Below are 72,089 nucleotides of genomic sequence, written 5' to 3' on the forward strand. Positions count from 1 at the left end.
TTTCCTTACTCATAAACTTCTCTCTATGCCTGATCAAGAGGAAAACAGTTAAATAATTTTGACCTACATTTTACCCTGGTGACTTTTATTTTTAGCCTTCCTGAAACTCTATTCTAAAATATGCAAAATCTGGATGATCATACCGATACGTTCTTATTTCAACAACACAGTAATAAAGTTAATTAATAATACTTAGAGTTCAACATGTAGCAAAAAAAATAAATAAATAACCCCTAGAATGTACCAATTTTGGAGTTACACCAATTAAAAGATATGGCTTCTGTTCTCATGCAGATACCAGGTGAAGGCAGTAGGCCTCACAATTCCTACAACTGGCACCGGTCTTAGAATAGTTTCTGTTCCCACTGAGGAAAGTGAAGACTTTTTAATACACAGTTCTTTAAATAGAGGCCTCAGAAGGCTCCATCTTTATAAAGGAGGAATTATACCTAAAGAGAAGCCTGAAACTCACCATTAAAAAAGCGTAAAAGTAAGGATCAAACTAATCCAAAAATAACTGTTACTTTTCCACTGCTGTGTGAAAATTACCATAAATTTATCGGCTTAAATCAAGTTGCAATCAGAATATCAGCCAGGCTACAGTGTCATCTCAAAGCTTACCTGGGAAAAATCTGCTTCCAAGCTCATTTAGGTTGTTTGCAGAATCCACTTCCTTATGATTGTAGGACTGAGGGCCCTGAATTTTGGTTTGCTGTCATCTAGAGACCACCCTTAGGTCCTAGATGCAACCCACGGTTCCCTGCCACAGAGGCCAACCAACATGATTACTTACTTCATTGATCCTGCAAAGAAAGCACAACTCCATTCTGATTAGATGGAGCCTCATGTGACATGAGTGATATCCCATGCCCTTTGCTGTATATAACATAACCCAAAGAGGAAAATAATATCCTGTTATTGTTACCATATTTTTGTGATTATAAGCACTCACGAGGAAATTATATAAGGACATAGACGCCAGGAGGCAGGGATCACAGCGCCACCCGACAGTATTTCACCCACTGCATGCCATATCAGATTTCAAACTCTTTAAACTACTACAACAAAGTCGAACATTTAATACTGTAAAATATACTAGATTTATCAACCCGTTCACGTTACCAAACATGAAAAAGCAGCTAACATGTCCTGTAACCTGGAGTGAAAACAGATCCAGGAATGATATAGATGATGAAATTACCAGATAAGGATTTAAAGAGCATTATAAATCTACAAACATTTTCAAGAATTTAAAAGACAAGATGAGCACAATAAGAGAACTTAAAAGAACCTAACTGAACTTACAGGGGGAAAAACTATAATATCTAAAATAAACAATATGTTGCGAAGGATTTGGCAGATTAAACACTGAAAAAGATATGGAAACTTAAAAACATAATGTGATAAAAGTCATAGACAAGAGAATGAAGAATAAAAAAATGTACTCTCAGAAAATTATGAAACAATATCAAATAGCTTAACGTGTGTAACTGAAGATCCAGGAGGAAAGAAAAGAGATGGAGGGGAGGCAGGAAGAAATTTTTGAAGAAATAATCACTGAACATTTTACTAATCTGATGAAAATTTTGAACTCATAGATACTCAGTAAACAACGCAGAGGAAATATATAAAAAGTCACACCAAGGAGCATTGCAATATATTGCTAAAAAGAGAAGGAACACGCCCGGCCAAGCATGGCTCAGCGGTTGAGCATCGACCTAGGATCCAGGAGGTTGGGGTTCAATTCTCGGTCAGGGCACATGCCCGGGTTGCAGGCTGGAGCCAATCAGTGACTCTCTCATTATTGATGTTTCTCTCTCTCTCTCTCCCTCTTCTTTCCTCTCTTTGAAATCAATTAAGATATATTTTTTTTAAAAAAGAGAAGGCACATACCAGGAGAAAATGTCTGCAAGCAACTTATTGGTAGAGAGCATATATCCAGAATAAGAAAAGAACTCTCAATATGCAATAACAAGAAAAGGAACTAATAAAAATAATGGGATAAAATTTAAAATACACTTGAATAAAGAACATAAACAGATGGCAAATAAGCATATAAAAAGATGCTTAATTTCATTAGTCGTTAGGGAAATGCAAATGAAAACCACAGTGAGATATCATTACACATCCACTAGAATGACTGAAATTAAAAGACCAATAATACTAATGTTGGCAAGGATGCGGAACAACTGGAACACAGACTAAATGATATACTCATTATGGAAATTTTGGCAATTTCTTGTAAAGTTAGCATATCACTTACTATATCACTCAGCAATCCCACAGCTAGGGATTTACCCAAGAAAAATAAAACACTCACAAAGTCTCATACATAAATGTTCAAGCAGCTTTACTCACCATGAACCCAACTACACATGACCCAAATGTCCATCAACGAGTAGACAGAAAAACCAATTTGTGAGTTTTATTTCATTGGAATGAAATACTACTCGGCAATAAAAAGGACTATGAACACACTGAAAAACATGGACAAATTTTGAAATCGTTATGCTGAGTGAAAGAAGCCAAACACAAAAGAAAACAAAATGTGTGATTCCATTTAAATAAAATTCTAGAAAAGGCAGAACTATAATGACTGAAAGCTGATCAGTGGTTGCAAGGAACAGGGTGAGGACACTCGCTGCACAGGGCACTTGTTGGGTAGTAAAATTCTTCTTAGTCTTGATCGTGGTGGTGAACAAATGTGTACATTGTCTAAGTTCATCAAACTATACTTGAAATAGGTGACCTGTATTGGATATAAATTACACTCAATTAAATTAAACAAATAAGCAAATAAATGAATATATAAAATTGCCTGAAAAATATTTAAAGTCCTTAAGGATGATATGGAAGTTAAATGGTGAAGTAAAAAGTCAAGTGGTGATAAGTGTCATGGAGAAAAATAAAGCAGCAAAGGAGAGAGGGTGCATTAGAGTGGGGGAAGTGTTGGAATATTAACGAGAGTGATCAAGGTGAAAAACTACTAAAACAGCAACACAAGCAAAGATCTAAAAGCAGTGAGGGGAGAAGCAATGAGGCTGTGGGGGAAGAGTAGGAGCTAATGCCCAGGGGCTGGAGCAGGTTAATCAGCCAGGAAATCAGTGTATCCGGAGCAGGCTGAGCCAGGGGTATAAGAAAGAGGTCAAGGAGATAAGATGGGGTGCAAGGGTGGGAGGGGGGATCCTTTAGAGGGAAAGACGCTATAAAGACTTAGGTTCTTAGTATGAGCGAAGTAGGAATACAATAGGAGATTTTGAGCAGAGAAGTAACTTTTAAAATTTTTTCCAGATATTTGAAATATAACTGACATATAGTATTGTATTGTTTAAAATATATGACATAATAATTTGACATATGCATATATTGCAAAATTATTACCACAATACAGTTAGTTAGCATCCATTACCTAACATAGTTACTTTTTTTTTTTTTTACTTTTTATATGCATCATTCCAGCAACTTTCTACTTTATAAAAAGATCATCTGGCTTGTTGAAAGCACAGTAGCAGGAGTGACAGGAGTGAAAATACAGAGATTAGCTGCAGTAATCCGCATGAGAGATGATTGAGGCTTGCACCCGGGTATAACAGTGGAGATGTGCTTGAACTCTGAGATCATTTGAATTTAAAGTTTGCTTAAGGGTTGGATGTAGGAATATCAGACAGAGTGGAGTTAAGGAAGAGTAAAAGCCAACTGGAAATATGGAAGTCTTTTTTTTTTTTTCAATCATAACTCAAGGATATGTTTTCATGGATTTTTAGAGACAGAGAGAAAGAAACAGCGAAATGAAAGAGAAACCCATACCTGGCCCCACTGTGTACCAAACCTGAACCTGCACCCTAGGTATGTGCCCTGACCAGGAATCGAGCCCACAGCTTTTTGGTGTATGGGATCATGCTCCAACCAACTGAGCCACTGAATTCACAGGCACAAATCAAGCCTATACATAGCTGCCAAGTTAATCTTCCTCAAGTACAACGGAGGCGTCACTCCAGGCTCCCACAAAGAATGATGTGTTCTGTCCTAGGCATCAGCCATTGAGGAGAACTTGATGACTGACTGGATTAAAAACAAATATGAGCTAAATAAGCCAGTCAGACAAAGACAAGTATCCCGTGATCTCATTTATATGTGGAATCTAATGACCAAAATAAACTGACGAACAAAATAGGTCCAGAGGCATGGAAGCATGGAAAGACTGATGAATTTGAGAGGGAAGGGAGGGTAGGAAGAGATTAACCAAAGAATTTATATGCATATATGCATAACCCATGGCCACAGACAATAGTGTGGGGAAGGCCTGCGGTGGAGCAGAAACCGAGTAGAGGGGTGCAACGGGGGACGTCTATAAAATTCTCAACAATAAAGATACTTTTTTTTTTTAAATGGGAATGAATTTGGGGTGGAGAACCCTGGAAGGAAATAGAGAACTCTTATCATGCTAAGAACAAGGACAAATCTGTAATCCAGGAGATGCAGATAATTTAAATAAATTTTTTTCATAGACTAAAAGGAGTAGCATTAAATCTGTATTTTATAAAGAAAATTGCCCTGTAAAAGTAGCAAACTATTTGAGTCAAAATTTGATTTTAATTGTATCAGTTAACACATGGTTAGGATTTAAATTTGTGTTTAGAGAACCAGAAGCGTGATGTTTGTACGTTTTCCCAAGGGGTATAAAATTTTAATGTGGCAATGCTATCCTGAGAAATCTACTTATTTGTTCCTTAGAGTCTGTCTTCTAAAATTCCAAACAAATATAAGCAGTCTTTAATTGGTGTTTTCCTTCCTAAAAGTGATCATTGTTTCACAGTGCTTTAATTTGCCCCCTATTAAAATCTTTACCGTCTCATTCTAGTTCTACTAATTACGTCTTTTCCTTCCATTATGCCTGTATTCACTGCTTCTGTGTTTTCTTTAGCTGTTTTAAGGCATGTCAGAGGTGAAACAGTCTTATGGTAATGGCTTCGCGATTAGAGCAGGTCATCGGTGGCCAAATGCCGGGAAAACCACACTAATGAATAAAGGCAATGCATGCAAGCCAAGGCAGAAAAATATTGATCTATTGTCTACCTGCCCATCAGTCTCTCCATTAGTTTGTTTTTTATTTTTTTTTATTTTTGCCAGAAAACTCAGCTCAGTTTCTTTTCCTTGCTTTCCTGCCGTCCTTGGACCACGTCTTCCTCTCCTCTGCCGCGCCGTAATCCATCGCCTTTCCTGCTCAGACGTTCATTCACAGCTCGGCCCTTTTGCTCTGCCTTCAAACATGATTTCGCTAACATTCTCCTCTCAGGCTCCATCCATTACTGTAATTATCACTCAATCTTATTTCTGCCTCTGTTTCAGTGTCTTTTGCGTTTACTACCTGTTCATTCTGCTCTCAAATTTTTCTTATCCCTTGCTTTCACAAGAAGGATAAGGGAAGGAGGTGTTTTATTGTTGTTGTTTTTAACAGAAATCGGTTTTTATGGAGCCTTTGGAGCTCCCCTTTGATGTATAGCTAAATAGAATGCCTTATGGAAACTGGGTATTTTTCTATATACAGGTATACACAAAACTATACTTTCTTAAAACAGAATCAGAATCTATTAAATTGTGGAATTTTAAAAACCAAAGAAGACCTTGAAGGCCATCTGGTCCAACTCCATTGTTTTCTAAATGAGGGCTAATGGAAGCCAGTTACTGGTCTCTTTCATGTGTCAGGCTTTGTCTTTTGTGTTGCTGTTGTTATTGTTCTATAACTGCTAACAGTTATATTCTCATAATCATCCCAAATGTTAAATATTCAATTTAATACCAGAAATATTTACTAAGCACCTTCTCAGTGCCCAGTCCTAAGGGGAAAAAAATAATAAAAAACACCATGCAAAGAACACCTGTGATTTTCTAAGTTTTTATACTCCAACATACTTAATCACCACACTTTGACACAAACATTTTTATCTCCATTTTGCAGAAAGTGAAACTGAGCCTCAAAGATCGGTGATTATTTGCCAAGGATCACAGAGCTATGAAGAAGCACAGTGAGTCTCTAAAATCAGATCTGCCTCGATTCAAAGTACGTTTTTATTTATTTGTTGCGTGCTTGCTTTTACCACTCAGGGTTGTCTGTTCACAATAAGCGCAACGATGGCAGTTTCTCAACCAGATTATTTGTGGTCCCAAAGCTCCCAAACCAAATAACAATTGCCCTTCTAATTCTGACCTTTCCAGCTTGGACCCTTGTTTATCCTAATTATACAGGCCGTTGTCCCCATGCCATCGCAGCCTGGGCAGCCTCTTTGTGTGAGTGTGGGAAATGTTTAATAAAAACATTGGTGATGTTATCAAGGAGACAAAATGGAAGAAAGAGGCAATAGATTTGGGTAATTAATTTTAAGGACCTCCCATTTTTAAATTAATAACTGTCAGTATTATTTTTAAAGATATGGCCTAATATTTATTTCACCAAACAAAAGGCTCTCCCACTGGTCTGTAACTTTACTTGTGGTGATGTTAGTTCCTTTTATCACTCCTTCACTCGGTGATGTGGTTCATCTTCCTGGCCTAAGGATGTCTGCTGCTTTTCTTCTAACATAATAACAATTCACATTGGTATTAATGACATAAAGTCCAGCTCCTTCACCAGATTTTCTTTTGGAGATAAAGAATAGCAAAACATTACTTCAAATTTGAGAAGTCTCTTTAAAAAAATTATCTTGCTAAATATGACCTATCAAACACAAAATCTCACACATTTAGTTTAGGTCTTTAACTTCTTGGTACTTAAACATTATTGACTAAATTTCCTCATTTCTCTTATGCCTTTGATACTAAATCAAAACTAATGTGTTAAAAGATTTCCTTTCATTCATTTTCAATCTCAGGCTATTAAATTTGCCTTGGTATTGGTGTTTAATCCTGCATCCATATATGGGAAGGTATACACACAATTGATAAAAAAAATTTTTTTAACCACTTAGAAAAAACACTTGTCACCTATACAAGGTGCAGAGCCTCTGTTTTACTTCATCTCGGTCAAGTGCGAGTTGCTTGAGGGAAAAGATTTTGTTTTGATCATTCATACATGCTACTGCCGCCATATGTTATATTTCACAATATAACATACAGGAACTAAAGAAGGTGAAGACTGAACAAAAGCAGAAGGGAACTAAGTTCATTTAACAATTTCTTTTTAGAATCCACTAAGTGTCAGGCACTATGCTATGAACTTGAGTTACATTATATTATTTGTCCACACAGCGACGTTGAGTTACATTTTATTACACTCAGTTTTAGAACAGGAAAACAAGTGTTGGCGTGGTTGTTCAGCTATTTCCAGGTCATACATTCAGAAAATGGTACAACTAAAAGTGGAAGCCAAATCTGCCTGTCTCACATGTCCATGTTCTTTCCATTTCACCAAGCTCCTTCATGTATACAAACATAGCCCATAAACGTGAATTACTTACTCTGTATGAATAAATGATATAGCTCCTCATACAAACCAATGACCTAAAAATGTATTCCTGAACACTGTTATATAACTAGCAACTATAGTTTGAGGCACTCGAGAAAATGATAAATTTATTAAAGACTTCAGTCCTGCTGAGTCTGTCTCTGTCACCTCATATAAATAACAGTCTGCCGTGAAATCTGTAACAGCTTGAAGGTAAAGAGTCTTCATTTACAGATGCCAGCGTCGCTGCAGGAGCTCAATTCAGGCACATGTTTCTACAAGGTAGACACATTCCTACTCCCTGTCCTCCAAGACAGGACCCGGCTAGGCTCTTCACCCTCTCTTATGTTCTGGATGAATATGTGGTAGCAGCAAACTTACTTAAGTCACAGAGTTCTGTATTCTCCAAAGGTAACACCCCCTTGAAGAGGGGCTGTGTTGGCATTTTATAGCATCAGAATTCTTAGTTAGTCTCCTAAGGAGCCAATACAAATGCATCAATTTTACTTGCATGTTTGTTTTAGTAAGTAGGTCCTCCTAGAAATGTTGTGCTGCTGGTCAGCTCATCTTGGGTCTGTTCTAGTTGTCCTCTGATGCAGCCAACCCAAGGCCCACATGAGGTACAGGTTCCAGAGAAAGGCTCCTGAAGGCGTCTACAGTGTTAGATTTAAAGGGGGACATAAAAAGCATCTTGTTCAGTGCTTGGATATTTCATATGAGGCTTAAAGAGGTTAATTGACTTGCCCAGGCCTGTTGACATTTATGTTGCATAGTCCTAGGAGTCCTTCTGCCACATCAAGGTGCTGCAGAGAGCTCAAGGGAAGATATAGCCCAAACCCCAGAAACTCAAAAGGAGAAGTTGGTCAGAGTCAGTTTAGTAAATATCCCTGATCTGATTCCATAAAAAGCCAAAATGATTTCTGTTCATATGCCAAAGGAGTTAATAGTTCACATGAGAATTTTACTTTGCAATTTACTTTTATCTATACACAGTTTGCTTTTTGTTTTTCATCTTCCATTTGTTTGTTTGTTTTTTAATAAACTTATTGGATTTTTTGATCCAGGGTTTGCACACCCACATTTCTCAAGGATGTATATATTCCCTATTTCGTTTCTCCTTACAGAGGGATGTAGAGAGAAAATCAATCTCCAAAGAATGAGAAATGCATTCCTTACCCCAATAGAAATCTCAGTTGCTGCCTCTTAAAATATGACATATTAATCTAATGTGAAGAATATAATGTATGCTGAGTCTATTCAGAATTTTAAAAATGTGAAAGTGAAGGAAATTATATCAAAAATATATCTTATATTTTTCAAAAATGCCTAGGTATTGAAATGGGCTGAATCGTCCATGTGTCTCTCTAGATCTATTCTCCAGCTTCATCTTCCATTACCCTCAAATAACCACTCTGCACAATTGTAAATTATGTTCACTTTAAACAAATATACTTGTTGTTTTCAAAAACAACTTAAAGATCTTCACTTCCACATATATGCTCTTCCTGCATGCCCCATTCCAACAGTTCCACACTTTTCCAAAACCTATTTCATTATCCCATTTTTGCCTCCACATTTATACTCATTCCCCTGCCCTCTCTGACCTTAAAGGCCAACATTTGCAAAGAGCTACATCTTATCCAAATGCTAGTAAATATATGAAAGATTATTTCATTCTACAGCCTGTCTCAAACTCTTGAACCATAGAAACTTCTCCCTCCTTTCATCATCAGTAGCACTTATCATTTCTGTCACTCAATGGACACTTAGAAAATTCTACCTGAATTCAGAAGATACAGGAAACATAGCCCACAATATATACTTTAGCCTTTGACATCACTGACAGAATCTTGGGGAGCATCTTAATATAGTTATTGCCTTTGGGGTGAATAGTGATATGATACATCGACATAGCAAAATGGAGCCAGAGAAGAGAGAGTAAATTCCATTTGGTAAATAAGGAGCCAGCTTGTTCAGAGGAATAGCAAGTGCCCCTAGGCCAGAAATCTGACTATCATCCCAGAATCCTCCAGTCATCACTATTCAGCTAATCAGTTTTGCTTAATATTTCTCAAATTTAAATCCAGAACTTCTGCCCCACTGGTAACTACATTACTTATTTTTTTTTCATTCAAAACATACTTATCAAGCATGTACTGCATGCTAAGTGCTATTCTAGGAGCTGAAAATACATGGTAAATAATAATTTTTTTAAAAAAAGAATCGCCATCATATTGGAACTTCATTCTAATGGAAGGAAACAGATTAACAGTAATAATAATAGCAAATAAAAATATTTTAGAAGATAATAATTCCTAAGGAGAAAAATTAATCAAAAAAGGATGGTTGGTGCCTATGGGGTTCAATTTTTAACTAGGATCATTGGATCAGACCTCACCGAGAAAGCAATATTTTAGCAAATATGTGAGGATGCTGAGGAGCAAGCCAAGCAGATATCTGACACACAAGTCTCCTGTTCCAAGCAAAAGGAACAGAAAATGCAAATGGTCTGGATCAGGGACCGGTCTGTCAAGCCTGAGAAACAGCAGTGGAAAAGTGACGAGAGTAGGAGGCGATGAAATCAGAGAGGAAATGGGTGAGCGGGAGAATCCCAGAGAACTTCGGCTGTTACTCTGGGTAAAACAAGAACCCATCAGAATGTGATCGGCTCGCGTTATTCTCCAGGGAGAACAGGCTGTGAAAAGGTTCTACATTCTGCTGTGATGAATTAATTAATTCAGAACAGTCCTCCCGCTGAGAACTAGAAAAGCAGGATTTTAGAAAATCAGGGACTTTTCCCTCAGGAGCGCATGTCTACTCAGGAAGAGATTTCTGAGAGGATGAGACACAGCGCAGAGCGTTCATTTGACAAAGAGGACCCGGGCACAGAAGCGACTTCAGAGCCAGCGCGGGCGCAGGAGCTGCTGAATGCCCAGCCGACGAGCTGAGAAGGGGAAAGAGTGCTGATCTATGGGACACTTGCACATGCAGAATATGCATGTTGCGACCCGCTGAAGAGCCACTAGAAGACTAGTGAAAGGGTGTGAAACTACCAAGCAGATTAAGGGAGAAAATGTAAGAATAAAAAATTAATTTAAAAAAGTCAATAAAGGAAAGCTAAAGAAACAAAAAAAAGGTAAATAAAAAGCAAAGAGCAAAACAGTAGGTCTAAAGTCAAGATGGTAGTAATTAATGGAATAGTAATTATATGTATACAGGTTGAATATATATTGATCAAATTCTCTAGTAGGAAAACAAAGACTGCCAGACTCAACTTTTAAAAATGAAACCAGGTGATGCTTAACAGAAGCACTTCTACAATACAAGAATATAGAGAATTTGAAGTCGAGGAAGAAAAACATATGGCGTATTTGCTGGTTATGTCTCATCTCTCATTTCAAATAAATAAATAAAAACCCCTTTCTATTCCACTCTGTGATCCTGGGGCTGGGTCCTGCAAACAACATTTCCAGGCTGCCTGCTGGATTTCTGTGAATTTTTCTAATAAGGGTCATAGAGACAATTTGGAAAGCCCAGGGAAGGGTAAAGGGGCTTCCTTTCCTTCTTTCTGCCTGTAGCAGTGATCAGTGTTAGGTGGCCCCAGAAGTGGCAGGTCAAAGCCGTCAGCTTCCATTGACTCTCCCAGAAGCATCTCATCATGACCAACCCCTCAAGGGCACAAGCAGGAGCTGGGAGCTGGCTCTTCAGAAGTCTGGGCCACAGTTCCACTGGGTGACTCCTCCTGGCCTTGAGCAGCACCCCCTTTCTTTTTCCCAGGTCTTAACACCAACTCTACAAGGCCCTTCCTTTCACATCACTTTTTCTCTTTTGTTTCCCCAGGCTAAGAATAGTAGCTGCTTCCTCCAGTTACCTCAGTGTTCCTTTTTTGCACTTCAGCTCTGCAAATCTATGTAATTATTAAATCTTTAATAATCCCTTTGATTAAATTCCCTTTATTAAATCTTTTTATTGAAACATCTAATAGTGTTTTCATCTTCCTGGCTGGAAAAAAACATAAAAATACTAACCAAAGGAAAGTTGGTATAGCTACATTAATGACAGATGAAGTACACTTAGGTGAAAAAGCCAGGCTAGAAATAAAGATATTTCATAATGGTAATGCACTAGTAAAATATTACAATTCTAAATATGTATGTCCTAATAAGCGTGTCCTCAGAATTCATAAAGCAAAACAGAACTAAAGAACTAGGCAAATCAGTATTTATAGTGGTAGTTTGTAACAAATGCCTCTCAGGAACTGATAGACTATCCTGCCAAAAAATAAAAATAAAAATGAAGGTTGAGATGAGCTGAGGAGCACAACAAGGCTGGGGTGGTGACGGGGAGTGGGCGGCAACAGTAGAGGGAAGTCGGAATCCTTTACACTATCTGGGCAAGAAACGATAGAGTTACAACTAATGGAGCTTCAGAAGAGAGGCTGGATTCTGGATAGATTTTAAAGGTGGAAAGATTTCCTGATATTGGATGTAGGCTGTGAGCAAAAGAAAGAGTCAAAGACCCAGGCAAATAAGGGGATGGAATTGCCATTAACTAAGACGCAGAAGACTTTGTGATAATCTATTGGTTTGGGAAATCAGATTGGGAGCTCAATTTGGGCATATGAATTTGAATGTCTTTGATTTCTATATCTACATCCATTCCACTTATGTCATTTGCTTACTTCCACTTGTCATTTGCTTGTCATCCACTTAAAAGTGGAGGCTCGCTGCTGTCAGGAGCTCCTTACAATAATCTTCTTTTCTGGGTTTGGCCTCTCTCTGCCTTTCCAGCCTCACTTCTCACCCTCCTCCCCTGCTCCACATGTTTCTGCCATTCTGAACTAATTGCATCTCCTCGGACTCTTCCTTATTTCTGAGCCTTTTACACGTTATTTTTGATACTTAAAATATACCCCCTCTCTCTGCTTAAATAGGTGAGTTTGTCTTTCGGCCACATAACCATATTTCTGGAACTCCTCTGCTGAAGACCACGCCTGGCTCGCACCCTGCCTTTTACACACCGCCACCACCCATGTGTTTCCACTGGTGTACATACCACTTATCATACTAGATTGCAGTTGTTTATTTCTCTCTTTCTCTCACTAAACCAAAAGCTCCTTCGGGACAAGTAGCAATGCCTGTAAGCACACCTGATACAAAGGTGTCTGATATATTGCCTAGTACTAATAAAAGCCTCTTAAATAAATAAATTCTTTATTAAGGCACAAAAACAATCTCTGTGAAGATATATGATTCCCAAAAGATTGGAAAGCATGGCTTTCAAAATCTCTTTGTGTGTATTCTGGAAATTTAATTTTTAGGGTATAAAGCTGTCACATAACAACTGGGGAAAAATGAAGAGGAGTATAGTCCCCAAGGTTTTTCAGTATGATCACTCCGAAAGCCAGGCATACGTATTGGCCTTTGAATTGCATACAGCTTGTGCTAAGACTGTCACTCAGTGTGTAGACTCCTGGTGACTCCTACTCAAAAACATGCAACAAAACATTTTTCACTTCCTTTGGTTTTCAGGATGTATAATTTTTTATTCTCAAGCCCGTGAAAACAAGTAAGCTAATTATGGACATTGTCAGAAATGTTCCTCCTACAGAGAAATCAAAGATCTCATTGTCAATTGGGTTTTGAAACATAAGCCTTACTTTCCTGACCCTCTTGGTTTTCGCTGCTCCTTTGGCACAGCCCCTCAGTGTCGCAAGCCGCCTCGGCATTTTAAGTCTGTGATCTTGTCTTTCTGGCCGCTGCTTCAAGTATTTCCTCTGACCATAGCTTGTTTCATCTTACCTAGGACAGGGTGTGCCAGCTAGATTCCACCTACTAGCCAGCATTTCTCGGATTCAGGGAATCCATAGCTACCTACTCCCTTAGATGTGGAAAAAGATAAATCTAAAAACAAACAAACAAGCAAACTTGAGTAGACACTGAAGGATGTGTTTTCCACTTTTAAGAGTCTTAGATTTGGAAGGAATCTTGAAATGAAACTTTCATTTTTTTTCAGGAAAAAATACTTTCAAGACTGGTGTGTTAATATTTTTCATCTAAGTTATGACTCTAATGATGTATTTGCAAAGGGGGAGAAAGCAACAAATATTAACCAAAAAATCACACATAAAGCTCCTATTCTCAAAAGCATATGTAGAAATGCTTCATAACTATTTTGTATTTTTTCAAGTATATAATTTTAAAAATAGGTAAGTGACCTGTATCAGTCTAATCACTATGTGCTTTTGTTACATTAGCCACTTTAGTTAAGAATTACACCCCTGACAGACATGCTCTCCTTGCTCGCTTTATACCAAACATTTCCAAAGTCCCAAATTCCTTTGATGTTGGTGTTTAGCTTTGTGTTAGAAAGTTCAATGGGAGAGAGAGAAAGAGACAAGATGAGTTCTAATGTAAGAATCCATCTCACAGGAATCTATAACAAGAAGAAAAACAGGTGTGTTGCTAAGCAAAATATTTTTCCTACTGTCCTATTCATGCCCTTTTCAAACACCTCATTTATGAGACCAAAGCAGCTGTCACTGCACTATTTTGTAAGTCAGAGCTAATTTATTTATTCTCTCCCTGGTTCTTAGAGAGCTAAATGCTGCTGCTGTTGTTGTTTTTGCTCCTTAACATACTAGAAACATAATACTGATATGTAACACTTGCTAATTGGAACACAATGATCTTTAATTTTATATGGTGCTCATTTCAACAATATACACTTATTCAAAGAATAGATGTTTAGTATAAGATATAAAGTCACTGAAAAAAGGGAGGGAACAGGCTTTAACCGTAAAAATTGTACAAAGGCGAGAAGGATGGGAGTAGAAATTTACTGATGTTCGCCCTAATGAACCTTTAGAGGAGCTGGAGGAGGAGACATGGAGAAATAATTATCAAGAAATAGAGGTTGGCACTAAGCATCCCTCTGTGTGGAGTAAGAATTCTCTGTGCCCACATAGATATAGATCAGATTTCTCTTTAATTTGTTTTCTAATTTTACCCTTTTAGATATTTTTAACAGATTGCCTACAGTAAATTGTTTGGCCACTTCCAATTTTTCTGCATCAAAGTAATCACACATGTTATAAAATAAATGATAGAAATAAAATTTTAAATTAAATCTAGATGTTTTTAGATACGTTTTTTTCTATCAATATTCATGTTCCACTAGGAAAAGTTGTAGAAGCATATTAAAAGGGTTCTAAACCCCAGAGTTTTTGTCAATTCCATTGTTTAGGCAAAGGTAGAGTTATTAGAATGATCAAAGAATTTTATGCCAAAATAATGTAAAAATCCATCATAAAATATCTCAGTTATTGAACCTAAAATTGACTTGCCCGTGTTCTGAATTACACATTTCAGTCAAGTTGTACAAGGCCTGTTAAAGCAATACATGACCAGATCTGTCATTTTATTATGCCAAATACAGCAAAGATCTACAGGTCAGTCATGGGACTGTTTGCCTTATATTTTCTGGAAAGGTGAAGCCTCTTAACTGAATCCTACACTTAATCATCCCCAAATCCCAAGCTATATCTCCTAATCCCTGTTTCGATTTAAAATAAAATTCATTTTTTGGTGTTCTGTGTGAGTTTGCTTCAGGCCTGACTTAGAGATTTATGAATAGCATTTACTGTTTGCTTGCTGACTACTTCAGCGGTTCTGATTCCTCTGGGTGATTTCCACAAGGCTGGTAGTGGGGAGGGGGCGGATTGGTGAATGATTTCATGCAGAAAAACACTGCACCCTCACACTCAAAGCCAAAACAAATACTTTGAGGATGAAGTAAGCTCTGAATTCAAGTAGTACATTTGATTTGAGAATACACTGATGCCCGAAACTTAGGCTGTTTTCAATATTCCTGCTGCATTCTACTTCTGAAGAAAGTGCCCCTACGTTGCAGGGATGAAACCCAGTGGTGGACTGTAAATGGTGAGTCCTCCTTTATTTATTTATTGGACAACGTTCCATCTGAATTTTGCTCAAAGTAAATTGTTTTTCTCAGGTGGAAGTTAGTGCCCAGAAACAGAGAATGAAGGCAGCAGCATTGGCCAGTCAAAATACTGGTGTATTTTTTGGATTAAGAGAATGGGGGAGGGGGCGTGGCAGGGAGCGCTGGAAGAAAATGGGGCTGTGTGTGCCCCAATGTAGAACACTGGCCAACAGCCTGCAGCATCCAATAGCAGTAAGTTATCCCTCAGTCCCCAAAGTTTAAAGGGCTCTGAAATTTTCAACAGTGATGATGATGCCTTATTTCTCTAAAGCCTCCCCTCTCTTGGCCTCTGAGACTGACCCTTCCCTCTCGCTTTTCCTACTGTTTTAGTCACCTTTCTTTCACAGACTCCAATGGTTCATTCCCTGCATAAGTGTTTCCCAAAGTGCTGTCCACTTGCATGAGAATCCCCTGGGTGCGAATCGGAATTCCTCAACGTAGAATATGGAAATCTGTGTTTGCCGGGCTACTTAAGTGAGATTCTTATACACAGGAAAGAATCTCTACCTTAAAAGGTTTTGTCCAGCATGTTTCATCTCTCTCCACTCACTTCTTCGACAACTGCAGGCATGATATTTTCTTCAAACTGTCACTTAATATATTTATTAATCACAGTCACTCTCTCCAGCCCCAGATAATCTCCTGGCCTCTGGGTCCACTTTATCAACATTCCACTGCATATCTCCACTTAGATGACCCATAGTAATCAAAATACCCCATCACACACACACACACACACACACACACACAGAGGCACACACTAAAATGTTTGTTCATAATTCACAACTCTTATCTCAGATACTAGCAGTGGTATCTACCCATTTTCCCCGTTCATAAACCTTGGGGTAATTCTACATTCAATTATGTAGCAAGTTCAGTTAATTTTATCTTTTAACAATCTGTACTTTAAGTTCGGGACTTCGTGGATTCTCATTTGGATGACTGAATTATCCTTCTAATTAGTCCTCCAGCTTTCAGCAAGAGACATTATCATAGAGGGGGAAAAAAAGCAGGTGTCACTTCGTTTTTGCATGACTGTGGGTGATTTAATTTTCCTCCTCCTAGGATAATAATTATTAAAGCAATTAAGCAGGTAAAACACCGAGCACAAGACCTAGAAAAGATAAACATGAAATACTTGCTACTTTTACTCCTTCAGAGTAGGGAAGCTTTCATTCTGTTTTCAAAATAATTATTCTAAAATGCAAATCTTATTATACACAATTCACAAATAATCATGTCATGCACCAACTTATAAACATCCAAAGACTTCTAATAAAGCTACAGAGTATTAGCTTAACATTCAGGGCCCTTCATGTTCTACTCCTCCTGCCATTTTCCCCTCAGGCTTCCATGTGCCCTTGCACCAGTTATTTCCAGAACTCCTGCAAGAATTCGTTCGAGGAGCAAACTCGATTTCCTTTGTGTGTGGCAAAGGTTGTCTTTGTGGTCTGCTGCCCCCTGCCGGCCATGGGCGCGAAGAGCCAGTGCTGGCTCCTGGCCAAAGGGACCCTGTAATTCATCCCAAGTTACTATCTGCTTATGTAAAAATGTATTTGGACATCCAAGGCTGGTTTTACACGTAACTTTCAGAATCTTTCACAGTGACATGAGCGGAGTAGCAGTGTGAATTTACAGCCAGGCTTTCTAAGCCATTTAGCGCTCTCCTAATAATGAAATACTGTTACCAGTACCCCAATCTTCATCGGTTTCATCTATTCATTTCACTGGGACCAGGACTTCGAAATAAAGCCCCAGTTTTCTTTACAGTGCACCCCAGTACCTATTCATTTAAAGGTTAACCCTAGGATAGAAGAGAAGGTTCATTTTGAAAGGGCTGTCTTTGGGGATTGTTTCCAGAGGAGCTCTTGAAAGCCTTTTGTAGCTAAAGAGACACTGATCAAAGAGGAGCACTAAAGCCCCAGGGACCGCAGGCCTCTCATTCCCAAGGCTACTGGGATACTCTAACCTACGGAGCAAGTTTGCTGACCCTTGTAATGTGTTACATGTGATCTTTTTTATCATTCTAAGGTAGGTAGGAAAATATAGGCTAATATAAAAATTAAGCAGAACCAATTTTTTTCCTAAGACATTTTAGTTTGTTTTTTAAAAAATATCTCTAATCATTCATTTGAATTTATGATGGGAACAGATGAGACTAAATATATTATATACTCCCTATATGAGCAGAATGTAATTTATTGTATTAAAAAGAATTCTAGATTTACCTTGGAAGAGATTCTGATTACAATAAAAGATTTTTATTATTCTAGTATTGTGAACATAAATACATATGATCCATAAAGCCTATTGATAAGAAACGTATTCAATAATCCATCTTTCACAATGAAATAGAAGTTCAGGTATTTTCTTCCTATGACATCAGTGTACCAAAATGCTCAGTTTCGCCAATCATGCAGCAATATATTTCTAAGTATTAATCCCTGCCATTTACATTTCTTACCCTCCAAATTCACTGCCAGCCCCCTATTAAAGCTGCTAAGTTATTTTCTGCTTATCTCCTCAAAGGAAGGGTGTGAAGAACACAAGTCAGGGAAAACAAGAGTATTAATATTTTTCTGAGTTTTGTCTTTAAAATAACAAATTCCTTAGAGGAGTAATAAAGCAAAGGCAATATATTTGAATGAGGGGGCGCATAAATATTTTATGATATTCTGCAGGCAAGGGGTGAAGTGAGCCATGGAGGAAAAGAGAAACAAAAGGGGGGATTAATGACAATATAGATGGATATGGGTCCTGGATAAAGAGTTTCTGAAGCCTGCCTCCCCAGGAAGACAGTGTCACTGTGGATTATTGTGTGAGACCCAAGATCAAAGAAAGCCAGTGTATCTTCCCTGGAAAGAGTCCTCACGGGGGGTGTGACTGGGCAATGCATCTAAGTAGACTCTGCCTATTTCACTAATAACATATGAAAATGGGGGAATGATTCTTGTGTCCCCAGGTAAAGCCCAGAAAAAAGCAAAGATGCCTCCAAGACTTAAAGAGACCAGGCAGATAAGCTCAGGGGACAACTCAGCATGATATTCAGGAATCAAAGATCAAGGTTCGAATGGGACAACTGACATCTCACTAGATCTTTGTAAGACAGGCAACATCTGCTTTTCGTTCTTCTAATCTTATGGAATTTTGTTAAACGACTATCATTTTATTCCCCAAATTTTGATATCTATCTTAGGTAGAGGACCGCGAAATTGGCCAAAATCAACTTTTCCCACTGTCGTGAAGCGGGTGTTCAAAATGAAAGTTAGGCTAATTGGTTTTTTAAATGTGGAGCTATTTTTTTTTTATAACTGTGAATGTGCAACCCTTAGAGTTTATTATAAATTATCCATTCACTTGAATCTATTTAACATTCTCATTCTTTGTCAGAACTCATCACCATTAGTGTTCCCATGTTCAGTATTTGTCATCATGACCCAAATACTTATTGATCATGTATTTTGAGTAGGACACTGAGGTTGTGTTGAGCCGGAGTACATGAGTGGTAAATTTTATGCAATGAAATGTGTTTTTAAGTTTTAGGACATTTAGTGAGAGAGTGAGATAGCTAACAACATTTGTGAAGAAGTTGCTCGGTCTATAATAATACATCTCCTACTGAGAATCAGAAGAGGCAATGCAGGGCCAGCTTGAATTGCTTCAGAAGGCTAAACTGATGAATGTTTGAGTCAAATACATAAGCAGCATTGCCACAGAATGTGAACCTGTAAGACAGGACCCATGGAGTCCAACTAATTGATCCAATTTTCACATGTATATATCCTTTGAGTTTTTAAAAATGCTGGAAGTATTTCAAAGTTTGAACTACTTATTAAGCTTCCAGAAAATGCTAAAGTTCGACTTCAGAACTGATAATTAGAATGGTACTCTACCTTAGATCACACTGTTTCTCCCTCAATATTCTTAGATACTTCAAGATGTTCGATGTGTTAAGAATGAACAAAAAGCTTACGTAGTCTGGCACGGTTTGCAAGTAAAACTCACAAAGCCTGCCTCTCTTTTTAGCTTCAGACTCTTTTCTTCCACAAGGGGGAAAAATTCTGACACATTTCTCAAGGATTCTTTTATTCTGTCACTTGTCAAGCAGAGAGTAAAAAAACACCTTTCCTCTTCCCCTACTAATATATTTTGTGACTTTTTCATCAGCCCAGCAACTCTGAAAACCTGCTGAAATTTGCATTAGTGTACCCACACAGGAAACTACATTTGCCTCCAAAAAGGAGAAAAAGGTTCATTTCACTGTGAAAACATATATTTTATATACAGGCATATTAAATAATACAATAGTTAATAAATACAAGAATGAAATCTGTGTTTCATATACAACTGTTATCCCACTTTTGCCCCACCCTGTGCACACACACACACACGCACACATTTGTACTTCTAGAAACAGATAGGTATTTTAACATGTAAAGATGTAAAAGGTGTAAAGTAAGAAGAATTCAGGAGATGTGGGATGTGAAAACACGAGGGGAAAGACCATATCTCTAATTATATATTTGTACCATATCAAATAGTATGAAAATCAAAATTTAAAAAGAGAGCTTTATATTCACCAAATGATATATCCAAAGCATGAAAATGTTAAACCTTATAATTAGGAGCAGTTTAGTTAACATCACAGCAAATACGTTTCACAGTTTCACTAGCACAGATAATAAATGTGGTGCTCTGGTAAAATACTAATAGGGACAGATGAATAGTCTTATAACATATGGGTTTCTTTCTGGTACAAAGCAATTGGCAAAGAGTAGGGAAGGAGATTGTAAAGTAGAAGCAGTAGAAACTTGGAAGTTTGCTATAAAAATATTTTTAAATTCATTGCTAAAAGCATACTGTGGATTTTAAATGAACAAGAATGATCAACACACACTGAGGATCTTTATTTTTATTAAAATATTGTTTTAATGTTGACATCATTGCAGGAGTCCCCCTTCCCCCTCCTTTTTCCCACCTCCCCCCTTCCCCACCTACCCCTTCCTTGGCCTTTACCAAATTAATGTCTGTGTCCAGGGGGTATGCACATATGTCCTTTAGCTATTTCCTTCACTGTCTTTATCGAGTCACCCCCCCTGCCCCCCTTGGACACAGTCCAGTCTGTTCCATGTATTCACTCTTCTGCTTCCATTTTGTTCATCATTTTATTTTGTTCATTAGATTCCACATATAAGGAGATCATTCTGATACTTGTCTTTCTCTGGCTGGCTTGTTTCACTTAGCCTAGTACCTTCCAGGTCCATCTCTGCTGTTGCAAATGTAGATCTTTAAAAGTGCACATCTTACAGACATTGGTATGGGGAAGGCCTGGGGGTAGAGGGGGTCAATGGGGGGGAAAGGGGGACATCTGTAATACTTTCAACAATAAAGATAAAAATGTTTTTAAAAGTACATGTCTTAGAAGAGCACTAGATTTCCTGTTTCAAAAGTCTTGCCCTTTCATTGCTGTTTTTTCACCATTATAATTATAATATCTTGTACCAAGATTCAAATATGGATTACTCCCATTTCTTTTAACTGGATGATGCTAATAAATTTTCTAATAATGAATTATGAAGTGTCTCAATAGTAGGTTTTGTAAAAATACTGCATAATTTATAAAACATGGAAATAATTGCCAGCGGTTCAGCTTTCTTAACTTTTTTGTTCCTCTCCAATGTACATAGCCTCTTTGTAGTATATAATTCTGAAAATATTAATTATAACATCCTTTTGATATTAGGAGGGAAAACTAAATCCACTCTGATTTTTTAAAGTTTAAAGTAAATTATTCACAAGGTTCAATATGTTCAACTATGATCCTTACAAATTGTGTTCTAACTGCATTACTAATTTTAAAGCTGGGCAACAGTGAAAACATAGCAGTGAGTCAGAAAGTTATGTACAACTGGTACAATTATAATCTAGCTCATAAAAGTATGTCATTGGTCCTCTTCTTCAAAGGCTATGCAAATTTAAGACTAAAAAATTAAGAAATCCAAATCTATTTATAGTATACAAATGATTTCTATCCATAATCTAGTAAGGTCTTATGGTTTAGACCTATTATAAGAAAGATATAACTCCTTCAAAGTTTCCCAAGTGTAATAGCACAAATATTTTGAAAGATAATTTAACACTAAATTTTTCTTATTAATCAAACCACAAGAAAATAAAAACTCAAAACAAAAACAAAAAGAACTAAATAACCTGATTATATCATTGACAAAAATACATATAAAATAAGAAATTCAAAATAGATTTTTCAATTTCTTCTTAGCAGATTCATTGAAGTATATAGTAGTTAAATAGAGAAATGTCTATTAGTCATCTCACCATTTATAGTAACCTTTCTCTAGGCAATAGAAATAATACTCACATATCTTTGGAAACAACAAATAATAATGTTTCAACGTAAGGACACACTTTAAATTGTACTGTTTTAGAATTATTTTTCTAATTTTAATTCATGTATAATTATTTCCAAATACCTAGTGGTATATTAAAATGATTGTCAAATGTTTTGTACAACTTTATTTTTGAAACTTTTTTTCATAGCAGCTTACTGTTTGAGTCCCCTTGGTTATTTATACATAATGTAATTTTTTTTCATTGGCTATACATACAAGAAATTCTGCATAAAAATCCAGTTGACTTGTAACTCTAACGTGTTCACTTTTCTCAGCTTGACAAGTAAACATAAAAGTCTTTTTTTTTTAAGCTGCCTACTGAATTTTTTTATAGGAAACAAGACATAAAAACAATTACATGTTGCTCCAGGCAATTCTGAATCAGTTCAGTTTTTTCATTCAGACCTGAAAAATCCCCAAAACTCAAGATGAGTAATCTACATCTACATGACAAAGTTAAATACAAATGTTTAAAAAGAGTTTATTGAAATGTGACAAGCTATTGATATTGATCTATGCCTTAGATCACAACAGCTAAAACCTAATTACTACAGTACTTTATTGTTACTCATAGATGTTCTGAGAAACCGCTATCTAGTGGAAATTCTAAAATTTCTAGTCTTAAAATATATTACAGTAAACATCTCAAGACAAGACCTACCTTCACCTTACATTTCACTTGGTAAGTAATGGAACTAATACTGATCCCATAAAAGTCAATCTACCCAGGTGGGTGAGCAGTAATATGTATGACTGGAGCTACGACTGCTGCAATATACTTAGTTTCCCAAACCAGAGAGGAATTTTCTGACTTACAGCTGTCCCTAAGCCCCTGCATCCCTATCTCCACATGCAAACTGTCCCATCGTCCTCTTGATCCCACCTGAGTGCCTCTCCAACCCATCCCTGTTTCTCTGTTTCTACTGCTACTGTTTATTTTACTGTTTACATCACAGTACTTCTTACTTTCAGTGCTGCCAGTGTGTCATCTCCACGCCTCCCATTCCTGAGGCTGTTGTCCTAATTGCAGTGAGCGTGAACTTCCTCTGACCCAAGTTCCCTCCTTCAGTTTCTCTCCTCGGCCCACAGCGTCCACGTGCCTGGAATAGCATACAGGAGAGGACAGAGCACCCGTGACCTCGCTGGTCTTTTTAGCTTTACCGTCCCCCAAAGCCCTCTCATCCTATATTTCATTTTAAAACTACTGTCACTTTCTTAAACAAACCAGAGCACTGCATGCTTTGCCCATGCAGTCCTTCCCTCTCTATCCCGTCTCACCCGCAGCCGCGTGTCCCAGAAACCAAGTGGCTCACAGCTGCTGAGCAGCCCGCGTGCAAGGGCTCGCTCAGGCCTGGTAGTGCCCGCTGGGCCCTGCGCGTGTGCCCCCGCGGCCCCTGGGCTGTCCTGCAGGCCCTTTGAGGATGGCGGCGTGTCACTTTCATCTCTGCATCCTAAGCACCTCCTAGGGTGTCCAGACCACAGCACCGAATCCATGTTTCTTGAATGAGTCACTGAATCGATAACACAAAAGTTTATTCTGTCTTTCTAAGGGAGATCTATGTCAAATTACATATTGAAATACCTCTCAGAACTACAGGCTGGCTCAGTAAGGAAGGATGTTGGCAGTCCATTGAACTGCCATCCTTTTTTAAAAAAAAAAAAATTTTGAGTAAAACAGCTCTCCTAAGTTAAACCACATCCGGAGTCACAGAGTAAAGAAACACTTAACAAAGTTTTTCCCTTTGGCTTTTTGGAGGCCTGTGGACACAGAGTCTAAAGGAAGCACTTTTTAATTTTTCTGCTGTCATCAGTAACCTCAAATTGACACCAGTTGAATTAAAATGCCCTCTGCCTCATCTTTACCTACTTCTCAGTACTTTAAACTTAATTATACCCTCATAAAAGCTTAAGATGTGGTAAAGAGTATTGTGTTCTAAAAAGGAAATGGATATGGAGTCAGGAAATCTGTGTTTTCACTACTGGATTTTTCTTATATAAACTTTGCTATTTTGTAGGGTTGCAAATACAAATTAAAACCACAATGAGGTACCACCTCACACCTGTCAGAGTGGCTATCATCAATAAATCAACAACAAAAAAGTACTAAGGAAAAAACCTAACAAGATACCTTCAAGAGCTTTATTTTAAAAATTTAAATATCACTGAAGTGCATAATATATCTTCACATGAAATGTCATAAAAATATCAATCATTTCTAATTTGTCTATAAGCTTCATACGATTTAAAACAATCTCAATAGAACTTTTTGTAGAATCTGAGGAAGTGATTTTAAAATGTATATAAGGGTAGATAAGGGTCAAGAACAGCTAAGACAATTTAATTAAAAGTAAGTTTTGGTGCCCTAGTTGGTTTGGCTCAGTGGTTAGAGCGTCAGCCTGAGGACTGAAGGGTCCCAGGTTCGATTCTGGCCACCCTAAATCCAGGATTGCTGAGCTCAAATCTTGCATTCTTCCCATTATAACATCTGATTCTTAGTCCTTTGAAAAATTATTAAAATTGAGTGTTTGTAGTTCCTTCCTATACAATAGTACTGAAAGGTCAAAGAAAAGTCATATCATGAAGTACTTAGGTGTCCAGGTATATAAAGCTTACCAGGAGCAGTTTCTTCATTTATATAATACAGCTTTCAGACTGAATGATTGCTAAGGCTTCCCGAAGTTGTTGGGTGTTTTTTTAATTTTAAACTAACAACTAAATTGTAAAATTTGATAAATTGAGCAAATATTAATTTAAAATTTTTAACTTTGAACATGTTACTATTGGGTCATGAATTTTAATAGAACTAAGACAGGGAGACATAACTGAAGTTACTATTCTTAACATTATATTATAAAATGAGAGCACAAGTGATATCAGGTTAAAATTTTGGAACCAATAATAAAATATATTATTATTTCATTGTAGCTCATTAAAAACATGAAGTTACATTGACTGCATTATTCTAAGGCTGTTAATATATATTTTTAATATATATTTTTATTGATTTCAGAGAGAGGAAAGGAGAGGGAGAGAGAGAGAGAGAAACATCAATGATGAGAGTCCTTGATCGGCTGCCTCCTGCACACCCCCGACTGGGGACCGAGCCCGCAACCCCGGCATGTGCCCTGACCTGGAATCGAACCCAGATCTCCTGGATCCTAGGTCGATGCTCAACCGCTGAGCCACGCCCGGCCGGGCCTAAGGCTGTTAATATTAAAATTATATTTTGTCTTTAGCCAATATCATGATTCTCGGTGATTATCGCTGCCATTGCAAATGTAGTTTAAACTCTAAATTTCTTTTTTATTATAACTACAGCTATGATTATGATTATCAGTCCTTTCCATAAGAAAATGGAGGATCTTGTCTACCAAAGAGAAGGCTCGGCTATTTTTATACACAATTGTTACTCTCCGAGACCTGTAGATGTAAAACATTAAGTCCTTGTTGGAAGGTCTTATACTTAGAACAGATAATTATACTTTTGCTCCCTTGATAATCTAAATGTGTTTTTTAAAAAAGCAAAAAACAATTTATGGCGCAATTTTTTTTCAACTCACCAGGCCCCTGACCACCCCAAACAGAATAAAGCTCATGGTACAAGGTAGTAGATATTTAATAAATAATTGTTGAATAAATTAGTAAGGTAGCACAGGAAGAGAATATACACCAGGGAATATGGTTCTCAGCTGACATTAGCGGTCGATATTATAGTGTTTTATATTTTAACACATCGCTGTAACAAAACTGACTAGGAACTGATGACTTTCATTAAATAAAAAAAATTATGTTTTTTCAACTCTTTCCATTTTGTGGAAAGCCATATTTACAAATTATAGAAGCAATATAAATACAATAGGTTGGTCCGATGTTACAAGCATTTCAACCAAACTTTATGCCTCATTGTTCAATTTTATATACTAAAAATACATTTGTCATAAATCTAGGAGCATTAGCCTTTTTTTAAGATTTTGTCATTTTTTTCTATTATTAGGATAAAATTTTAGTTAATAAACTTATGGTTTGAAATCTACTGAAGTTCACCTACTCAGCTGATGTTATGAACAAAATTTATACTTGTGAGGTATAAAAGCATGATCTGTGTTTTCTGTATTATTAGACTGTTCAAAGGTATTTACGTTGGTACGTACAAATGTTCTTTTAAAACTATATCTGACAGAGAACAAACTGATGGTCACTAGATGGGTGGGGGGTTGAGGAGATGGGTAAAAAAAGGTGAAAGGGATTAAGAAGTACAAATTGCCAGTTAAAAATAGTCGTGGGAATTTAAATACAGTATGGGGAATATAGTCAATAATATTGTAATAACTGTGCATGGTATTAGATGGGTACTAGACTTATCAGGGTGGCCACTTCTTAAGGTACATAAACATCTAATTACTATGCGGTACACCTGAAACCACGTAATATTTATTGTATGTCAACTGTAATTGCTAAATAAATTTTTAAAAATTACTTGTTAGAAAAAAATACATTTGTGAGGGAGTGATAATAATGATTAGCATTGTAATAGATCTGTTTTGTGTTCCCCATGGAATAAACTCTACTGTCTGCAGGGGCGCCTCCCAGGGAAGCCACACGTCCTGCACCTGCCTGTCGACTTGCAGGCTGTCACAGACATTGCACTTAGTACTCTAAGGAAGCAGTGGCATGGGCGTGGTAGCCTCATAGGGTTCAAACCCTGTTTTGCTTCTTAGTTTTCATGCTCTGCTTGGACATGTTGCCTAACTTCTCTCTGCCTTAGTTTGTTTTTTTAATCAGCAGAACAGAAATAGTGTAATAGTATTACATTTTTAAGATGGCATCTATTAATATTATATATGCTTTTAATATGTAAAATGCTAATTAAGCATTAATAAATTTTAACGATTAGTTTTGTTCTAGTGATTGTGAGAGAGTAGTAATCCCTAAGTCACTTTTACTTTTCTATGCAAATCTTGATCTTCTGCTGGAACAACTAGATGAAGGTCCTGTTAATTCTATTTCTTCTCCATTGTCAATGGTTTCTCATCATCATCTCTAAATGTAACTAAGGTGCTCTTATCCCTGTCTAAAATAAAAAAACTCCCCTTTCTTTGATTCTTCCTTCTTTTCTAAGTATGAATCTGTCTTCTCTTTTTATTCCAACTTTAGGTCTTAAACACTCACCGTCTCCTTTTTCCTCCTAAACCGTTCCTGTGTTTCTACTTTAACTTCACCCTCGGAAACGCTTACTGTGTGTCCACACTGGGGGACGGCATGCCTGGTAGTGGGGACGCAGTGGTGAGGGAGGTGCACCGGGCCCCACCCGCGTCAGTGTTCTGCCTCCACCTTTCTGCTGGAACCTCTCTCTGTGAAGGTTACAACATCTCCAGCTGGAGAAGGCGATGGCCAGTTTTCTCTCTGTTTCATGGAACACCTCAGGGGCCTTTGAGAGGATGACATTCCTGAAACTGCTCTCCCTGGAGCTTCACGCTACGGCCCCTCTGGGTCTCCCCGCCTGTCAGGGCCTGCACATTGGTCTCCTTAGGTCCTCTCAACCTCCGCCTCCTTTCTCCTATTTCTTCTTCATCATCTTCTTTTTAAAAATACTTTAAGTGTTCCCTAGAGTTCTGTCTTTGGCTCTCTTCTCTTGGGATTCTCAGAGAAGCATTTTCATATCCTGCTCAGTGAAATTCCAAAGATAGCTGGGAGTCGTCATGCCCAGACCCGCTCAGCTCTCTCCCTCGCCGTCGCAGTCGTGACTGTGCCCCTCTGGCACCTGCTACCTCACCTGAAAGCAGCACCGCCGATGCCGCCTCCTCCCCAAACGCATAGCCTGCGGCCATCCTCAGCGTCCCCCTCACAAACCACACAGCCCACCCGCCCCACCCCCTCTGCCTCCTTCCCAGCTCCTTAATCTCCCTTCGCCACCCTCTTCGCTTTCCTTCAGACTTTCCCCCACCTCTCAGCTCTGCCAAATCTATCTAATTGGCAGTTCTAGCTAAATAAAAATGAAATCTGAGCCTTTCACAATCTGGCCCTAGTTTTCTCTGAGTTATAGTGCCTATTGCTTTTCTACTCCAGGTGCCATGAGCTGAATTGTGCCCCCCCCCACCCATCACCCCTCCCCCACTAATTCATGAAATCCTAACCTCCAGTGTGACTGGTATTTGGAGATAGGGCCTTTAGCAGATAGTTAAGGTTGAATGTGGTTATACGGTGAGGCCCCATGGCGATAGGATTGGTGGCCTAACAATAATAGCAATACTCCTAAAAGAGAGAACCCCCTCCCATGCCATGTGGGGACACAGTGAGAAGGCAGCCATCCTCAGCCAGCCGGGAAAGAGCTGTCCCGGGAACCAGGTCGGCGGGCTCCTTCGTCTGTTACTTTTATCCTGTAGGACTGTGAGAAAATTAATTCTGTTATTTAAGCCACCCCAGTCTTGTGCACAGACTAGTACACCAGGTCCCAAGTAAGCTTTAGTTAAGCTCGAATTTTTATTTCTGATCACTATTATTGGACAATACCAAGTTTTTACATCCTCTCTCCCCTCTGCCTAGACTTCTCTCCGCTTTCCTCATGTAGGAAACGCTCCTCATCTAAGAGCAAGCTCAGTTGTCTCCTCCGTCTTTCTTAAATGCCTTTACACTCACAGAAGCAGTACTGGTAGCATTTACTTTTAGAAACGATTTGCTTGCATTATAGCAATTTAACATCTCACTACTATATTTCTCTACCTTAACAGTGAACTTCTTAAGCCAAGAAAAACTCTATTTTATTCTTCTCTGTATTTCCAGGGTTAAGCACACTCTTTAGACAATGAGAAAATACAGTTAAATGAACTAACGAATTGATGAATGAGAAATAGAGAGGTGGAGTGAATTTCCCTAAATCACTGGTACTAAATATTCTGTTAGAATGATACTCTTGGCCTCACACACCCTTTCCCTTTCACTTCAATCAGAGTGACTTACGATTGAAGAAGAGGCTAAGAGCACTTAGTTGATACCTTTCCTCTCTCTCTTGAGGTCCACCTGGCTACAGCAGTATATATTCTGTTCTCCATGCTCATTCAAAGAGAGGAAAGACCGCTCTTGCCCAGCATTCCCTGTGAGTGAGTGGGTAAGGTTTTCTAACTCAGGGAGAAGTATTAGGAAGCCCCATTTGGCTCTCGCAATAAGCCATGTCCTTTAGTATCAGCATCATCAGCATTTAAATTGATATATTGATCCTTACTTGCCTAATTTCCATATCTATCTCTCAGATGGTTACAAACTTGGAGGAGAGAGAGGGGTGCTATTTATCGGGCCCTCTAACACCTCCATATTTAAAATGGCCAGAAATAGGATTTGTGGCCAAAGTGATGCTTCAACAGCAAACTTCAGCAAACCCAAGGGAATACTGAAGACATTTACAAGGAGTTAATTAATAGGTGTACATATGGTAGCAAAAACACTTGGCAGAAGCCTTGTGTTTGAATATATCACGGAGCAAATCTGCTGTAAATGATGTTGATTTAGCTTCCAGAAAATATTTTAATGGAATTTAGTCTTATTTAAGCTCTCACATTGATAGCCCTAAAATAAATAGGTTCTTTTAAAAATTTACCCAACCAAAGTTATTTAAATGGAATCAGCTAAGATTTTGAGGCCACTTTTAAAAGACATGCCCTTCCCACAACCTTTATTGCCCCTCATTCTTTCTCTTAAGCCCTGAAAGTATACTCAATTAGGCTTTCAGACAATACTGTAACCAGCACATGTCCCAGGTGAGCAAGTCACACAACTTACCTGGTTCTTTAGACAACCACGAACCTGCTTGGAGCTTCCTTTCTGACACAGAGAGTTTGAGTTCTGACTTCCAAAAAACGCTGACATATTCTGTACCTTTCTTTTTCCCCAAAATATTTAACCCACATATTTATCATGAAAAACAAATACTCCACCCTATAAGGTAAAAAAAAAATCCCCCCATCTCAGCTGCCATTTCTCTTCCTCCACTTTTAGAGGCTACTTTGATTCACTTCTTATCTTTGTAGAATCCTTAATGTTTTTATTTCTGTGGGTCTTTCTGGTTCTCTCTCTCCTCTGCCTTCAATTATGTGCAATACAATGTTATACTACTTGTCAGTGTTTTCATTAAGTAACATAAGTAAAGACACTTGTAAAATTGATATTTTTCTAGTATATGTAATGGAAAGACATGTCTGGGCTACTTTCAACCATCAATTCTCCATGTAACAATTTATATAACAACACTGATATAAATCTTCGAGACCGCCTCACAAATATGTCTGGAAAATAATTTCCCTAAACATATATTTCCTAGACATTTGTAGTGTATTTGAAAATTAAAATATTGATTTAATTTATGTACCTTGGTTATCATCTTGCTTCGTGGAATTGCAGTTTTAGAATGCATAGATTATTCCTCCCCCAGAGGGGAAAATCCAATCAAGCAAAGACCTCTAGCTGCACACAAATTCTGTCCTGTTTCGTTCTATAATTTGAATAACAAAAATAAGGTGTATGTTCTAAAATTATTAGAGTCCTAAAAAATAATATTTTAAAAGTATTTTCTAAATGTTCCCCACTTCTCAAGCATTTGCTCTTACCAAGCAGAAAACCGCAATATAGCATTCTGCTTCCTTTAAATCGATTTAAAATGTTTTTTAAAACTATTTTAGGAGGTGTGATTTGTTTACTAATGTAACCACTTTGAAGATTCTCACATAAAAAAAACTAGAAGTAAAATATTTGGAATGTTAATGAAATAACTATAACCTAGTCATTTTTTTTTTCCTATATTAGAAAACCAAGCACTCTTTCCCAGAAGAAAAAAAAAATAGTCCCTTTGCACTTCTAATTATGGTAAGCAAGGCAAAGAGATGATCACAGTCAATGTGGTAAGTGACAAGATATCTTTGGCTTCCCATCTGCTGGAGTTTCTCAGTGATAGTCCCCCGTCTCCCTGTGAACCCGCCCCAGCTGTACTGTTTACACTGTCTCCCCTCCAACCACTACTTTTTGTGTTCTTATTGTTGCCTAAGGGAGTTTGCCTAAAGTTGCACCAATCAATCTTATCTCTTCTCAGCAGAAAAAGCAGCTCAACAAAGGACTGCTGCTGACTTGTACTTGTGATCTACAATTGGCTTGTTTTCTGATAAATCTCTTGCTTGTCAGGGCCATTGTCAGACCTTTTGTATTTATGGCCTCTGAGATGATCAATTCTAATACAGGGTTTTATTTGAAATTTTGATTCAAGATCACTCCTGACATTTACTTAAATACAGCCGGTCTAGCATGGAAGCTCACTGTTGTGCCTTTTGTAATAAGAGACGGAGGAGAGTGACAGATTTCTGTTTGATTACCACAACGCAGGGCCACCGTTTAAAGTAATGAGCCACTCCACACCTGTGCCACCTCTTCTATTTGTATTGGATCATAACCTAAATTATGCAGATGCCTTCTTTGAATCTGGGAAGACTATAAAAGAGGCTCTGCCACTTATTTTTAAATGTGCATTAAGAACCTAGACATATTGATAAACTGGTATTTAAACTCAGGATTTGCCAAAATAATACAAAGTTAGTGTAAATCATGTATTCTCATTCCTGTGTAATACGCACAATACTCATGTCACCCAACGCAACACCCTGAGATAATCTAGTTCATACTGTAAGAGCAGTTTTTAGCCAGTTAAAAGATGTCCTTATATGAGGCATAAAATAGGTTAATAAAGCCCTCTGCCAAACCTGGATGGTGTTTCATATTTCAAAGCAAACAAAGCTTTTCTTAAAATTCTAAATTTATTTTCCCTTGCTGAGTTGATCGGTGTATTTAGCCTTGACTTCATTTTGCCTCACTATAGGAAGACATTAGACTAAATCTAAGAACACATAGCTTTCACACTGCAGTAGTTTGAAGATAAGAAACCAGAACTTAGCCCTGGCTGGTGTTGCTCAGTGGTGGAGCGTCAGCCTGCTGACTCAGTCGATGTGTCTCTCTCACATCAGTGTTTCTCTCTCTCCCCCGCCCTCCTTTCCACTCTCTCTGAAAATCAATGAAAAAAAATCCTCGGGTGAGGGTCAACCAAAAAACAGATAAAGAAGAAACCAGAATGTGTAAATAGAATGCACTTATGTTCCTTATACAGTTCATCTTTTTAAAAAAATACATATTTTATGAATAAGTTACATACATCATATGTTCAATAAATGATTAAAGGAAGACAATTTAGGTGACACAAACTTTATTTTATACTTTATGAAGCAAACGACCTTCTTTGGGAGAACTGCAATATGGGGTGAAAGACAAGAAGCTTTTATAGAATAAAGAACAAAGAAGAGAAAATAGAAAATACCTGATTGGCTGGGGCCACATAGTCCACTTTGTCTGGAGGGGGAAGCCCCATAGCTGGTTTGGCCTTTGGGGAGCCGCTGACTGCATATATTGCATTTCTGGTCAAGCGGAGCCTTTCTAGGGACACAAAACTTATCCAAATTTTGGTTTGCTGATGTGGAACCCCGGCAACAGCAGCTCCACCTTGGGCCTAGAAATTAATTTCAACCCAGATATATGTGTGTACGTATGCATATGTTTATGTATATACATTTATCAATATATATAACAAATTAAAACAAAAGAATAAGTATTTACAAGAAAATGAAGACTGAAGAATTGGACTTTAAGGCAGATTCTCCTAAATACAGGGTGGGACAAAAGTAAGTTTACTGTTGTTTGTATGGAAAATAATACAAAAATTAATAAATAATAATATAAGAATACACTCTGTTTTGCATACTCACAATGGTAAACCTACTTTTGCCCCATCCTGTATAGCCTTTAATTTTAAACATTGTTCCCTTAATTTTTTAAATTCACTTTTATGACACATCGTTTTTCTTGAAGTTATTTATAAACCTAAGCAATCTAATCACATACCCTTTGTTGTCTCTAAAAGTGCATGTAGTTTGAATCTAACAAAAATTATTTATTTCAACCCTAAAGCAACATCTATATTAAATACTTATTTATCTGCACAATTGGTACACCTGCTGAACGAATGTTGACATTTTCATCATTCACTTTATACAAAGTTTTATATAACAAATTTCTACATCACATTATGTCATGAATTTTTAAGTAAAGATAAATATTATCTTGTACCTCAAGGAAATTTAATTCTTTATGTAGAGGGGGGAAAATTAAATTGTGTATATAAAAATCGGCATCAACTTCCTTTAGTAAAATTCTTTTCACTGTGCTTTTTTTTCTTTTTAAATATACCTTTCTTGATCTCAGAGAGAGGAAGAGAGAGAGAGAAACATCAGTGCTGAGACAGTCGTCATTGATCAGCTGCCTCTTGCAGGCCCCTGACTGGGGATGGAGCCCGCAACCCGGGCATGTGCCCTGACCGGGAAACGAACTATGATTTCCTGGATCCTAGGTTGACACTCAACTGCTGAGCCACGCTGGGCTCATTGTGCTTTTTTGGAGAGGAATATTTAATTAAGCAAACCTCTTCTCAGCCCCAAGAAATTAGAAACCTGACAATTCTTTGAATACAATTAAAGGCAGGACAAAACACTTAGTAAAAATAGTTTAGACCTACTTTTGACTAGAAGAGAGAATTTTCTTTTTTGCCCACATTTCATAAAGAGAAAGTCCGTAACTTTTCAAAATATTTCCTGATGGCAAAAGAGAAAGAATAGAGAAGAGATTTAATTTTTACATTTCTGTGAGAATAAGAAATGCATCAGTATTAAAGGAATCATTTCTGGTTTTCCCATTCTGTCTTGTGGGCTGGATAGGCAAGTGACCCATCAGTTGGCTGAAAACTAAAGATGGAACTGACTTAGAGCAGTAGTTATGCTGTGTCACTCTTTCAATACAAACTACCGTGGTGCATTCTAATACATACTAGAAAATTTTTTTTTAAATGCTGGTGCCTAGGCTGGCTTCAGACTAATTCAATTTTGGAAGCAAGAGGTAGGCATCAGTATTTTTAAAAAGCTTCCCAGGTGATTCTGTTCAATTGGTTACTCCTTAGATCCTCTCTTCGAAAGTGACAGCACACCAAGGATGGCGTAGACATCTTCCACACAACCAGACAGGAGCAGAAAGGCCAAATCTGCATGGATTTAGTAGCTTTGCAGATGTGGTGAAGAGAAGATACAGGGAATTCTGATGATCTTAATTAAGAGCCCTCAAACTTCATTTTATTTACTTCCAACAAATACCCTAAAAAAGTAAGGACTCTACTCTGAGTGGAATTATTTGCAAACATCCCTCAGCACAACCGGAAAGGACTGTGTGGACTCTGTGAGAGTGTCCAGAAGGAGCAGAAGGTGCTGTGGCTGCCTAAGTCCTTGAGCACCTCAGGAGTGCCCAGAATAACTTCCCTGCCAAAAGGATGGGGCCCACAGTGAGGGAGGGAATCGATCTGCAGGAAATCGGGTCCAAATTGAAGAGTCAGGAACCCTGAGAGTTCAGTTACTGGACGCACAGGGTGCCGAGAAGGCAAATCTCAGAGGCCACATTTTTAATACTTTGTGGTAACAACGGAGGAGAAAGTTCTTAAGCAATAAAACTGAGGAAGCTACCTCCGTCCATCCTGTCCCCTGCACAGAATGCAAGAAAACCCATCACACTAAACAAGAAAATAAGAAAGGATTGCCACTCAAACCCATGAAATTATAGCCTAAGAACAAAAGGGAAAAGGCCCGATTAATGTGCTAATGGATAATGAATCTGTAGCCTAATATTAAGTATGAGATAAAATACATTAAGAAGGGGGTAGAAGTTTTGAAAGTAAAGCATAAGTCAAGGTAGAAAAGATAAGGGAAAAAATGTGCCAATATAACAGGACGTTGTCGAAAGAGAGTTGACAGGGCTCAGAAAATACTTAGGGGGGATAAAGGAATAAGTCATTTCTTAAATGATTTTTAAAGTTAACAACAACAAAGCCTGACTGGAATCTCATGATGTGAAAGGTTATTTCTCTTCTATTAAAAATAAATTAGACCCTGGCAGGTGTGACTCCGTTGGCTGAGCGTCATCCTGTGCACCGAAAGGTCGCTGGCTCGATTCCCAGTCCGGGCACGTGCCAGGCTGTGGGTTCGATCCCTGGTCAGGTATGTATAGAAGGCAGCCAGTCAATGTTTCTCTCTCTCCCTTTCCTTTCCTCTGTCTCTAAAATCAATAAAAACACATTTAAAAAATAAATTAGAAGGTGGTCAGTGAATACCCTAAGTTAGGGTGGAGACTGGGAATAGAACTTTTCTGCTTTCAACTAGTTTATATTTTTAAAAAACAGCTCCTTTACCCAGTTGGAACCCATAAAATGCCTATATTGTGTAGCACTGGACATACCTCAAGGCCACAATAATGATATTAAACAACCATGATTATAATATTCTAATAACTCTGTCATACACACAGACTTATTTTGGAAGGTCCTTTAAAGAGCAGACAATAAAGTTAAAAAGCTAGATCTGAGTATCTGCTGACAGAGAGGCACTGTTTGTATTAAAAGAGTGACACAAAGAAAATAAATGTGATTTCAGATCTGAGCCCTAAATCAAAAGTCACAAGGACAGATACTCTAAGGCAGTCCCTTGCAATTGAGTTGCTTCTCTGAGTGAGTCCCATGTAGTCTGCTCCCAGCTGAGCAGCCACAGGGATCAATATGTGTAGAGATGACCAATGAGTTCCTGATGGAAGGCCAGTTAGGTCAGCTAGCAAATAAATAATATGGAGGACAAGTGGTAACATGAATTAGCAGTTGGTGGTTGTGGCGGTCTAACAGCTGGTACTCAGAACGTGGTCTGAAGGCTGGCACCATGGCATCTCATCTCCCAGGTGCCTGTTGGAAATGCAGAGTTTCAGGCTCTTCCACAGATCTACTAAAGCTGACTCAGCATTTTAACATGAAAATTTGAGAAGCTCTGTTCTAAAGGATGTGATTGATTTTGTTTCATTTTGTTTTAACACAGTGGAAATTTTGCAGTAATCAAAAATATCAAGTTTTTATAGTATGGTCATTCATTCAATTATGATAATTTTAAGGGCTTACCCTGTGTTGTGACATGCTGGTCATGTCATTACTATGTGACATGCTGGCAGTAAGTACTGAAAGATAAGTAAGATTTTTGTTCTTTTTTTTTAAATCCTCACCCAAGAATATTTTTTCATTGTGTTTCAGAGAGAGTGGAAGGGAGAAAGAGAGGAGAGAGAGAGAGATGTGAGAGAGACACATCAATTGGTTGCCTCCTGCATGCGCTCGGACCAGGGCCAGGGATCGATCAAACCCAGGACCCTCCAGTCCCCCAGCCAACACTCTAACCACTGAGCCAAACCAGCTAGGGCAAGATTTTTGTTCTTATAGAGTTGATAATCTAGGAGGAAATAACGAGATTAATTAAAAAATTAGAAGGGTAATAAATGGTATGAAAGGAAAAATACAAGAATACATAAAAGGCCTTTAACTCAGTTTTGCTCACCCAAATTTGAGAAATTAATTGTAGCTTATACAATGTTTTTTACAAGTTGGGGGGTACTCTGTTTGAAACAAACCCTGCTTGACTTAGCTCATTTGCCAGGAGGTCAGTTTTATATGTTTCCCCCTCACCCCAAGCCTCTATCTCTTGATATCACCAAGACACAATCAGAGCCGAGCAGCAGAGGTGGGGGCTAAGAACATTCCAGGCAACCATTGTGTGAGCTTACCATTCTAGGAAGAATGACTAGAAAAACAATAAGGAACTAAAGGATTAGCCACCTCTGATGATACAGAATGAAAAGAAAAATGACTTTGGATAGCTCTTACAAATAGGTAGCTCGATAGCCTTCAGCAGCACTTTTATACTGAAATTTCCTTTGGCAGAAGTATTTGCTGGCTGCGCTTTGAATGGCATCCCACCTAATGGAGTAGGCTGTGTGCTATAGGCACTCTTTATAGATGCGTGATTCTAGTAACCAAAGAAGTGGCATGGAATTGCAATAATCTCAGCTCACTCGTATTGTGTTCTAATGAGGAATCAGTGAGTGAGTGATTACATCAAATAACCATTTACATCAACTGCTTCCTTTATATTGTTCAGCATGATACAGAAGGACTTGAAAGACAGACAGATTTTAGTTCTAAACCCCACTCCATTTTTGCCAGCTTTATGATACTGAGAAAGCTACTTATCAGCTCTGAGCATCAGTTATTTATTATATCTATAAAATGTCAATAATTGCTGCCTCCCAAGATAGTTGAAGAAATTAAGTATGGATAGAGCACTTTTTAAGTGCCTAGTACAAAGCCACAAAATGAAAGTGCTTTCCATCACATGTAGCTCAAATTTCCGAGTTTAGTGTTCCCAATCTCCCTAATTTAGTTATCTGGCCTTTCGAATAATTTTTTTCAACTTTGCAACAGTTCAGTTCAATTTAAGCTTCTATTATATGTCAGGCATTTTACTAAGTACAAGGAATACAGTGATGAATATTTAATATGACACGGCTCCTATTCTTGCGCAGTTTCTATTTACTGATGAAAACAGAAATGTCAATACACCATGAACAGTACAATGATAAAAATATAATCAAGTTCAACGAAAGCACAGGGATATTAAACCTCACTGCGAAGGTTAAGGAAGCAGAAGGTGATACCCAAGCCAAATTTCTCAAATGAGGAAAATTTAACCAAGTTAAATCAGGTTTGGGGAGGACTTTTTTAGGTAGAGGAAGAACATTAGCAAAGACTGTGAAATGCAAAACAGCATAATGCACGCAGCCAACTACTACAGTATTACGGGAGCACAGAGTGTACCTCCTAAGAGAGGTGAAAGATGAAGGCAAAGAGCCGGACAGACCACAAGGCTCTAATGACATGCTAACAGTCATAGATATGATTTTAAAAAATTTGAATGATTTTTCTAAATGGTAACAAAGCCAAATTTGCATTTTGTATCTCCCTAGTGTCTGAGTAGAACAGCCATCCTTAATTCTAGTATCAAAACTCACAGATGTTTCCCCAAAAGCTGAAGGCATGTTGAAAGTTATTCATTTTTAATAAAGTAACAAAGTTTATGAAACTTGTTCTTTAAAAATTATATTAGAGCAAATTAATAGTCATCTCAATTACTTATTAGTAATTCATATGCTTTTCCATTTTCAAAGTCGTCACTATTATTTGTCACTTACTTTTTTATATGCTTTTCCAATAGGGAAAGAAAAGGGCAGACTCATAGCTAAAATAAAATTTGCGTAACTCTGGGTAAGTCCCTTAAAGTATGTGATAAAAATGATGGTCTCCAGTTGTTATGGAGAATTAATTGGCAACCTAGAATTCAGCACTATGTATATAACCCCCTCTAGAAGAAGACGTACCATCGGTTTTGCTTACCTCCTCCCACATCACCCCTCCGTGTTGTAGTTAGTTATCTAAATTCTTTCACGTTAGATGAATGTCACAGATTCATAGACAGGAGGTCACATTTGGAAAAAATGCAAAAGATAAACGTGTTAATATTTTAAAAACCATGATCCCAATTGATGGTATGCCTTCTTCTAGAGGAATTTATAGATACTTTGATATTTTTCACCTGGCTGTAGTTCATATAGCAGAAAGGTATAGATTTCCTTTGTATTACTATCTTACCTGGTTATTTTACTGAATTTTCTAAATTCTAATTAGTCATTAATTGTTGAATTTTTTAGGTAGATAACATATCATATAGAGATAATGACAGTGTTCCAGTTTCCTTTCAAAGCTCTTCTTCTATTTCATTGTACTGAGCATTCATTTCAGTGGGTGAATGGAAATGGTGACAATGGGTCTCTCTCCCTCTCTCTCTCTCCCCCCCCCCCGTGTCATCCTCTTTTCTTCTTCCTTTTTCCTGCCTTCCTCTGATCTTCAAAGGCGATGAAGCATGAAGAAACTTCTTTCTTCTTGCTTCAGAGAGGATAGAAGTTCTGGTGGAAGCTCATAATTTGTGACCTAAGGCTTTTCTCTACACAACTTCTATGCTAGTCTGCTGAGTTGCCTAGGTGGAAGCAACATATAACACCTGTCCTGTCCTCCAAACTGTATGGAAGATGCTTGCAGGAATTTATAACTCCAGATCACAGAACAATATGGTCACTATGTGCCCATAGGGCAGTGATTCTCCAACCTGACTCATGGCCAGAATCACTTATGAAGGATTATAAATATACAGACTCCCGGGTACCATCTTGGCCCTACTAAATCAGAATCTCTGGTCATGGGGCTTGGGAATTTTATAAATTGTCTCAAATAGTTAAGATTGAGAACTATTCTCTATACTTCTAATAAAGTGCTTAACATTTTGCCGGGGTATAAAAATTAATTTTCCTCTCACCTAAGTTTTTCTGGCTGGAACCAAATTAACATAAGACAAATTTAATAGGAGAAAATGTCCAAATTTAATACATATGTGGGGGGTGCCACAAGAATATGAGACCAGAAGACACAGTGGGGAGTTGAAGCTTTTATGTCCTTTTAGAGTGAAGGAGAAGGGAATGGGGGTAAGTTGTGGGTTTGGACTTCAAAGGGCAGGAAGGCAATTCACATGGAGATGGTAAACAAATGTTGGCTGGGGCATCTTTAACAGAGGGACACACAGAGGACTTCTGTTCATTGTACCTTGCTAGGTTTCTCTCTGTCACACACTAGTTCATTCTAAAGTCTAGTTATCTATGATAATACCCCCTTTCTGGAACAAATATTCTACCAAAATCCCTTTTAGGCAATTATGGGGAAAGTCAAAGGTTTTTCCTGAGTCTTTTGTTTCTAAAAAATAACAAACTTTAAAAAATCAATATCCCAAAGAGGCATATTTTGGAGAAACAAACTCTGTTCCCCCTCAACTTAAACAAATGTATTTAGAGACAAGAGATTAAGTTGTTAGTAAACCTCTCACTATTCTTCCACATGCTCATTCCAGCCTTCGCTTATATCATTTTTTCATCCATACATGCACTTTGAATACTCTTCTTTCCTCTCACCACTCCAAGTACTATTGATCTTTAAGGCTCTGACAGTAATTCTTCCATTATTCCAAACATTTTACTGTTTTCTTCCTTGTAAGAAAAGCTACAAAGCCAAGCATGTTTTCATCATGCAACATATTTGCTCTCAATTTGTTCTCTGTGCTTTAACCTTGTCTCTACACCTAGGTTTTCAAGTAGTATAAAATAGGGAACAATATTTTCGCTTCATTTTCAAATCTTCAAGAACCAGAATGAATGAAAATTCCATTTGGCCCTTTAACCCTTTCACATTTCCTCACAAAATGGTCTTATCTTTTTTGATGTATGTCAGATAAACAGGAAAAGTGGATATAAGGAATTGTGACTAAATCAAATATTTAATGAAACAAGAACCTTTTAATCAAAATTCCCTTAAGAAGAAAGTGGTATTCTTAGGAATCTGTTCCCATTCATCTGGAGGTAGGGAAGGGGAAATTTACTTGGGGTTACTTTGTCTAGGTTATTGCTTGTTTGTTTTGGCAACCAGAATTCCTTCCTACCCTGAATATTAGGGGCTAAGAGCCTGGGAAATATCTGATCCAGACATCTCTGTTTCTAGGACCTAAATGTGAATGACGTTCTGCCAATGCAGTAACTTTGTATGAGATTTCGAAAGCAGAAGAGAAGCAGAATCCATTGCCTTTATCTTCCAAAAGCCGTGGTGAATGGATGCATGGCCTTCAGCAGGTAAGAGGCTTTACAGTGGCCTCCAGGTGTCCTACTTTAAGTTCCCACCTGACAGTATTCACCTCCACGTGGCTGGGAAGCTACGAGAGTATGAGGGAGTTTCCCAGTGATTCCTGAGGAGAGAACAGCATCAGCCTCCTGATTTTCTAGAACAAACTTGAAAGCTCATAGCACCCTCACTACTCTGCCTTCCCAGTGGTTGTCTAAGCCTTTTCACTCACTCTATTAAATATCTTTCTGCTTAAAATACCAAAAGTGGCTGAATCCTCACTGATTAGTCATCCCACTAACATAAAATTCTCGCCTTGAAAAAATCATCTTTGCAAGGAAACTATGAATGATAGATTTATAATTTCATCAAGCAACTTTGCGAGATTCTTTGACTTCCAGCATGTGCTTATTTTATTTATTTGTGTCATCCCCTATTGACTTCCTTGAGTAATTAATAGGGGAATCCCTAAAATGGGTTGTTGGAGGAGCTAATAAGAGGATGTGAACACTAGTTTGTTCCTCAAGCTGGACCTGGCAATTGGAGGCTCTTCACTCCCTTCCCTGTCCTTGAAATGTAAGCTCTGCCCATTGCTCCCACAGTGGGAACCATTTTCAAAGACACAGCCTTGAGAGAGCAATGTGTTGTTGACACTACCTGGACAGTACATGTGACTGGGCAGTGTATGTGACTGACTTAAGGTCTCTATGTAAACTTTTAAGAATCTGGCAGGTGGGTGCAAAGATCTACTCATCTGCAGCACCCAAGAAAAGCCTAGTAAGTTCCCTTCCTTACTGAAACTGCCACCTATCAATCTAGAGTGGTCTGCCTTTTCCTTTGGTCTCTCCTTGCCCTCCACATACAGTGGCCAGTTTCATATTTTGCCCAGGAACTCCCAAGATTGTGAACCAACATAGACAAAACTTAGAGGTATGTATTTAAAGGGAGAACTACAGTAGGTAGCTAAAATATTGTCTTCCACACTGAAAGCAGCTTTGGAAGAAACAGAAAACAATATATAGTATGATAAGGGGCACTGCCAGAAGAGAAAAAAAATGAAGTCCCTGGGACCTGCTCAAGAAAGAAAAGGAAATCACAGGCAATTGGTGGTGCTTGAGAAGTGATTAGTAATATGCATGCACCTAGCCATGAAATCAGGCCTCTTATGACTGCATCCAACTCATGCCTGGGTGTTTCCTTTATGTCAGAAGAATCCTTCACAAACATTATTTCTTCATGGAGAGTCTTTCCTAAGGACTGTGATTTTAATGTCATTGGATATTTGCCATTCATTCATTTATTCATTCAACAATTGTTGATTGATTGCCTATTACATGCAAGCACTGCTGTAAACACTGGGGACACTATGGTGAATAGTACCGGGCAAAATCATTGCCCTCATAAAGCTTGTATTATGGTGTGGGACACAGGCATACCAAAGATAAACAAACAACATAATTTCAGAATTTAATAAGTGATAAAAAAGAAATAAACTAGATGATAAATTGATAGTAGTGCAGGTGTGAAGGGAAGTAATTTGAGGTCTGGAGGTCTGGAGAGCCTCTTGGAGAAGGTGATGCTTGAACTGTAATCCACAAGGTGAAGAACCAGATATATACAAGGATGGAGGGTTCCGTTCTGCTCTAGACAAAGAACATGAGTAATATTAAGTGAAAAGGTCCTTGAAAAGGACCCAACTATGTTTAAAAGGGGGAAGGGTGATAGTGAGAGGTAGAGTGTTGAGTGAAGCCAAATAGGTAAGCAGGACCTGTGTCACATAGGGTTTTAGTAGTCGTTGTGCCAGAGACACTTGAGCACATTCCCTCTCTCTCTCTTTCTCTCTCTCTCTCTCACACACACACACAACACACCATAATGTTTCAAAGCCAGCTCTATGGTAGCACCTGCTTAGAGCAAGTAAACTCAAAAGGCGAGGTGCTCTAACACCTCCTCTGGTGAAAAACTCACCCTTGCGCAAAGCAGTTGAAAATAAGCATAAGCCAAGGGAAACTGGGGGAATTTCTGCTATTATAATTGAATGCAACTGAAAACTGATAACCTGCACAATAGAAAAACAGTAAATGTGTGAATTCCGATCTTTCATTCAATCTTGGCATGACCCCCCCTCTTTGTTAGAGGGAGATAGCAACAGAACCATGTCACTTAAGAATGGCTTGCTGCACATTCTGTGTGTATTACCAGTCTTCAGAGGAAGTACTTTTCATATCATTCCTAGTACAGGACGGTAAAGATGAAAAGTCTGGTGGCCTAAGAATATCTGTCCGAGTAAAGGCATCAGTTCTTACAATAAGCAATGAGACGTCATCAAAGTGTTATCATCAAGGAAGTAACATTATCTGATCTACAGTTTTGAAAAATCACTGCACTGGGTGATGGAATGTAAAGGGACAAGCCTGGGAGAATGAAGTGCTGTTTGGAGATATTTCTGGTCGTCCAGGTGATGAACAACAGTGTCCTGGATTAAGATGAGGCACTGGAAGTGGTGAGTGACTTCTATTTTCAAGTAGAAATGACAGGACCGATTGTGTGGATGAAGAAGCCAAGAAAAAGGTTTAACCAATATGATGACTAGATTTAGAATTATCCAACAGATGGAATGATTTTATCATTTACCAAGATGGAGAAGACTGAGGGAGCAATAATCAGTAGGGCTGTGAAAAGAGACTATCGAGAGTCCTTTCTGTAGATATGCTACCTATGACATGTGTATTAGCAGTGGTGTGCTGGCAAATATTTAACAACATGTTAAACTCCTGAGGAAATTAAGATACAAATATATCACAAACATACGTTTATTATAAATTTTACCCCACAAAAAAGAATAGCATGTAATTTGCAAGAAATATTAAATACTCTTCATTGTAAAAACCATATAGTATTGTATGATTTTTTTTATTTTCAAAAAATAGCTTCTCCAGAAAAGACACAGAGAACAAAAATAATTTAGTATAAATCAAGTTTGATATATTGATAGTTAATAGAAGGAGGGGGGTAGGGGAAGAAGAGAGAGACAGGCAAGATGAGACTGTTACAGGTGCCACTCCCCTAAGTATGGACTCCATGGTGGATACGAAGGAAACAAGAGAGGGATGAAAGTAAAACTGGATATGAAGTTATCATTAGATTAAACAGATTTTTGGAATTGGAAAGTACTAGGTAGGTTAACTGGAAGATCAGGAGCTGACGTAATTACTGACAAAGCAAGGTCTAGGGTGTGCATGAACATGGCCGTGGATGATCAAGGCAGGTGTAGAACAGATTTTTGGAAACGAGATTTGTGATTTAGGAAGGCAGGATGTTGGATGAGTCATCTATGTGGAAGTCAAATTTTGACTATGAATAATGACTGTAATAGGGGTAGAGAGGATGACAAGAATGACCTGGAAGCTAAATATTTTAGTGAATGAGAGAGAGTGATCAGGAGGTTGGTAGAAGTGGTGGGTGGTGAATGGTGTGTACTTCAAAGAAGGTAAGATTTTTAAATGAGGAAAAAGAAGAATGAAATTGATAAGCAAGGACATTTATTCTGTTTCTTGACCCTGGGAGTAACAGGATATAAGAGATGCTAGATGCTAGATAGATTGATAGATAGATAGATAGATAGATAGATAGATAGATAGATAGATAGATAGATAGATGATAGATAGATGATAGATAGATAGATAGATAGATAGATAGATAGATAGATAGATAGATAGATAGATGATAGATAGATATAGATATAGATAGATAGATAGATGATATAGATATAGATATAGATATAGATATAGATATAGATATAGATATAGATATAGATATAGATTAGATATAGATATAGATATATGATAGATGATATAGATAGATATAGATGTGTTTCTACTGGTGGCAACTTTAACTTTGTATTATTAGTACAACTCAAATGATTTCCAGTGGTGCTGATATATGAACTTTGTGGGTTACAACTCATCATTCGGTGTGCTGAGAAAATTTAGATGCTAAAAATATTTTAAAACCTACAGAAAACCTTCAAAACTGTAAAATTGAAGAAAATGATGTATGATTTTCAAAATCAAAAGTCTTCTATAAAAAGATTATTTAAAACTGCTCTGACACAAAGAATAATAGAAACTGAACTACGAGTGTCATATGTAGTTTTTAAAATCAACCAGAGGCACTATTATCATAAGAGGTTAGGAACCAGTAGGATAAAATACCAAAGAAAGTGAAATAAGATTATAATTTGAAAGAATTTAAAAGGTAAACTTTTATAGACACATACAAGGCCATAGTATTATTATGAAATGCAAATTGAGTGTCAAATAAAAGATTAGCCTTCTGGTACTTTCCTCTGTAGGTATATTATTCATTTCTCAGTTGTACCTAAGTTGAGGTTGGAACACGGATCAGTCAAGTATTTAGGGTCTCCAGTACAGTGGGGTACACAGTGTTTGCAGACATAGGTTCTGCCCTGATGAGGTGAACAAATTCTATATAAAAATTATTTGTAGCCAACTACTAAATGGTATGGTAAGACCACAAGGATAACATCAGAAAAAGTAATAATCATTAGGAGTCAAAGTGGAAATTAATTAGATTATCCTTGCACTGGGCTGCCCCGCAATCTAATAACTTATTTCAGTGACTGTCATCAGTAAGAGCTTTTAACACATAAAAAAGAAATTAAATAAAACTAGAGTAATGCAAATGAAAGCACACTTACTTTATCACTCTTCTCACAAAAAGGTCACTCTGATGAGTTTTCTGTCCATAATAATCACAGTAAATTATTTGTTTAAAAAAGACAGTCCAACTATCAAAACAAATAATGCTTTTCACCTTTTGAACTCTCTTGCCAAAAATTGAGAAACCTTCCACAATCAAGCCCTTATTCATTCAAAAAGGATTTATTGAGCACCTATTTCATACTCAGATGGTACGAAGTGTCATTGGCGATACTCATTCAGTGTTCAGATACAACCTCTGCCCTTAAAGGATTTACAATCTAACTGGGAAAGTGATTAAAACAGGTAGAATATTGCAGAATGGTAAATAATTGAGTTCTCATTTTTTTTAATTAGATGCTCAAAGACTTTGTAATACAGCATTTAGAATTTTTAAAGCTAAAAATGAGAAAACCTATAAAACCTGATGGACACCAGGAAGCCTCCAAAGAGAAAGTAGAAGATGGATTGGCTTAGTCTGAATAAGCCAGAAGGCTGAACAGCATCACACAAAAGAAGTGAATGATGTAAAGACCAGATTCTCAAAATGAAGACTCATCCTGCATGAAATAATACTAGATAATATGTCTAAGTCTTCAAAAGTCCACAAAATTAACATGATTTAATGGCAAGTAAATTGAAATGTTGTTGTTAGGTGAACACAAATATATTATGCAGTAGAATGCAAAATATGTGAAAATTTTTCAAATGACAGACGAAAGCTTGTTCTTTCGATCATTTCAAAACATGAAATAATTGCCTATGAACATTAAAGGAAGTTTATCAGGAAAGATTGCAAATTACATCAGGAAAGGTAGAATTGGGCCTGGCAGTGGTCAAAGTATATTTTTTTAAATGAAGGAAGTACAGTGATAGATAAGTAAAAAGAAAAATAACTGAATAAGTAGGTCATTGAAGCCAAATATAGGACTTCTATTTACTTCCTGATACACTGCTCTCTACTACCAGAGTTATGTAAGATTTAATGGGAAAGAGATATGAAAAATCTTTTTTAAGTTCCCAAATAAAAATATAACATAAAGATTAATCTGACACTAATAGGTAGGGTGGAAGAGAAGTGGGAATAGAAATGGAGTGTCTTCGGAATGCTAGGGGTCAGAAGATGATTGCAGTCATTCAAACTGCTGCTGCATGAAATGATGCATGTATGTTAACAACAACAACAACAAAAAGTCGGGAGAAAACGGGTAAGAGCACTCTGAGATCAATATCAAGACTAATTATAATGTAAATTTTGAGTTATATATGAATTTATCAGTCTTATGAATCAAAATGGCTTCAGGTAGTAGGAGACAATGCAGCTAATTAAATGTTGTATTTATACTTTCCATTTCCTGAATTTCAAGAAAGAAATGCATGAACTTACAGAGAAAGAGAAATACCATATGATGTCACTTAATGTGGAATCTAAAGAACAAATGTTGCTTAATGTGGAAGCAAACGAACAAAGTAGAAGCAGACTTATAGATACAGATACAGGTTGCCAGAGGGAGAGGTGTTAGGGGACAGGGTGAAAAATGGTGATGGGATTAAAAAGTACAAATTGGTAGTTACAAAATAGTATGGGGATGTAAGGTATATAGTCAATAATATTGTAATAACTATCTATGGTGCCAGGTGGGCACTTGAATTATCAAAGAAAACACTTTGCAACCTATATGAATATCTGTCTGCTGTGCTGTACACCTGAAACTAATACAAAATAGTGTTGAATGCAAACTGTAATCATAAAATAAAATAATAAAGAAATTTTTAAAAAGAAATGCATAAACCCAGACAGCTCTATGTCCCCTTTAGCATTTCCACTAGATCTCCCAGGGACGCCTGTGTCCACACCTGGAAGCCAGAGGCAGGCGCAGGAAGCAGGCGCTGCTGGTGGGGGCATCTAAGAGGATCGCTGTCCGCACAGGGTGATGCTGGTAATGCCAGCTCGTTAGCAGAGGAAGGAAAAGACGGGCGGGCTCGCTGGGCAGCTCGGGTTGCTGAATTTAAGGTATTCCCTGATGAAAAAGAGAAAGTAACAGTGGCCTAACAGTTAACACACATAGGCCAAGACGGTGAGGCACTCAGACTGCATAATGCTATTAATTTTCAAAGTAGGAACCTAATGACTACCGCTTACCACCTGTGGTTGATGTTAGTGCTTCCATAAGAAGAAAAAAGACAGTCTGAGGCTAGTGATCTTAGCGACTAGAGCTGCCTCCAGCCGGGCCTCTTAAAGAGGGTGTTGACAATTTTATTATAAACCTCCCTTAGAGGGTTTCTCATTTTCATCTATAATTTGTCGTATCCCTGCACTAGTGTAACTAATAATTTGCTTAAATCATTTTAGCCATACTTTTAAAAACAGAGAAAACAAAAGTGGAATTTTTTGAGCAGCTAAGACCACATGCTTGTGTTCTTTCTTTGCATTATTCTAATATAAAAGGAGGCGGAGAACAAGGGGGAGAGACAGGGCTACTTCAGCAGCATTTTCCACGAGACTGAGCCTTCAACAGTGTAAAAGAACATTTTGTAAGAATTTTAAGATTCAATGCACTACCATTCCTCTGTCCTCTGTGACTCACAGATGTCACATTCATACTTTGGCACAACAGAGAGAGAATCATGACCTTCTCCCCTCCAGCCATAATGAAGCAAAGATCATGGTATATAACAACATATACTGGAGAAAGAGTAAGATTTAATCTAACAAAAAATTCAACTTTCATGGAAAGTAATGACTCATGTCACATGAAGTTCAGAGGGGCAGTAGGTCCAGGATAAAACTGAATTCCAAACGTCTTCTACAAATTATTTGATCATTGAAATAAAATGAACACACCATTCACTCTTATATCTCTGTGTCTTTGCTCAGGATGTACCCTTTGCCTGAAAAAGAGACTCATGCTTTACTCTCTCCTCCCTAACTCACCCACTCTCTACCAAAGAAAAAAAGAAAAATTAGCACACAGTATGTAGAAATGTCATTGACTAGTTTATAATTACCTTTCACAATTGTTTAAGAGATTAGAGATAATAGATGTAAAACACCTACCATAGTAATTACCACAAAGGAAATACTCACTAAATGACCATCATAATCATCATTATTATTATCACAAGCATATAGTTGAGACAACTTTATATGTCTGTCTCCAAGCTAGACTGTTAGCTGTTGCTGGGCAGGCATAATGTCTTCATTTATTCATTTAAGGAATATTTGTTAAGCATCCGCGATGTTCAGGGTGCTGTGATTTGTACTGAGATACAATGGAGGACAAGCTAATACTCTCTCAGGATTTCCTAGACTAAACTACCTGTCCAGGTTTGAGTAACTCAGCACATTCTACATTCCCTATCACTTAGCACTGGTCACACTAAATGTTTGTCTTATGGAGTAAGAGGAGGCTTTCCATGCCTTATTCATGATTGCACCAATTTAATAAATATAAATAGATCATCTTTATTTCTAGAAATCCCAATTGCATTTATAAAACATTAAAATGTACATGAAAAATTTCCTCTATAGTCAGTCTAGTTTGAGTTCCTAAATTTTTGAACAAATAGATAATATATTACTTCAATCAATTAACTAATTTTCAACATTTCACATGCATGATTGATTTAATACTGAAAATATATTTTATATAGACTTTTTCATTTTCCAGAGTACAAAAAGGAAGATATAAAATCATATGAAGCTATTGTTTCTAGACTGAGATGTGAAATTTCCTTCAGTTCAAAATCTGAGTATGTTCTAAGATGACAAACGGTGAAATCAACCTGCCCAGTGTGGCTGGGCGGTTGAGCATCGACATATGATCCAGAAGATTGAGGTTCGATTCCCATTCAGGGCACAGGCCCGGGTTGCAGGAGCTGGATCCCCAGCAGGGGGCGTGCAGGAGGCAGCTGATCAATGACTCTCATCATTGATGTTTCTGTCTCTCTCCTTATCCCTTTCTCTCTCTGAAATCAATAAAAATACGTATATTTTTTAAAAGGTAAAATCATAACTCCAAATAATACTTAGCTGGGTGAGAATTCTCAGAGATCTCTGGATCAAAAAATTATTGGACTATCACTCCAGGTTATTCTCATCAGGGTCAATCACCCCTCATTTCTATCACAGCACTCTCATTGAACCTTGTCAAATAGATTTCCAACTTCAAGAATAGCTAATTACTATACATTCATCGTAAGAAATCCTACTCACATTTTTTTAAATGTAGAAGGCAAGTTACAATTTCACTCTAATTGCATTCACAGGAAATTAAAGGTGAACTTTTAATATCTTGATTTTATCCCCAATTTCTATTCCAAAAGCCACTTTTCTAAACAGGGAACTTGTATAGTTTTCTGAGAAATAAATTTATATTAGATTCTTAGGCTGCTGAAATAGATGCAGGCATAGAAGAATATATATCAGCAGAAATTCTGCACATACAGGGGTGGGCAAAGTACAGTGTGAGTTACATTCTTTTGAGTTAATAAACTTATTATAATAATCATAACTTGCATGTCTTTTTTCATATAAACAAATGTAAACCCACTTCTGCCCACACCTGTATTAAAAGATAGGTAAAACTGAACAATTTTATAGTAATTCATTTCTACCTTTATTAGCTGATATAAGTAATATCTCATTGTAATCATCTTCAACAATAGAATCTATTTTTAAAAGTTTTAAGATATAAAGGTAGTTTTAGCTTTTCATTCCTCTTAGAGTTTTCTAAAATTCAGCTATATGTTCTGCGCACACTTGCTCTGCATTAAGACAAAACCCATTTTCTTTGATATCATCACATCATTTCCACTGACACACTAATGGATCCTTCTCTGTGTTACAAGTTTATAGCTATATGATTCATTTCTATGATAATCTCACTTTCATTAATATAACAGCTCCAATTGTAGTACATCAATTCCTGAGATATCCACATTCACATCCTAATGACTTTTCCAACCCTTAATGTGTTTTAAAAGAGAAGAGTCACTTTGTTCTATGAGAAAAAAAAAAAACAAAAAACACCTATAAAAGACCTCAACTAACTACAGTGTCCTCTCCATAAAATGATGAGATTATAATAATGGACATTTTGCATTCATGCAAAACATCTCCTCAGAAAGACCTCCAAAAACATAGTAAGAAAACTGAAACTACAAAGAATAAAAAGAAATCTTCACAGTGATTCAACATATATTGCTACATATTCTAGGTTACAGTAACTGCACTGCAAGGATACTTAATTTGATAGGATGGGCCTGAGAGTTCATGGGTGGGCTTCATTACGTAGGTAAAGCTCTTGATGTTTAGAAAAAATGTTACATATGCATGTATTTAAGGAGATAGTTCACAGCTTTCATCCTATTCTGAAAGTGGCTTACATGATCCAAAAAAGATTGAGACCTCCCTCTTGGCTATTGCTGTAACCTTGACTAATGGAAAACAGAGTGGGAACTTAGACTACAAGAAGTGATTCATATATGAGTAGAATTTGGAAGGAAATGGAAATAGTACTTTTAACCCTAAATACCCATCTCCTGAGTGCCAAAATGAATTTGGAATTATAAAAAAAAGAAATGATACAAAATTACAGGTTTCACTTAAGTCAAAGAGGTGTCTTAAAATTAGAATACAGCAATAGATGCTTATACTCTTTTTCATAAAAAAAATACCTGTTTGGATCAAAAGCAGATATTTTCACAGAAATAAGTTAGAGAGTAATCAACAGTAAGAGGAAATGGAAGTATATATATATATACATATATATATATATATGTATATATATATATATATATGTAAATAGGTAGAGAAATATTTTTACCTTAACAGTTGGCATTAGAGTTCTTTTTCTTCTGAAATCTCTCTTCGAAAAAAAAATAGCCTATCTGGGGCAGAGCCCACTTGGAGTATAACTAAAGCTCACAAAGATTTTCTCCTGTGTTTTATGCTTTTAGTGCTTACATTAACTATATGACCCATTATTGGCGAGGTAAGAATCTAAATTCTTTTTTTCTTTGTTTCTTTTCGTTTCTTTTCATATGGTGTCCAATTGTTCCAGCACCATTTGTTGAAAAGCTTATCATTTCCCAATAGAATTACCTTGCACTTTTGCCAAAATCAATTAATCATAATAATACGGAATGTGTCAAAATCATGGCCATCTACATATTCCTTACTGTGAATTACAATTACTCATGCAGGCAAGCGGTTTCCCAGCAGAAGCATGGAAATGCATATGCATTCAGTTTGTTCAATAAACAAGTAATTGGTATGTGTGTGCAATGTAGGTAGTCTTGAAAATACAAAGGTAGTCTGTGGTGATCCTTTTGTAACATAAATGCAAATATCAAATCACTATGGTGTGCACCTGAAACTAATAAGATAGTGCACACCAATTATACTTTCATTTGGAAAAATGCGAAGGCAAATCAGACATAGAATCTGCTATCAAAAAGTTTGCCATTTAGACTAAGGAAGGGACAAGGGTTTCAAGAGGGTAAACAGAAAGTGGATATTTAGGCAGAGAGAAATTACCTGTAAGGCCATCTGCGTAAGCCTCATGGTGACATTGGCCAGAGGCAGAACTTGGCAGACAGGTGGGATCTGATTCTATAGAAATAAACGGAAGGGCCTTCCAAAGGGAGTGTGACGCGGGGACACAGGCGAGGAGGCACGAGAGTGGGGAAGGCACGATGGTTGGGAGATACAGGATGTATCAAAAAGAGACAAGAGTGGTAACATGGAAAACTAAATTTGAAAAGGTTAGTGCCAAACTAAAGAACTGGATTTCATTTTCTGAGCAGTCGGAGTTACTTAAGGTTTATGATGAGAAAAACGTCATGATTGATGCTCATAGCTATGCCAGTAACAATAAAATAAAACTGTTAAAAAGCATTTACTATCATTTCTAAAATTATTTAATTTCACTTAGGAGATGCTGTAATTCAGTTCCTACTCCAAAATTTTCTGTGATTATTTTATCCTGAAACCAATTAAATTAGAATAAATTAAATCTTTAGATCTGAGCATTCCTTTTTCTTAAAGCTTGTCATCCATTCATTCAGTAGATATTTTTAGGTTCTTTCTATGTACTAAGCTATGGATATATATTTATTTAAAAGATACATAAAATAAAATATAAAATATGTATATTAAAAGGGGGAAAAAGCCTGTTCTCAGGCTTTATGAAACAAATTTACATACACACAGATAATACACTCACATACACATTATACATGTAAATTGAAATACATTAAATTATAATGATTGCTAAAGAGCAATTACACCTTCTATTTAAATAACCTTAATATTTTGAACATTTATTTCGCATTTTAGGATAGTATTGCAAGCCTCCCTCTAGGTGTGAGAATGTTAACACAGGACTACCTCATTCAAGGTCATAAGGATGGACCATTAGACAGTCAGTACTCTAACCCAGATTTCCTAATTCTAAACCCAGTAATCTTGCCATAGTATTTAAAGGTTTTAAATTATAGACATTTTTCTAAATTGATATGGAGGAATTTTAGGGTCTGGCTTAATCCTTGGTATGATACACAACACTGGAAAAAATATTCTGCTCATTTGAGTACGTTTCTTACTCATTTTATTCTCTCACTCAAACACCCCTGCCCAACCCACTATTCCTACACAAACACACTCACTCACACAGGAGGATGCTTAATAAGTACCACTCTGGTCCAATTCTAATCACTTAATTCAGGGTCACATATATAGTAGCTCATTCTCTGAGCAAGGAGGAGAAATACGATCTCTTAAAAACGCAGTTGTTTGTCGAAAGGCTTGGAAAGCTCACCTTAAAGCCTCTCAGGGTAGAAAGATAAAAAAAGATAGAACAATGACAGAACAATATGAAAGCTGATAAAACCTGAAGAAGTCTGTAAATAGGTCAAAGATTTTTAATTGTTTGTAAATTGGTGAATTTGGCCCAGAAATATTTCCTGAATTCAGGAAGATTGGCCTCCAAAGAGATTCATTCTAGATTCATATAAGAGCTAAGATGTTGATGTTTAATGTTTTCTTAAAATAAATGATTGTTTTTTAAAGCCACAACTTTGCTGTTGCCATGGCAATGTGGTTTAAAGTTGGTTGTAGAGAATTAGATATATTTTTGAGGTAACCCATTTATATTTTGTTAGAAACTTATTTAGGAAATTGCTAGTAATACCAATAGTATTATATGAAAAATTTATTTTGATATAAAATTAACCTTTTCACAAAAGGTACATTAAGAATTCTATCAAACCCTGTCGCCATGGTTCAGTGGTTGAGCATCAACTTCTATAATCCAGGAGATCACGGTTCAAATTCCCAGTCATATGCCTGGGTTGTGGGCTTGACTCCCGGTAGGAGGCGCGCAGGAGGCAGCCCATCAATGTCTCTCTCACTATTAATGTTTCTCTCTCTCTCTCCCGGTCTCACTGCCTCTCTCTGAAATCAATGAAGACATTTTTTTTTTTTTTTTAAAGAATTCTGTCAAAATCTGAGCCAGATGTCTTCATTTTTCATTCATACTTCTTTTAGGTTTATTAGGAACAGGGCTGAATAACATAATATAGATCAAATGGGAAGAAAAAGTTACAGGATATACCTCATATATGACCAGGAAACATAATCCTAAGTAATTTTAAGTGAAAACAGTCATAGAAATATCTATGCCCCATTAAGAGGCTTAAGAGGAGTACAGATTCCTGACAAAAATTATTTAAATAAAACATTTTTGCATTTAACACTTTTATATCTAATAATTGTGTCTCTTTTATAATCAAACATACAATTATCAGAATAAAAATAATCATAACCCCAACATAGAAATTAGAGTCATCTCTGGAAGATTAACATAGCATAATCTATGGGAGAAATAAGCACGTCAGTTTTTTTAACTTTCTATTTTTAAATAATTATATATTTATAGGAAGTTGCAAAACAAAGTTCAGAGAGATACTATGCACCTTTTTTATCCAGCCTCCTTCAGTTTTGACCTGTTGATAACTATAGTCATATATCACAACTAGGAGATTGACGGCAGTACAATCCATAGTCTTTATTCAGGTTTTACCAGCTTTGCATGATTCCTTTAAAACCACATCCCCTCCCCCATTCCTAACCTCCTATGGCAACAATCTGTTTTCCATCTCTGAAATTCCTTTATTGCAAAAATATTATGTAAACGGAATCATTACAGTATATAATTTTTTATTTTTCTCTGCATAATTCTCTGATAATTCACCCAGGTTGTTCTGTGCATCAATAGTTTGCTCCTTTTAATTGCTGGATGATATTCCAGAATATGGATGCTTACCACTCACCCCCAGACAGATCTCTGGCTATTACAAATACAACTGCTAAAACATCCATGTACAGGTTTTGTTTGAACATAAGTTTTTATTTCTCTGAAATAATGTCCGAGAGTACAATTGTTAGGTCATATGGCAATTACATGTTTATTTTTATAAGAAAGAAACAAATGTTTTCCAGAGTGGCTAATACCATATTATATTTCCACCAGCAAGTTGTGAGTGACCCAGTTTCTGTACATCTTCATCAGCACTTGAGGCTGTGACTGTTTTGTACTTTAGGCATTCTGGTAGGGGTATAGCGATATCTCATTGTGGTTTTAATTTGTATTTCCTTAATGTTTAATGATGCTCAACATTTTTAGCAGTGATAATTTTCATGTGTAATCTTCAGTGAAAAATCTGTCACCCGTTTTCTGGTTGAATTGTTTGTATTTTTATTGTCTAGTTTTCAAAGCTCTTTGCGTATTCCAGTTATAAGTTTTCTCCCAGATATATAGTTAGCCATTATTTTCTCAAGCACATAAATTTTATAAAAATGAAAATTAGGAGACTGTTAGACATGATATGTAATTAAATTATTTTTCCCAGGAAATATCAGATCTAATCAGTACTCAAGTTGTGGGGAGGTATGTAAAGATTCATTGGGAATCTCATAGAATTTCCCAGTTAGACACTGATAAAGAGCATTTTAAGGCTGGAAAATACCTGTCACACTTTATCATCATTCTCAAGTTCAGTCTCTTTGTGGACCACTGACTAAAAGCATTAACCACCTATGGAAACGTGTTTCTCCATCCCATTTCTGTGAGGTGCTTTTTTGTTCCCACTGAAATATGTTTACTAGATATAATTATTACATTACTTCTGGGTTCACAGATTACCCTAAATCTAGAGAGTAATATTTCAAAAAATGTTCTTATGACACAGTGCAAATATGACTAGTTCTGATGTATTCTGATTGTATTTGTTACAATCACTAAAAAGAAGCCAACTTGAAATTTTTTATCAGCTAAAATTATCTCTCAAGATGGCACGCTGATTCTTAAGTTGAATTCAAGTTCTATCTGAAAATCCTGTCATACCTAAAATATAATTCAAATTTAATCTTTTCCTTCAAATGTTATTGTGAAACAAAACTGACTTTAAAAAGGAACTGAAAAACAAATATTAAATGCCTGGTGGTCCAATTGAAACAGAGCTTTCACTTAACATTTTGATAGAGAATTCATGTGTAAGGAGATTTTAGACATACTGCTTAATGCCCCTCTGTCATTGTTTTTGACGTTCAAATTCATATTCCCTTCATGTAAATGGTAGGTTAAAGCAAAATTATATATGGCATGAAAGTGCAGTTTAAAAAGAAACAAAATTAATATTTTGCGTATATAACACCATTCTGTTGAGAAATGGCATGAAGTAAACTTGTTTTATTTATATTTATAACCTTACATTTTCTTTATATGAGTAATGCTATGAGGCAGATTTAGCACATAAATGCCAGTGAATGATTTTAGCGTGTGTACATGTGTACTTAAAATTTATTACGATAAAACAGAGGCATGTTTGCAAATAACTGGTATAGAATTTGAATACTGAGGCATGTTAACATAAATATAAGTCAGGCAAAATAACAGAATCCAAGGCAGCTTCAGAATACTTAGACAACAATTGAAAAGTTTTAAAACTGGAGTGATCCTGGAACTAGAAACCAGCACCTGTGCTACCCAGTTGCTAAAAATCAGGGACTTTTCTAAAGTTAAGAAAAAATAATGGTAGTGTGCCATCTAGAGGCAATGGGGTCATTTTTAACAATTTGACATATTTCAATGGAACTATTCCCTGACTGCAGATCCACATGCATGGAATACCTTCCCTGCAATTTCAACTTTTGCAATTTAAAAAGGGACATTTTTTTTTCTTCTGACAGATTTTTAAAAAGCCAATCCTTGGTGAGTCGCCAGGAAGTGAACCATGTTCTAATACGTGGAAAGCATGGAAAGGAAGTTGCCGCCTAAAAGACAAATTTTATGGCATGAACTTTCTGTGTCCAGCAAAATTCAGTAAAAATAAAAACATCTAGATTCAGACATTTGTGCAGAATTGGGTTAGAGGTGAACAAGGTTGGAGATAAAATTAAGCCTGGAGAAGAGCCACCATGATGGACAAGCCTTAATCTCTCTTTTCACTTAAAATGGGAATGGGAAATTTTTTTCCTGAGCCAGCTCTGAATAAGCACTCTCAAAATGTTCTTAAGATAAAATTCTATAACCTGAAATGGTCTTTCTGCTATGAAAATATTATTTTTCAATTTCAAACTTCTAGGGGGGAAAAACTCATTTTTCATTATAATTTTTCCTGTGATTTGTTTATAATTGTTTTGATTATTCAGATCAAATAAAGGAAATAAGTTGAGGTAGAAAATGAGATTCAAAGTTTGATTGTTTAAAAATATTTAAAGTTTCTTTTTTCCCCAGTCTACTGCTTCTTGCTTACTACTAACAGTATTCTGTACCCTGGAACAGAATATATGAGTTCACGCAAACTTGACAATTATACAGTGGCAAAGCACATCTAGTGTGTCACCATTCGCAAAGAATTTTAAGGTGGTGTTTCTGCTGAAAATTGTCACTCTAGGCAATCAGTTTAACTATATAAATATAAAGCTAGAAAACTTTTAGGGGGAAAAAAAACTAGGAGAAAATCTTCAGGACCTAGTGCTAAGGAAAAAGTTCTTAAACTTCACACAAAAGCAGAATTCATGAAAGAATACATAGATAAATTGGACATCAAAATTAAAGATGTTTGCTCCATAAAATACCCTGTTAAGAGGATGAAAAGACAAAAGATAAGCTACAGACTGGGGAAAAATACTTGCAAACATCTGACAAAGAACCAGTATCTAGAATATGTAAAAATAATTCTCAAAACTCAACAATAAAATAAATCCAACATGAGCAATAAATATTTCACTTAAGAAGACTTACAAATAGCAAATAAGCACATGAAAAGATGTTCAACAGTGTCAGACTTTAGGGAAGTGAAAATTAAAGCCAAAATGAGGTAATACTACACATATATCAGAGTAGCTGAAATAAAAAAGTGACAGCAATAAATGCTTGTCAGAATGTGGAAAACCTATATTTTTTCTGGTGAGAATGTCAAATGATGCAGACATTCTGTATAACAGTTTGGCAGTTTCTTATAAAAATAAATATGCTATTACCATAAAACCCAGCAAGTGCACTCTCAGGCACTGATTGCAAAAAATCAAAATTTATTCTCATGCAAAAAAGTTATAAATGTTGACAGCAGTTTTATTTGTAACTGCCAAAAACTGGAAACTACCCAAATTTCTGTCTGGGGGTGAACAGGTAAACAAACCGTGGTACATCCATACTGTGAAATACTACTCAGCAATAAACAGGAAGGGACTATTGATACGTGCAACTTGGATAGACCTCAAGGGAATTATCTGAGTTAAAAAAAATCCCTAAAGTTCTACAGTGTTTGACTCCATTCATTTAACATTATGGAAATGATAAAATTATAGAGACAGAGAAAAGATTAGTAGTTACCAGAGATGAGGGAGTGGGGTGGGAAAGGGGTATGGGTAAGGAGGAACGTAAGTATAGCAATAACAGAACAATGCAAGGAATTGTTATAGAGATCGAATATTCTTTCTTGATTATGGTGTTATTTGTAAGAATCTACACGTGATAAAATTGTATAAAACCAAAAGACAAATACATACACATATAAATACATGTAAAACTGAGGAAATCTGAAAAAGTTCTGTAGATTGTACCAATGTCAGTTTCCTGATTGTGCTGTTATACGATAGTTACGCAGGATGTTACCACTGGAGGAAACTGGGTGACGGGTGCATGAGATTTGTCTGCATCATTTTTTACAACTACATTTGAATCTACAGTTATCTCAAAGTTAAAGTTTAATTATCAAAACATGAATCCATAACAAAAGTAACTAATAGCTAACATAAAATAACAAAATATATAATATATAAAGCAAACTCAATTTTCTTAAGAAATGTGCAAGGAGTTGAGTGGGGCAAATGTAGCAAGACTATATGTAACCTATAGTAAATATGTATATATATAGTTCCATCATCATTGTCTATTAAATCTTTAAAAGACTTACTCATGGAAATCCAAATGGACAAATTTCTTATACTTTTCTCAATCTGTTGTTTAAAGGTTACTAAAATGGAACAAAATATTAATAACCCACACAGTAGGGAGGAAGAGACCTTGTATAGAGTAAAGACTTAACTAGCAAGTCTGAACTGAGATAGCTGTGTATGCTTAGAAAGGTCTATTTGCAAAGTTGACCTTTGGTTGGCATATGGGAACTTGGATTTTGAGAGTGTCCCCACCACCCTCTAACGGATAAGCGTGGTATATTCTGCCTAAACTGTTTGTACAAACAATATGGTTTAGGCTGAACACCTCTTTTCCTTCTGGGAGTCTGGTATTTGGGTACGTGCTAGGCAGAGGGTGTCTACATGACCAGCCCCCAACAGAAATCCTGGGCACCGAGTCTCTAAGGGGCTTCCTTGGAAGGCGACATTCCACCGGTTGTGACCACTCCTTGCTGGGGGAATTTAGCACATTCTGCGTGACTCCACTAGGAGAGAGCCCTTAGAAGCTTGTGCCTGGTTTCCTCTAGACCCTGTCCCAGCACCTTTCCTCATTGCTGACTCTGCTTTGTCGCCTCCAGCTGTATTAAATCCCACCATGACTGTGGCTATCTGCTGAGCCCTGCGAGTTCTTCTAGTGAATCACTGAAGCTACAGTGGTCTTGGGGACCCCTGACCATTTGGATTAAAAAAAAAACACGCCTGGAAAATCATGGTTGAGAGGTAGATATTATATTCTGTTGATATGTAAGATATTTTTATGCTTAAAACATTTCCAAATATGATAATAACCTTTCGGAAAATACATCAACATTCATGAGCTTTTTTAAAAAAATGCAGCCATATTACAGATACTCAGTTTGAGGAGGGTGCCGAAATAGGACAAATCCATATGAAGACAAGAATACACTCTGCTTCATGATCTATAGCTCTCAGCCCAACAATGCACTAATCCGAGATGACACCACAGGGAAAACTCACATCAACATTAAAAATGTGTTTGTGTAAATCTTACCAAGGCTGGCTGGGGATTAAATGGAAGCCACTGTATGAGTTTCAAAATAGCTACGGCAACTTTTAACTTCTTACACAGGGATGCTATTTTATTACTTAAGCCCTTGGATAAACACAATCTTTCATACATATCAAACATTTCTTTCAAGTACCTTTCTTTGACCATCTCTCCTCTTATCTCCAGGTAGCATGAACTTCACAGTCAGAAACATTTTTTTGAAAAAGAGCAAGAACAAAATACACTTCAAAATATCTAGGACTGCCGAAACAATTGAATTTTTTCTTTATGGTCAGTCGATTAAAAATAAGTGTAGGGTAAAAAGGAAAGAAAAAAAAAAGTACAGATCCTGGTGACCTTATATCCAGCATAATGTAAAGAAAAACTGACCCGTGCTTTTACTTTATGTCTATCTCTGAATGTTAAAGAAATGACAAATATATTCAAAAATAAATCCAAAACTGTGTTGGAAAAATAAGGGAAGATGTTATCAGCAGATGGAAATAAACAGTAGAGAAATGTACCTCCCAACGCGGGGAAAGGAGGTACCTTATGGAGATGCTTTCTGACGATTTTGGAAAATACCTGGGTGAGCGGAGCCTGCAGACCCCGCGATGCAGCCCTATGGTGGGTAAACTTACAAAGCTGAATTACTCAATCCAGTTTTAACAGCAAGGAAACAAGCATTTTGTTCACCATTTAGCTCTTTTATATATTTCTCCTTTAGTTCAGAACCCACAGAAAGAGTCGCTGTGTTTGGCGATTATACGGAGACTCCCCACGTTTTCCACTGTGCCTAGGACAATGTTAAGCTCACAAGAGAAGTTTAGTAAATGTTAAATGAGTGACAAAAAAGACTTTGCTTTGTCAACCCTTCAAAAACGGCCACAACTTAAATTTTGTATGGTTGATTTGTCAATATATGTTAAGTAGCCAGGCCATGGCTTTTTCTAAATTATTTTAAATACATGATTAGTTTACACGTTTAAAAAAATTCACTCTAAAAAATAAAGAGATTTTCTTAAACACAAAGTATGGTGAATATCAATGATACAACTGTATTTTTCAGATGATTCTAATGAAAATATTTCTGCATATGACAAAATTTCAAAGAGCTACAAATTCTTAGCAAAGAAAAAAAATATTCCTTTTCCTTCCCCACTCCCTTTTTCTTTCCTTTTTCCCTCTATTCCTCCTTCCTTCCTTCCTCCCTCCCTCCCCTCCCCTCCCCTCCCCTCCCCTCCCCTCCCTCCCTCCCTCCCTCCCTCCCTCCCTCCCTCCCTCCCTCCCTCCCTCCTTCCTTCCTTCCTTCCTTCCTTCCTTCCTTCCTTCCTTCCTTCCTCTTTCTTTCACAAGTCATCCAAAAAATATTTTATCATCTTCTATACGGCAGGCCCTGTTCCCAGCACTGAAAAATGTCATAGAAAAAGATAGAAAATATCTTTGCTCCAGGGAAGCTTACATTCTTGAGAAGAGAATTTTAACTAGGATTTGGCCTGGCTTTGAGTGACACAAAAAAAACACACACAAAAAACCCTAAATCTTTGAAAGAACTTGTAAAATGGGTTTGCTGTCCGAGACCATTGAGGGTGGCTTCATGATTATCAGGCAGGTTTACCAAGTGTGGTTGCACAGGTTTTGCACTGCACAGTTCTAAAGAGTGTCATTCATATCATAGACGTAGATTTTTATTAACAGTTTTACACAAATGGAAGCAAACTCCCTAAATGAGGAACACCTTGCTTCTATCTCACACAAACCACCATCTAGGATAGTGAGGAAGCCTCAACACCCTCATCGTGCACCGTCCGCTTCATAGTACTAGTCCACAGTTCAGCCCACAGGGGAGAATAGGACACGCTTTCTCCCTTTGAGGGAACTTCTTACATGTTACAAATTCTGCCTGCGCTCATATGTCATTATCAGAACCTAGAAACGTAACCACATCTAACTGCAAAAAAGACTGAAAATACTCTTTTTTCCTGGATTCCACATATTCCCAGAAGATCAGGAGCTTTCTGGTTCCTGTCAAAATGTGAAATACAATAGCTGCTATGTCTCCCCAAAAATAAACCATGGAGAAACAATACATATTAAAATACTTATACACTGTAGATAATCGCATTTTTTAAATTGCATTTGATACGGCACACTTGGGGAGATCTTTATTTCTCTGTGTTGTCTAAAGGATGTCGCACCGTCCTAAGAAAAAATTAGCACTCAATATGTAGTTGATGAAACATGGGCCAAACCCACTAACTACTGTAATATTCCAGGAAGAAAGAAAAAATTACTCGGCCTGATAATTCTCTATATGCTTGAAGATTGGCATCAAGCCACCTCTCAAACTTATCTTCTGAACCAACTAATCTCCATTCCTTTATCTTTGCTTATTGACTTGGGTGCAGACACCTTAATTATCTTCTAAGCATTACTACAGACTCTTTCCGCTTTGACTAAATAAACAAATTTGATAAACCCAAAAGGCAATTACTTCATAACGTAGAATACCAGATTCCATCAACTGTCTCCAAAGGACTGAATGTTCTGCAGGCATTTTTCAGCAATGCAGGCCTTAGGTGGATGTTGTTTGTCATAGTTTTAAAGAGCATATACGTTCAATGAAGATTCTTGCTAAATTCTCCCTTAGATTTTATTTGCTTTCATTTATATTGATGTCCTAAAACAAATTGTCATTTTCTCTCTTTCCCCCCTTTTTTTCAGTGCCCTTTTCTAATCAGAGCTTTTAATGCTTTGTCTGAGTTCCCCATACTACATAGTTTAGAACATAATTATTTATGTTGATTTAAAACATTATATTATACTATAATACATATTAAGCTGCTTAAGGAACTCCTGTCATATCTCATGAACACAGACAATAAAAGTAAAAGCAAATAAAGAGAATCAGCATTTTAATTCATTAAGTGAAATTATCTAAATAAAAATAAAATGTAGCTAAGGATACATATTAAAACTGTAAATTCTTAAAGGGTCACTTGCAACATTTCTTTTTGTGTCCCTTGCATTTAAATATATATATACCTACTGTTATAAACTCTCATTACAAAATAACCTTTGAACTATGGTTACTTACTTTTCTTATTAACTACAGGAAACATTTATTTACATATTTAAACTGGAGTTCTTTTAAAATTTCACTACCAACAGTCTAAATAGATACTTGACTTCACCAAGTCAAGTCTCTCATCCCACTTTCCACACTGCAAAGCGCCGCAGTGCTCGCCCGGAGCAGTGAAAGCACGCCGACGGAGGCTTACGGTTTTCCAGTCTGCCTTCATTGCTCTCTGCTCATCTGTTGCCTCAGCAACTCATTTAAACTGGTTACTTTCAGGCGGTGTTTCTTCCTTCTCATCTAGTCTTCACGGGAACAATTTCATATGTCAAGACACTGGACATTCAAAGATTTACAAAATAATAGAATTGCAATAAAGAAATGTGTTTATAATAGACAATCAGAAGCCAAACTGCCTGGGTTGAATCCCCATCCTTCTACTAAAAGCAAGTTTCTTGAGCCCTCCATACTTCTATCTCCTTATCTGCAAAAACAGGAATAATAAAAGAATATACTTCATAGTGGTATTATAATAATTAAATGAGTTAATATTTTTAAAGCACTGAGACTCTTGCCTAGCATTTAAAAAGTGCTCTATGTTTTTTTTATGAGTTAATACAGTAAATTGAATTAAATTAATAAATAGATTAAAACTGTAACACTACCTTTATTTGCCTTACTTCCACTTTAAACACACACGCATGCACACACAAAGTCAGAGAAGTGTTTTACAGGGGGAAAAAGGTATTTCACTAACAATTTATATTACTTAAGTATCAGTTAAGCAGCAAGCACTATTTAGCAAAGTGTGTACTGCAAATTAATGGTGATCAGTTAAATCCTACTAAGTGGTATACATACTATTGATTGGCCAGAAGAAAAAGTTTTATTGACAATTTTTACCGACATTAACAGATTTAAAGTGAACAATCATTACATATCTTACTATGTTCTTAAAATCTGTTTTATTTCTACATTTCTTACTAAGAATACAGTGGTCAGTTTATCTTTCTCAGCCAATATTGAGTCTCCCTTTTGGTATTTGTTTTGATTAATACATTGTCATGTTATTTGCATGCTATTGAATGTATTTTCAAATATGTATTCTCTGTTGTTATGATTGGGCTGCAATATATGCTTTGTCTGCAAAAATATATCAGTTTCTCAAAAAGCACTTTACGGAAGCATAAAAGGAGTTATAAAAGTGACCAAATAAATACTATAATATAAAATAATAACATAAATGTAAACAGCATCCAGTGGAAATATACGAAGGCATCGAAATGGACCAGGGCAAGTGGATCTGTGTGATGGTTCTCATAAGCAATGGGGAAAAGATGGATCTTTTCATTCAAGATGAAATCAAAGCAATACTTTCCCTTATAGCCCTGGCCTATTTTGCTCAGTGGTTATAGCATCCGTCAGCACACCCAAGGGTCACGGGTTCAATTCCTGCCCAAGGAAGGGCACATACCTGGGTTGCAGGTTCATCCCACCCCAGTCGGGGCACGTGCAGGAGACCAATCGATGTCTCTCTCTCTCCTTCCCCTTCACTCCCTTATAGTCTCTCTAAGGTGAGGATTAACCTTGGGTGAGGATTGATAAGAATAAAAATTATAAAATAGAAATGCTTTCCTTTGCAAAGTTGGTCGTTTGCTCGATAATGACAGAAGAGTGACCAGATTACGAAGACAACACTCAGAGTTGAACGTCTTAGACAAAAATGGGCACAAATCACTCAATAACTGAGAAACTATAAAAAGCAGCCACAAAATTCATGCCAAAGATTAAAGTCAGAAAGAACACAAAGCAAGTTCTTGGCAAAATTTCTTCCTCAAATGACAGTATCAATGGCACGTGATGACAAGAGCATGTAATTGGTAAAGGCAAGTACTGTGCCCTGAGCGTGCCACAGAGAGTGAGTAAAGCCACCAGTGGGCAGAACGAGACATCGCTCCACATACGCAGGAGTTGTGAGAAAACTTGCTAGCTTTTTTTCTGTCGCTGAAAACCCATGATACGATAGAAGAGATGCTTTCACTTTAGTTAATGAGTTCTTTGTGCGCCAAAATGTAGAATAGAAAAAGGTAAAATATGTTATAATTGGTACTAACGGAGTAGCAGCTATGAATACAGAAACAAAGGGTGTAGCCACTCAAATTTAAAAGTTTGTTTCTTAATGACAATTACCACACTGCATTAATCATGGAGAACAGTTGGCATTGCCCCCTAATCTTGATTCGACATTGAAGGAAAGTGTAAAAAATGCGAATGTAATTATATTGTGCCCCAGAGCATAAGTATTTTGAGGCTGCCCAATAAAACATAAAAACTAAGCAGTGATATGAGCTCCTGCCTTTTCCTGCTGGAATCTGCTGGCCATTAAGAGAAAAGATGTGCATACAGGTTGGGGAACGAGGGAGTAAACAATTCTTCACTGCCCTGTTAATGCCAAGGCGTACATATCAGCGATGAAAGCCCTCGAAGGGCCTAAAAGTTGTCACTTCAGAGTTGAAAAAAATTAATAATTTTGAAGCTAGACTATGCTAAGAAGACTGGACTGTGACGAAAAATAATTACTCATTAGAGAAACTAACCAATGGGCATGTTATTGAGCATATTTTTAAATAACTTCAAAATGCTTTAACAGAACATGGACGAATGCTTCCCAGAGCCAAATCCATTACAGCTTGGGTTACAAAACACATGATTATTACCTTCTATGTTAGAAAACATTCAGGCTCCAGTTGTGGTGTGATATTCTCATTGCTTTGTCATTTAGCATGGATCTGGAAGTATCCGTCCAGGGCACCTACACAATTCAGCTCAGCCAATTTCTGCCACAAGTGATGTCTTTCTAAGTTAGTTTTTCTAATTTTATAGCAATAACTACATGTGGTAGATTGATTTATTAGCCACAGTTCTTTACCCCTCTCTGCATCCAGCCCCTTTGTCATGGTCGCATTGTGGGGAGAGGAGGGTGGATAGTATATTCTCAGTGCTTGACTTTGAGTTTGACCTTGGGACTTGTTTTGTCAGTGAGATATCAGCAACACGATACCTCACTGACAAAATGGGAGTGTGACCTGTGCCTGTCCAGGCTGGGGATTCTTTTTTGCATGTCTGCCATCTTCACAAGGAGAACATGCCCCATTACCCCGCTGATTCAGGGAGGATGGGAAACACATGAAGCAGAACAACCCCGGCTGACTCGGGTGCTTTTCTGCCAGATACACAGACTGGTCCACAAAAGAAAGACACTTCAGTATACCGCTGAGATTTTGTGGAAATAGTCCACTAACAAAAGTGTGCAAATCGGACATCGAGCAGAAGTGAATATTTTGACTGAAAGATTAAAAACAATATAATCCTTCTAACTGATAAAAAACAATTATTATCAATAATATTTTTTAATCTTGCCTTTAAATTATAATAAAAAAAATTTAATCTACCTTGCTTCACATACATGCTAAAAGCCTCTTAAGTAGTACTTAATGGCTCGAAGTTTATAAAAACACTGAATTAAAAGTTATGTCATATATAACTTTAAAAAGTTTAAAAGTCAGGTACTTTGAACTGCTAAATTAGCAAAAACTTCTTTTCAGACACACACACACTCACACAGTGTTACCTTCAATTGTCAGGAGGGGAAAACATTTCAAGTTGTCTCCTGTGCATGTATTATTCCAATTTAAGGCATATGTTAATCTTATTTGTGTGTAGATAAACTACTTTTACATATAATGTGTCCTGAACAATTCAAAGCTACCCCTTGAAAATTATACAGGCCATCAGATTTCATTCCCGTAACTGCTGCCAGGGCAGTGCCTTTCTTCTTTCCAATATCTGCTTTAGAGCTAAGAATACAATTGAATTTATTGTCTCCACCACATGAGCCAAATTGGCTTTGATGGTCCAGATACTTTATTGAATACACTTGATGTGACCATATGGGATATCAGAAATAACTAGAGTAACAGCAGACATCTCAGACACTTTAGATTTTGCTGTATTTTCACATTATTCCTGATACAGTTGGAACCATGGCTCATTTTCAGAAAGCCTAATTGTTTTATAAAGATTTACATAAAATTCAGAGATCATAAATATTATTTTTAAGATTTTGGGGGTTTTTAATATTTATTATGAGTTATTCTTGGTGAAGAAAGGAAATGGGAGCAAGAACTGGAGTTTACAGAATAGTCACAGTGATGAACATTACAGCATAGGGGATATAGTCAATAATATCGGAATAACTATGTATAGGACTAGGTAGGTTCTGGAAGTATCAGGGGGACCACTCTGTGAAGTGCATAATTATCTAACCATTATGCTGTACATCTGAAACTAATACAGAATAATGTGGAATATAAGTGTAATTGAAAAATAAATATATATAAAAATAAACAGGAAAGGAAAGAAGCAGGAAAAAAAAGAAGTACAAATTGGTAGTCACTAAATAGTCATGAGGATGTAACGTACGCATAGGGAATCTAGTCAATAATATTGTAATAGCTCTGTGTGGTGTCAGATGCGTCCTAGACTTATCAGGGTGATCACTTTGTAAGTCACATAAATGTGTAATCACTGAGTTTTACACCTGAAGCTAGTATAATATTGTATGTTAACTGTCATTGAAAAATTAAAAAACTTCAAAATCTCCACTGCGTAAAAATTCCAAAATATATTTTACAACTAAAATAAAAGTTAACATTTTAAATGTTAAAAATCTAATGCTTTTTCTGAAAAAATAAAAATCACTCAAAATCTGAATTCAATTAGACGTACCCTTCATTAAAAGTTGGTAACGTGGCCCCAGAATTCACTCGACTACACCCATGACCCTGACTTACCAGGCCCTTAGATTTATTGCCGCTGTCGTTGGAGGTCACTGTGGTGGTGATGGTTTTAATCAATACAAGAGAGCAAAAGCTTAGAACAATTCAAATTTTTTTTTAATTTTTTGCTACCATGACACATCAAGTTCAGAAAACAACTAAAATAAATTGATTCATCCTTCCTTGTTCTAGCATACACATCTAATATGTGTAATATCAAAAATGTTTTGCTGAGATATATATATTCCTACTAGGTATATGCTATATATTTATTTGGCATGAGGCTGGCATGCTTATAGACACATTCACCATGAGATGTTTTTGAATCCTATGCACAAGTCACTTTCCCAAGCACTTTTACACTCCCAAAAAGCTATGAGCTAGTTAATTACCTTCATCATTACACAAAGGAACTGACATCCTGAGAGGTAAATTTGCCCAGATTCAGATAGTTCACGGATACAAGCTCAGACAGTCTGACTTGAGAGGTTATGCTCCTCTGCACCATGCTAAACTATCTCAAAAATAATAATAACTATGTGATGTGTTAATTATAGTTCTGAGTGTAGTACTTGCATTAATCTTCATGGTGGGTACAATTATACTATTTTACAGATGAGAAAATCAAGGTACAGAGAGTTTATATAATTTGCCCAAACTCACTTATATAATTTGCCCAAACTCACACAATTAGAAAGATGATTTTGGGGGAGGGCTAATTTGTGTTTTCTGTGTTTTTCTTTCCTGTGTTTTCCCTTATGTTTTCCCCTTTTACTTTTTCCCTGAGAAATCAGTCTATCCTTAATGTGCCCTTTCATATTGTGTCATAGCATAACAGAGTAGAGTTTTTATTTTAACTGGCTATAGAAATGGTGAAAATGCCTATATTTCAGTTGTGTCATCTATAGGAATAATCTCCTGCAGAACTGAAAAAGTACTCTTTTGTAAATTAGCCCTTGACACACTTGAAATCAATCTCTTTGTAATTATCTTCTCATTTTCCTTAAGCAAAACATTTTTTGATTTTAAACATGCCAAAATAGGAAGGAAAAAACATTGATACTATTGCCAGTTGCTAGAGTTATTTAAAATTATGTACACATTTTTTAAGATGATAGACAGATTATGCACACTACTAGAGCATAATATATGATAGGGATAAACACTTCTTTGTTTTCTTGTTGAAGATTTTGCTCTGTGACAAGGCACAGCTGTCAAGGCCTCAGCAGAACTCTGGGTTTGGGGTTTTTGGCAGGAAAAACAATTACAATCTGAGATTTTCTGACTTCTTTCCAAATATAACTCCCTTTTCCACAAATATAGCTGACAGACTGTAGGAACTCTCACCAAACTAAAAACCAAGAAAGCACCTCTTGTTTCTGGAGATGCTATGTCAAGTCGTTAAATGATCCAGGTAAAAGCTCACAATCTCGGTTTCAAAGAGAGGCTTTGAAACTCATAATGTTTTTTTTAAAAGGCTGAGACACTAGAGTTCCTGTTATAGTCATAGATCCATGAACAAATGTTTTATTATTTGTTCCTAAGCAAAAAAATACACATTTCTAAGCCAAGATGACAAATCTCAATTGAAGAATGAATTATAAAATATTTCTGGTACATCTGTTGTCACAAATCCATCAAAGACCAGAAGTTATCCTTGTGTGTGTCAAATCTCTCCAAATGTATTTATTTCAATCATTTCCATTTTACTATGAAGTCCTTATGTGCTGCATTTATTTTCAAGATAAAGCTTTCATTATCATGTAGGTGATGGCTCCCTCTGTTCTTCAAGTCAGAATCATGAATGCCTGGTGGGGAGGTGGTTCAGTGTTCTTTAAGTTTAAGGATGTTCGTTTGTTTTGTGTGTCCCTGTAGTAACGTATTGCAGTGATTTATGCACACAGTTAGGGACAAGTGGCTGGAATCCTGGCAGCAATTAAGGAACTCTAGATGGAGGCCTGTTTATCACTGCTGCCTCCCACTGCAAGGTCAGGATGAGAAAGATGGGATTCTGGAAGTCACATATGTTGTTTACTTGATTGATTTTGGTTTAATGAAAGCTAAAGTTGGTGGGGTGGGGGGAGATGGGATAAAAGAGAAGTTTTAAAAAACTACTACAGATTCATTCTCTATCATAAGCAGACAGTTGAAGTTATTTTCCACTCAGACATTTGAATAGTCTGAGCTACTTCAACATACTCTTGAAACTGATATTTGCTAACTGAATTTCTCTGGTACCCATCCTGAGAATTTTCTATACTGTTTCAAAACAAGCTAATTAGAAGACAGAATATGAAAAGATTGGCCTTTGGTTGTCTAGGAAATTCCAACATTTGGAGGAAAAATATATCTCATAATTGTTAACATCTTTTTTCCTGATTCTCAAATTGGATTTGAGTTGGCTTTTAAGAACACATATATTTATTATAAGGCTGTTAAAAAGTATACATATAAAATTTCAAGCCATTAAATATAGGTAGAAACAAACATGGTAACCATGAAATTTAATGCAGTAACCATGACCTGGCATTCAATTTAGCTTTAAACTTTCCCTGAAGACAAAGTAAAAATGGTGATGCAATCAAGTCTGTGTGTTTTATTTATTATTTGATAGACAAAAGCATTTTAGTCCTTTAATTAAGAGAGATTTTCTTTACATTAACTCCTAAAACTGATTTCACAGTGTTCCTGCCTTTTAGGATTCCAGGCATCGTACATTAGTGACCCTTATCGTGGAATCAATAAGCAATTGGCTTATAAAAAGGTTAACAGTCTCTTTTATCATTTGAACATATCAGATATTTGCATTGAAAAAGACAGCAAGCAATATAAAAAGTGAATTTATTATCTTCTTAGAACATCATATTACAAATGCTTATATTCACCTACTCCCTGGGGTGGGATGTACCTATTCCAGAAACAGAGGGAAAGCTAAACATAAGACTATCACATTTCTGCAATGTGTTTTATCCATAAAGAGTAAAATATCTTGAGATACTTTGTTGCCATCAGGAAAATAAAAATCATTCATAGTACTAGATTGAACAGTGATTTGGGAAGTAATGAATCATTGAACTCTCAGTCTGTTCCAGCATATTATGAAGACCAAAATCAATGATAATCATGGATACTTCACCTTACAAGAAGGGTGGGGAGACATGGCAATGAAATAATAGTGTGGTGATGGCCTGGGGAAGGGGCGGAACAGGGGTAGAAAAGAGGGGGTCAATGGAGGGGAAAAGGAGACATCTGTAATATCTTTAACACTAAAGAGAATTTTAAAAAAATAAATAAATAAATAAATAAAGATATGCTATGCTATTAGAAATAAAACAAAGTATCAATTCTCAGGAAGAAAAAAAAAAAAAAAACCTGCAGTGATCAATGCCAGCAAGGAAACAGAGCCCTGAATTTTGGCAAGAGAATAAATTTCAGGCTAATATTTGCCCAAAAAGTATCTCTCATTATGAAGGTATCATGGGCTTTTCATGTCACCATCAGACACCTCTCAGGTTTGAATAGCCCAGGGTCTCGTTGCTTGGATATTTCTACTTTTTTATTATAGGGAAATATAACTATTTGTATTTCCTATCTCTTTGATGCTTGGGATATTGAATTTATCATTAAGAAAACACTGTTTAATTTAATTTGGAAAAAAACAGAAAGGGAAACTGTTTAAAAGGTATATCTAGTGACCTTTAAGATGATCTCTTCCAGTGTTGACATTCTTTATTTCTAAGGGTATACCTTTTAAAGCCTTTCCCAGCTTCCAGAAGCCACTACATGCCTTGGCTTGCGGCCCCTTCCTGGAGACATTCTAATCTCCTGCTTCCTTTTTCACATCTCCTGCTACTGAGTGGCCGCCTTCCCTTTTACAGGAACCCTTAGGACTACATTGGGCCCATCTAGATAATCTAGGATAATCTCCCCATCTCAAGATTCTTCACTTAATCATATCTGCAAAGTCCCTTTTACTTTGTAAGATAACATATTCACAGGTTCCAGGGATTAGGGGGTGGAAAATATTTAGGGGGGAAGGCATCATGCATCCTATCACACGCAACTATAGGAAATTTTTAACAATTCATATACAGAAAACATTTGTTAATTTTTTTTGTCTCTTTTCAGGAAAGAAAAATGTTATTTATTCTCAATCAAGAACCTCCTGCAATAGAGATTTAAATGACACACAAATGAGTTTGGCTGCTTGAAGGGTTTTTTTATTATAATAATTTACAAATCTCATTAAGCTTTGTTATTGTTTTCCCAATTCTGAATCCGCAGCTGTCACCAGAATGACACGCATGAGTTAGAGGATATAAAAAAAAACACTTGTGGGAGGACTTCCTGATTCTTTTTTTGATATTTATGACAGGACTTTTTTTTTTCTTGACTGCATTTTTACAA

At 36.8% G+C, this 72,089-nt stretch overlaps 1 long non-coding RNA gene across 1 annotated transcript; it reads left to right on the forward strand.

The window, feature by feature from the left end:
- The first annotated feature begins 15,237 nt into the window (after positions 1–15,237).
- Positions 15,238–59,536, forward strand: LOC107527546 (uncharacterized). Its single transcript, XR_001602293.2, has 3 exons — positions 15,238–15,381; positions 40,436–40,563; positions 59,338–59,536. It is a non-coding gene; the product is annotated as an uncharacterized LOC107527546 (long non-coding RNA).
- The last annotated feature ends 12,553 nt before the right edge of the window (positions 59,537–72,089 follow it).

Source organism: Miniopterus natalensis, chromosome 4 (assembly GCF_054644295.1).
Source record: "Miniopterus natalensis isolate mMinNat1 chromosome 4, mMinNat1.hap1, whole genome shotgun sequence".
NCBI classification, from domain to species: domain Eukaryota; kingdom Metazoa; phylum Chordata; class Mammalia; order Chiroptera; family Miniopteridae; genus Miniopterus; species Miniopterus natalensis.